Source organism: Nelumbo nucifera, chromosome 6, assembly GCF_055504915.1.
Source record: "Nelumbo nucifera cultivar China Antique chromosome 6, China Antique-T2T, whole genome shotgun sequence".
Classification (NCBI taxonomy): Eukaryota; Viridiplantae; Streptophyta; class Magnoliopsida; order Proteales; family Nelumbonaceae; genus Nelumbo; species Nelumbo nucifera.
In genome coordinates, this window is record NC_142654.1 from 22,515,355 (window position 1) to 22,587,443 (window position 72,089).

Consider the following 72,089-nt stretch of genomic DNA (forward strand, 5'->3'; position numbering starts at 1 on the left):
AACACTGTGCATGAAACACATTATCAAATGCAACCCGTGGAAGAAATCCATCCACGAGAAGAAGCCATTGCCGAGAAATTAGGGTGTGGATAGGACTGGTCCACGAGATAATATGGACCGGTCCTGTCCACAATGAACCGAATGCTATTTTCATCTTGTGGCGTGGACCAAATTGGTCCATCCACGAGATATAAACAGTACCGAAGAGCATGTAAGTGGATAAAGGGTTAAAAAATGTAATAAAATGGGTCCTCCAACTTCCCAAAAGAAAAATAAAAACTTACTTTTCTTTAAAAAATCTATAATAAGTCTATACAGATTACAGTTTAGTTGTGAGCAGATCCCAACCAATTCGTTTCGTTTTGTTGGTAGCAGATCTGAGCTCGACACCGTGGCGTTTTGACGCTAGCGTTTGCGTTTGCGTTTCCATTTTGCTTTAAATCGCGCATAAATGAAAAATGGTAAATAGATAAAATAAAATAAATATAAAAATATAAAAAAGGAAAAAGAGCCTGCTCACTGCTGTTAAAACCATCATTTCAATCCAACGCTGACTCGCTCTGTTCGTCGGTTCTTTCCTTTTTGTTCTTTAAATTCCTTCTCCCTCCCATTTTCTCTCTCCCGGTCTCCGGCTAATTAGTGCAAATTAACAAAACTGCAGTCTTCGTTGTCCATCGCGTTTGGAGGTCGGCCATGGCTAGCGAGGAGCGAGGGCAGGAACCAGAGCAAGAATGCCTTTACAAGACAAAGGTCGTACAGTTCCTGGGACGCACTACACCGATAATTCTCCAGAACGATAATGGACCTTGCCCTCTCCTCGCTATCTGTAAAGCCTCATCTCTGCTTTCATTTTTATTGCCTTTCTATCTGATCTTTAGGGCTTTCATTTATTGTCTCCGCTTCTGTCGATTCTCGAGTTCCTTTGTTCCGGAAACATGTATAAAGTCTTTCACTTCTACGTTTGTTTCTCGACTTTGTCTCTGGTAATTCCGAAATTGAGACTAAATTCAAGAAAACGATTGTGGAATTGATAGTGATTACGTTACTTTGCTTTTCCATTTTTATTTCAAGGATTGGCGTTATTGACGCCGATGCTTTTTTTTTTTTTTTTTTCTGGACTAGATGATTTGATTCTAACAGAATGATATTTTATTTATTTCATCAATTCGTTTTCGTCTGTTTTTCAGAATTGTCTCCTGTTTTTAATGAGAAACCGTTCTGTATAATAGGTAATGTTCTTCTTTTGAAAAACAACTTGAATTTGAGCGTCGATACATCTGAAGTGTCTCTACAGAAATTGCTTTCTCTTGTTGCGGAGAGATTAATCGATTCTAACAGTAACGTGGAGGTAAGTAAGAGGCACCTCGTTCACTATTGATCTTGCAGCAGACTTTAGATCGGTAAAAATCGTTATTAATGTTGACTTCTGATGCAGAACAAGGATGCTGGGTATGTTGAAAATCAGCAACAGAACATAGCTGATGCAATTGACCTGCTTCCACGACTTGCCACTGGAATTGATGTCAATATTCAGTTCAGGAGGTAGGCCATCCATTTCCTTTTATTTATCCCTTTCATCCTCCATGCCGTATTGCCTTTTCAGTGATCCCAGTATCTTCTTCCATTTTGCCTTTGTTATAACAAAAATACACATCCAATATTTGTAGAGTTGGTGATTTTGAGTTTACGAGAGAGTGTGCCATATTTGATCTCCTTGACATTCCATTATATCATGGTTGGATTGTTGATCCACAGGTATGATTTTGAAAGGCTTTAAACCTCTGTTTTTTGGGTTTTTAGTTATTATTCTTTATTTTTTATCTTCTATCTCATTGTCCTATATCTTGCATCACTTCAGTTCTGGAATCAATTTTATTTACTCTGGTGATATTGGTTGAACAAATTACTAGAGCTGCAAACAGTATCCATTTGTCATTTTATCCAAATTTGACTTCAACAACCAATGTGGCATTAAACAGAACAGAATGGCAAAACAGGATTTGTGTAGCCAACCCCTATAGTTGGGATAAGGCTTGGATGATGATGATAATGATGAATTCAAAATCCAATCTAATTAGGGTGACTCAAACTTGATATCTTTATAATTAGATCCAATTTGGATCCACCCCAATCCGATCCAATTTGATCCAAACCCAACAATACAAAACCAATCTATATTTATTAGTGAAGTTGGTTTGAATGTTGTATTTTTACTAAAGAGACATAGATTTGAGTTTCATAATTTTAAGCCAACTTATTTATGATATATAATAATAGAGCATAGTTTTCAAGGCGCCAAGGCGAGGCTGGGCGTTAGGGGGGGGGAGCGCCTTGTTGCCTAGTCACCTAGGCAATGGATTTTTTATATAGAAAACATAGATCCTAGGGTAGTTCCCTAGGTACCATAGCCATATTTCCTTCATAATTATTTATAATTTTCATAAGAAAAGTATAGAAAATGTGTTGATTAGACAAAATTTTAAGTTCTTCCTTACTTATTGGTTCACGTTTTAAAGTCTTTGAGGGTTCAATACAGCATTTAGCAATGTTTGTATTGATTAAATCCTAACAAATAAAAACAAATTAGTATATAAACACACAAAATGAATATTTTAGTTTAATAATGCCTATTTTATAATTATAATGTCAAAAAATAAAGAATAAAAAATTATTTTACAATACATAGTACAAAACTGCTTGGCGATTAGGCGAGGCAAGCCTCAAAGGGCGCCTTGTTGCCTTGACAACTATGTAATAGAGTTATTTCTAGGTCATTTTATTAATAATATAAAATATTCTTATCATTTGTTACTTTAATTGATTGATGGCATGCATTCTCTGAATCCAATCTGAGTCTGATATGAATCCAATAGATAATATTTGTTTTGATTCTGGATATTAACAAAGGAGTCCCAAATAGGTATGTGGACCTAATTAAGGATATGTATAAGAGTGCAAAAGCCAATGGTAGAACACTTGTGGAAGAGACATCAGATTTTACAGATAAAATGGGTCTTCACCAAGTTCAAAACTTAGTCCTTAACTCCTTATTTATTTGCACAATTTAGACAGATTAACTAAACATGTTCAAAATGAGGCTCTATGGTGCTTGATGTTTGCTGATGACATAGTATTAATTGATGAAACCATATTAGTTGAGCTCTGAAGGGAAGGAATTCTTAGTGGAGATAAAGAGTAATAGTAAGGGGTATTTCATTGAGTTAAGTTAAAACTTTGGGAACGGTGGGTGACAGCTGGTGTGCTTCCCAGGAAAGGAAACGGGGTTGGAAGGATGGTTGCGGAAGCTCTGGACAAGTTTGCACAGAGGAGGTGGCTTGTAGAGAATATGATTAAGTCTTTGGCAACCTCAATTGAAGACTCAAAAGCTAAACAAGAAGTGACTTTATAGGAAGAGGCTGAGAAAATGCAACCGGTTAGGGGGATGTCTAGAGCTGCTATGTTCTCAAAGTTAATGGTGGAAGGTAATTTGGAGGATTGACAAAAAAGAAAGGTTGTGAGAGTGGAAAGGAAAGTGGAGGATTAGAAGGGGGTGCTGGACGATGTTATGAAGGCTTTTCCCACCAAAGAGAAGGCGGTTCTTTTGTTGTTTGAGGAAAGAGAAGCCATCCTTAACATCGACGATCTCCAAGAGGAACTAGCTAGAGTGAATACCAAATATTGAAAGGCCTAGATATGCAAATCCTATTTGTTCTAAGGTAGACAGGTTTTTGGTGTCCTGGATTGGGAAGATAATTGGAGAGACCTTGTGGGGAGTAATGTGCTTAGGATTACTTATGATCATTGGCCCATTTACCTTTTTCAATAGAGTACTATAGGAGGCCCTACCCCCTTTAGATTTGAAAACATGTGGCTTACTCATTTGGACTTTAAGGAAAAGTTGGAAGAATGGTAGGATATGCATCTTAAATCTCTGAAGTGGGAAGGCCAAAGATTCTTGAAGAAACTACAAATGTTGAAGGTAGAAAATAAAAGAATGGAATAGAGTGAAGTTTGGGAGATTGGAGGAGAAGGCCATTTAATTTCACAAATAGAGGAAATTGATAGGAAGGAAGAGGAAGGGTCCTAAGGAGATGGAGACAGAGATTTGAGATGGAATTTGAAGGAATTAGAGGAAACTCTACTAAGGGAGGAAATCAATTGGAAGCAGGAATCTGGAGAGAAGTGGATCATGGAGGGTGATGGTAATATTAGATTCTTTTATGTTGTTGCCAATGGCAAAAGACGAAAGAGCTTAATTTCCTCTTTAGAGGTGGGAGGAACAAAAATTACAAATCAAACAAAGATAGCCAAGGTCCGTGGGATCACTTCAAATCAAATTATAGAAGGGCACCCAAAGAAAGATGGTTAGTGGAAGGACTTGACTAGGATGTGTTAGGAGCTCATCAAGTGAAATTTCTGGAAAGTAGGTTTGAGGAGGAAGAAATTAGGGAAGCAATGTTTGCATTGGATAGATCTAAGGCTCCGGGACCTAATGGATACACAATGACCTTTTATAAGGATTGCTGGGATATAATCAGGTTGAATTTGTTGAAGTGTTTAGGGAGTTTCATAGAAGGGGTATAATTAGTCCGTGAATGAATTTAACCTTCATAGCCTTGGAGCCAAAGAAGAATGATGCTTACCACCCGAGAGACTTTAGACCAATTAGTTTAGTAACAAGCATTTACAAATTGATTGCTAAGGTGTTATCTCTGAGGATCAAAATCAAAAAGGTGCTTCCCTCATTAATTTGCTAGTTTCAAGCTGTCTTTATATTCAAGATAAGCAAACTATTGACAAGATCTTAGTTGCAAATGAATGTGTAGAGGCCCAAAAAAGATTAAGGAAAAAAGGAGTAACAATGAGATTGGACCGAGAGAAAGCTTATGACTTAGTGGATTGGGAGTTTCTAATTAACATATTGAGGAGTTGTGGATTTGGGAAGTTGTGGTGTAAGTGGATCAGAGGTTGTTTGCAAACAAGTCATTTCTCAATAATTGTTAATGGATTGGTGGTTGATTTTTTTGAGGGGATTAGAGGCCTAAGACAAGGTGATCCACTTTCACCTTTTTTTTTCACATTGGTGGATGAGGTCCTCAATAAGCTAATATCAAGAGATAATTGCATGCAGTTCTTCAGAGGGTGGTTGATAGGGAGAGAGATAGGGCAATGGTTACTCACCTTCAATTTGCAGGTGATATCTTGATCTTTTGTGATGGGGAGAATAGGGTTGGGGTTGAAAATTTGAAGTTGGTGGTCAGTCTGTTCAAGGTGTCTAGCAATCTAACTTGAGTGTAAATTGGATAAATGTCTGGTGGCACGTGTTAATTTAGAAGAAGAGGATTTGAGGGCTATGGCAAAGTCATTGGGATGTGAGAGTGGGGAGTGGCTGTTAAGATGTTTAGGGTTACCTTTAGGTGACAACCTTAGGTCGGTTAGTTTTTGGAATCCGATGGTGGAAAGGATTAAGAAAAGGCTTGCTAGGTGAAAAAGGAACTATATTTCTTTTTTTTTTTTGGGGGGGGGGGTTGGGGGGAGATTAACCTTGATTAAATATACTCTAGCTAACCTCCCAGTTTGTTCCATGCCAGTTTTTAGGATGCCTCAAGACAATTGTGAAAAGAATCGAGAAGCTAATGAGGGATTCTTTGGGAACCGGGGAAAGGGAAGAATACCCTCTATATATGCAAGTGTATAATGACCCAACAGGGTGGATCAGCAAATCTTGAACCCAACTCAGGTTGAAGAATCAAAGCACTAACCAAAGGGTCAGGTCAAGTCAACTTTACCATTTAACCCGACCCATTGACATCCCTAGAGAGACTATAGAAGGGAGAACTTCTTGAAAACAAAGATAAAGCATCTTCAAAACAATTTTATAAAGGCATCCCACAAATGGATCAGTGAAGTTTGCCAACAAATTTGTTGTCAATCAAAACGAAAAGATCTCCAACTATTAATTTCATTTTCTCAAGGACTGAAGTTTAAATTAAAATTAAAACCGAATTAGAAAAGCTTGCTTCTGAGCTTGTCAATCCTATGAACTTAAAGAAAGTTCATCTTGCTTGTGGTTGTGTCTCATCAAATTTTTGTTTATGCTGCAAGTTACAACTTAGATTATGTCCCCACCTCAAAAGAGGAAAAAAGTTCATCTAGGTATCAAGATTCTTAAAAGCTAATACCCGTCAATAGAGTAGAGATCACTAATTGCAGATTTAGTCGAGTTTCTTGTGAAGGAAAGAGGGGGAAGATGAAGATTTCAGCAGTAGAGAAGAAAGGAGAAGAAGAAGAGAGTAGGAAGTCAACCAGGATTGTGAAAAATTAACCCTAGCCGCCCCCCTCTCATTATATTTATACTTAACTTAAAAAGATGAGATATTACAAGGATGCCCTTAGTAGGGCAGCTACTAAAAGCTGAACAGTCACAACTTAAAAAAACATAAACTAATGGGCCTAAAGCCCAACAACTTCCTAACTAAATAAAAACAAACTGGACCAACTCAAAACTCCCCATCAAGTTGGGAGTAAATGTCACACATTCCCAACTTGCGTAGATCATGCTCCAGCTTGTTCTTTGCAACACCTTTTGTGAGAACATCAGTGAGCTGCAGATCAGAAGCAATGTATGGAAGACAAACTTCTCCAGAAGTTACCCTTTCTCTGATAAAATGTCTATCCACTTCAATGTGCTTAGTTTGGTCATGCTGGACTAGGTTATGGGCAATGTTAATTGCTGCCTGGTTATAACAGTATAGCATCATAGGTTCTTCTGCCTGTACACCAATTTCTTCTAACATGGAACGGATCCAGAGAAGTTTTGAAACTCCATGTGCCATGGCCCTGTATTCGGCTTCAGCACTTGATCTTGCCACCACTGTTTGTTTCTTACTCTTCCATGAGACAAGGTTACCCCCAAATAGGGTGCACACTCCTGAAGTTGATCTCCTGTCATCAAGGCATCCTGCCCAATCTGCATCTGTATAAGCCTCTAGTTTCAACTGTCCATGATCAGTAAACAATATGCCTCTGCCTGGGTATCCCTTCAGATAAGCAAGAATCTTGTCAACTGCCTCCCAATGCTGGACTCGTGGAGCATGCATGTATTGACTTACTACACTTACTGCATAGGAGATGTCTGGTCTTGTCATACACAAGTATAGCAGCCGACCCACAACTCTCTGATATCTCCCAATGTCCTTTACTGATTCACCTTCTGATGCATTGATTTTATGGTTATGATCAATAGGGGTGCTGTTTGCCTTTGTTCCAAGCTTGCCTGTCTCTTGAAGAAGATCCAAGACATACTTCCTTTGTGAGATAAAAATTTCATGTTTTGATCTTGCAACTTCAATTCCTAAGAAGTATCTCAGTTCTCCAAGATCCTTAATTTCAAACTCTTTATGTAGGCTCTTTTTCAAACCATCAATCTCACTCAGATCATTCCCGGTGACAACAATATCATCCACATAAACAATTAGGATTGACACCAAAGATCCCCTTCGCTTCACAAACAAGGTGTGATCGGATTGAGTCTGAGTGTAGCCAAAAGCAATCAAGGCCTGTTTGAATCTGTCAAACCATGCTTTGGGAGATTGTTTCAAGCCATAAAGTGACTTCTTAAGCCTGCATACCTTTCCCTTTTCAGTATCATTGTAAAAACCAGCAGGAAGATCCATATACACTTCTTCTTGCAGATCCCTATTTAGGAAAGCATTCTTCACATCAAGTTGAAACAAGGGCCAAGAGTATGAGACAACAAGAGAAAGAAGTATCCGAACGGAGGTCATCTTTGCAACTGTCGCAAAGGTCTCTAAGTAAGCAATGCCATAGGTCTGTGTGTACCCTTTTGCAACAAGTCTTGCCTTGTACCTTTCTATACTTCCATCTGCTTTATATTTTATTGTGTAAACCCATCTGCATCCAATTGTCTCCTTGCCTTCTGATAGATCCACAATGTCCCATGTCTGATTCTTAATCAAAGCTGCCATCTCTTCCTGCATAGCTGTCTTCCACTCAGGTTTGGAGAGAGCCTCACTAACACCCTTGGGTATAGACACTGAATCAAGAGAGGAGAGAAAAGAACGGTAGGAAGGAGAAAGTCCACTATAGGACAAGTACTGTGAAATACAATGAGAAGTACACTTTCTCTTCCCTTTTTTGAGAGCAATAGGGAGATCAAGGTTATCTGTAACAGAGTTAGTAGGATCAATGGGAACTGAAATAGTAGCAGGACCAAGAGGAATACCTGAATCCATGGCAGTCGAATCTGGAGTCTCCAAGGAATCGATAGGAAGTGATGCGAGTTCTGTTGTAGTGGAATCAACCTCCTTGTGAAGTCTCTGTCGTAAGTAATGCTGAGAAGCAGAACGTAAAGGAGGTGGCAAGGTAGGTGGCAAGGTAGGTGCCACAGGGTGGTGGTCAAGCACAGGAGTAGACACAGGGACTGGAACTGGGAGAGGGATAGATTGCTGTCACTTCCCCAAAACACTCCTCCTGAGAAGGATTCTTTGAGAAGAAGTACGTGGATTCAAAAAAGGTGACATCCATGGTAACATACCGACTCCCAGAGACTGGATCATAGTAGCAGTACCCTTTCTGATTCTCTGCATATCCAAGGAAGACACACTTTTTTGCCTTGGGATCAAGCTTCAAGCGGTGAGGACCAAGGATATGTGCAAAGCAGACACACCCAAACACCCTGAGAGGAATATGAAACATCTCCCCCCTGAGGAAAAAGAAGACTGAATGGGGTGCTGAATCCAAGTATACGAGAGGGCACCCTGTTAATCAGATATATTGCTGTGAGAACTGCATCACCCCAAAACCGAACTGGAACTGTAGATGTGATCATCATGCTTCTTGCAGTCTCAACAATGTGTCTGTTCTTCCTTTTTGCAACACCATTCTGCTGTGGACTGTAGGGGCAACTGCTCTGATGGACAACACCATATTCTAACAGATATGAGGCAAGATGTCTTTCAAAATATTCCCTGGCGTTGTCAGATCTGGACACCTTTATTCTTGTTCCAAACTGTGTTAGTACCATCTGATGAAATTGCCTCACCAAGGATGGTACCTCATCGCGGGGTCTCATTAGGTAAATCCAAGAGTATCGTGAGAAATCATCCACAAATAAGAGAAAATAGCAATAGCCTCCCATAGAAGGAACATGGTAAGGGCCCCACACATCCGAATGAATAACATCAAAAGAAGAAGAACATCTTTTATTACTAGGTTTAAATGAATGTCTACAATGCTTTCCAAGTTGACAACCTTCACACTCCAGACTTGACAAACTAACAGACTCAAAAATTTTTGGAAACAAAAAACTCAAAGAAGAAAACGGTAAATGACTCAAACAAGTATGCCAAAGCATAATTTGACTCACAGACCCTGGCTCACTATCCCTGCTGACATGATGACTTTGATGAGAAGGAAGTACATCCAGGAGGTAGATTCCATTCACTTCACGACCATTCCCAATCGTCCTCTTTGAATCCAGATCCTGCAAAATACAACAACCAGGAGAAAAAATTACTGAGCAGTTCAGGTTCTTAGTCAAACTACTAACAAATAACAAATTAGTGCTCAATCTGGGAACATGAAGGACAGAAGGTAGAGAAATAGAATCACTAATCTTGACAGATCCCTTCCCAGCAATAGGAACATGGGATCCATCAGCTATGGAGACCCTATCTCTGCCAGAACAGAGCTGGTAAGTTGAAAAAATAGTAGAGCTCTGGGTCATGTGCTTTGAGGCTCCAGAATCTATAATCCAAGGAGGTCCCTCCTTACCTGAAGTGGAAACATAATTTGCAGTGACGTGTGAACTACCTGTGTGAGCAAAGGAAGTAGAGTGGACTCCACCAGTGCCACCTGTACCTTGCTGTCCGCTTGCAGCTGAACTGGAACTGGCTGTATCCCGCTGGTTTAGAAGTAGCCCATACCTCTCAAGTTCGGCCCTTACTACAACAGCTGCAACAGACTCCAGAGCAGCTGTAGTAGGAGGGGCCGGAATGTCACTAGTAATTGCCATGTGCACATTTCCCTTCTTATTTTTCAATCTAGTCGGCACAAGATGTGGGCGAAGCTTCCAACAAGTATCTCTTGTATGTTTAGGCTTCTTACAGTAGTCACAAATCATATCTCTTTTATCTTCCTTCTTGATGTCACTGCCACTTTGTTTAGGTTTCACAACACTTACCATGGTAGACTGATCAGAAATAAGGTTTTTCATCATCACATCTCTCCTGCACTCCTCCCCTGACACAAAGGCATATGCTTGGGAGAGAGTAACACTGTCCCTAGAAAGAAGGTGCTGTCGTGCAATATCATACTCAGGATTAAGGCCAGCAAGGAATTCAAACACCCTATACTTCTCTAGATGTTTCTGATAGGTAGTTGCATCCTTAGTGGTTTCCCAAGCAAATGTCTCTAAATGGTCAATCTCCTGCCACAGGGTTTTAAGGACTAAAATATAGGCTGCAACAGATCTATCTCCCTGCCTTGTAGCAATAATCTGATTTCTCAATTGATAAGCCCTAGCAACATTCTCCCTCTGTGAATAGGTTTCTGCAACCCCATCCCATATTTCCTTAGCTGTATTTGCCCATAAAAATTTTTACTTATATGTGGCAACATGGAATTACACAACCAAGTCATCACCATATAATTCTTCTGTACCCACCGGGAGTTGCTAGTTTCGGGTTTCACCTCTTCACTAGTGATATACCCTAATTTCCCACGAACACCAATGGCCATCTTTGCAGATTGTGACCATTCTAAGTAATTTGCACCATCCAACCTAACTGTAGTAATGGTCCCAGTCCCGAAAGGGTCTCCAGCACCTCCTCCCACGGGTCCCATTTCACTTCCGGGCTTATTTTCAACTCCGTGGCCCTCCATGCTTCTCAAAAAATGTAAAGAAAATAACTGAAATTTGTAGCAAGATCAAACAAAACACCTTTTGGAACCAACAACACCTTTCTGGTGTCCTAGACTTTCTTCCCACAAAAGATTCATTTTCTGTGGGACGGGAGAAGAGAGAGAAGAGGCAGCCGCCCTCTCTAGAAGCCTCCAAATCAGGCAGGACTTGAATCGCCCCTTACAAAAAACTCCAAGGAACCCTAAAAAATTAGGGCGCCACTTCCTAAGTCAAAATTGAAGAGTCCAACAGAAACAAGACTCTTCCCCATTCTCCAGTTTTTCCTGACCTTGATGAGAAACCCTAGACCAGCTACAGGGCACACAGATCCACCAAAAAAATCCAAAAACTGGGCTTACCTGAGAGCTTCGATCAGCCTCTTAAATCACCATGCAGTCGGCCGATCTAGGGCTGCATGAGAGAACAACTTCAAGGAACCTTCGGCCTGGTCTGATACCAAGTAGAGATCACTAATTGCAGATTTAGTCGAGTTTCTTGTGAAGGAAAGAGGGGGAAGATGAAGATTTCAGCAGTAGAGAAGAAAGGAGAAGAAGAAGAGAGTAGGAAGTCAACCAGGATTGTGAAAAATTAACCCTAGCCGCCCCCCTCTCATTATATTTACTTAACTTAAAAAGATGAGATATTACAAGGATGCCCTTAGTAGGGCGGCTACTAAAAGCTGAACAGTCACAACTTAAAAAAAACATAAACTAATGGGCCTAAAGCCCAACAACTTCCTAAATAAATAAAAACAAACCGGACCAACTCAACAAATAGATTTATGTCCAATTGACAAATTCTCTCTGACCACGTAAGCTGGAATCCTTATGGTGTAACTGGTCCAATGTTTTAAAAGAGGTTTGCTTAGTCTCTCAAGTGAGTTTCATTTTATTGGATCTGCCTCATTTATGCTTTGTTGAATTAACATTGAATTTGAAGCTGAATAGGTAATTTACTTTAATATAGATATACTCATAATGTTTTAGACTTGAACTGTTGAACATACAAGGCGACAATTAAGAACATAATTTTTTTATTTCATTCTAAAGTGGTGCCTCACTTCATTCTAGCACACCTTTCCTTGCACATCATGCGTTATGCCTTAGACCGTAGTTGCCAAGGCTTCTAGTTCTGCCCATGTGATGTCTAGGCAATAAGAATTTTATGAAATAAAAAACTAACTTTTGGCTAGTCCCCTAGTTTTATATACCGTTAAGCATGCATATTAATTGAAAAAAATAGCAATTATTTTTTTTAAGAACATAAAATTTCCTCTCAAAATGAGGCAAACCATTAATCTAAGAGACAAATCTTTTAAATAAATTAATTTCGTTATTTTCAAAAATAATGCTACTGTAATAAGTATTTAATGCAGCAATTTCATATCAGTTAGCAACTAAAGAAGTCTGTTAACTTTATATGATAAAAATTCAATACGGAAAGTATTAAATTTCCTCAAAACCATTTGATCTTTTAAATTTCAATAGTAAAACATTAAAACAAAGTATAAATGATATACGTGTTATATGATTGAATTTATTAACAGTCATATTAATAAAGTGTAGCAATATAAATGATATGCATCAGTGACATCTCTTTCATAGGTTAACTTTTGTTCCTTGAACACTTTTTGGTGAAGGAGATAGAGGATGGCAACTGGGTGGGTTTAGGTGGGTTGGGTTTGTGTCAAGCTTCAATTCAAACTATCTATTCTGCCAACCCATTAATGACACATTTAAATGAAATTAAATGGGTTGGGTTCAACCTAAACATGCCTTAACCCAACCCAACCTCCCCAACCCATTAATATTTTAACAGTTTTAGTTCCATAAAATGCCTTAAAACTAATATATTCTTATCAACTTCTCGAGAGATAGTCTAATGGTAAAATTGTTTGTCTTTCATTTGGGTGTCTTGGGTTCAAATCAAATTGAAATTATTAACTTTTACATTAGTAGAGGTGTGTACTTCATAGGTACCTTGTCCATATGGTTTGGTCTAACTATGACCGCATGTTGAAGTGGGTGATTCGACCAGTTGGCTGGACCGATTAACCTTGCTAACAGTTCAGAGAACTAGCCAGTCCAGACTGGTCAACTCCATTGCTATAGCAACCTGTCCGGTTTGACTGGTCTAATGATGGTTGCAAGTTGAACCGGCTGGTTTGACCAGTTGAAAGAACTGATTGTTTTTGCCAATAGGCTGGTTCAACTAGTTGACTAAGGTGGTTATCTTTGCCAATGGCTCAGCGAACTGGCTGTTGCTACTGTGGCATGTCATCTAATTTTTTAATATAATTAGCATATAAAAATAGATGAAAAATAATTCTTTATTAAACTTAATTCCGTTTAATATTATGAACATATAATATGAGAGGCGTATCCTATTAATTTCCAAAAAATTTCTGTAGTTTTTATATTTCATTATTTAATGACACTCTTTGACTTGAATAGTTGTATCATTCATATGTGTTTAACCCACTGGGTACCCACAATCCAACCTAACCCAATCCAAATGTTATGGATGCCTTCCTCGGGAAGACGTACCATCGCCGCCGGCAGCAACAGGCCCCGGGCCCACCGCCAGAAGCAGCAAGGATTCAGTGATGCTCATCCTACCCAGTTCGGCAACAACAACCTTATCTAGATTAGATTAGCTCATTTTGCTTGTTCTTATCTTATTGTTCTTATCTCTTATCTTATCTTGTTAATAGCTTATCAGATTAGGATTAGCTTAGCTTATCTTATCTTGTTAGTAGCTTATCAGATTAGGATTAGCTTATCTTATCCTTAGCAAGATAGAACTGGAAGTCTCCCTATTCAGCAAGGAGACTCCCTTTGATTAGGACTCTTGTAATCTTCTATTTAAGGAGACCCCATTATTGAATGAGATATCAAATTATTCAGTCAAGAGTGAGTTAGGAGAGTTGGTGATCTCTTGGACAAATCACCGAAGGCGCCAAGATAGGTTCATCACGAGCAGGAAGGAACAAGGGAAAACAGGAGGTTTTCCCTGTGGACCAACCCGTGACGAGATCCTATTCTTGGGCCCTCAACAACTTGGTATCAGAGCAAGGCGTCATGGGAGATCTGGAGCAGCTACCTTCTAGGGTCCACGACCTCGAGCACCAACTCGTGGAGACCAGCTCCGAAGTTCGTGAGATCAAAGGTGAAGTGCGAGAACTGCGACGACTAATGGAGGTGTTTCTTTCCAGCAGGGAAAGGAACTCTGACGGAGGGACAGCAGCTAACGATCGTCGGCCAGATTTGCCGGAGTCTTCCGGCGAACAGCAGTCTATCGGCCATGGAGCAGCCATCATTCCCAAGTATAGCAGGCTGGAGTTCCCATCGTACAACGGCAACGGAGACCCCCTAGGCTGGCTGTATCGCTGCGAGCAGTTCTTCCGGAATCAACGGACAAATGACCAGGACAAGGTAAGCCTAGCCGCCTTTCATTTAACAGAAGAAGCACAGCTTTGGTTTTATCTGTTAGAGCAAGAAGAACCCGGGCTCAGTTGGCCCCAGTTTAAATCCTATTGCCTTCTTCGGTTCGGACCCCCATTGACCAGCAACCCACTGGGCGAGCTAATTAACCTTAAACAGACCGGAACAATTGCTGAATACCAGCGACAGTTCCAAACCCTCCTCGCGAGGGCATCCTCCGTGCGACCAGACCAACAAGTGGATATGTTCACAGCAGGGTTAGCAGAACCCCTGCGAGTAGATGTCGAGATGCAGAATCCCCCAAATTTGGTCACAGCCATGAACTTAGCCCGCGCATTTGAGCGCAAGCTGCAGCTCAGCCGCGGAATTTAATGTGGGTCATCCACCGAACTCGTGGGTGCCCCCAAGACCAGCAGCAACGACCCCCTCTTCTCCTACCAACCGGGAAATGAAGCCTCCCACGACCACCACCTCTAGAGCAGTGACAAGTACAGGCAGTAACATGGTCACTCCTCCCATCAAGCGCTTGACCAGGGCAGAAATGGCAGATCGCCGAGCGAGAGGTCAATGTTTCAACTATGATGACCTCTACTCGGTAGGACATAGATGCAAGAGGCTTTTTTGCCTTCTCATAGATGAGCAAGAGGAGGAGGAAGGGGAACCCGTCACATTCGAACCAGAGATCTCTCTCCATGCGATCACCGGTATTAAAACCTCTCAGACCATGTAGTTACAGGCACAAATCGCAGGTCAGCCGGTGCGCATTCTCGTCGATTCAGGGAGCACACACAACTTCATAAGTGAACATGCAGCCCTGCAGTTAAAACTATCAATGGAACTCCGGCCGCGACTACAGGTAGCCGTCGCAAATGGTGAAAAAGTTAGTCCAGGGATTTGTAAGGACGTCCCAGTACAGGCCAATTTTGAACTAATTCTTGTTGATTTATTTGTACTCTCCTTGGATGGGTTCGATATTGTTCTCGGGGTCAAATGGTTAATTACCCTAGGCCTGATTTTGTGGGACTTCAGCGCACTCACCATGACCTTCCACCTGAATGGCAAGCAAGTTTCATGGCACGGTTGCAGGGTTAAAGAAAAGACACTGCAGGTTCATGCACTCCAGACAGAACCGACAACCATGGAAAAACTTCTCGCCGAGTTTTCAGATCTGTTCCAGGAACCGAAGGGCCTTCCCCCTTCCCGAGCTTGTGACCATCGTATTCCTTTGGTGGCGGGTTCAGCACCAGTCGTTGTCAGGCCTTATCGCTACCCTCACTTACAGAAGGATGAGATAGAAAAACAATGTACAGCGATGCTGAACCAAGGGATCATACGCAAAAGTCACTCCCCCTTCTCTTCGCCGGTTCTGTTGGTGGCGAAGCAGGATGGAACATGGAGGTTCTGTGTTGACTATAGAGAACTCAATGACCGGATGATCAAAGATAAGTTCCCTATTCCCGTTGTGGACGAGTTGCATGGTGCCCAGTATTTCTCTAAGTTGGACCTCAGGTCGGGATATTTCCAAGTTCGCATGGCTCCCGGTGATGTGAAGAAGACTGCTTTTCGCACCCACCATGGCCACTTCGAATTTTTAGTCATGCCATTCGGACTCTCCAATGCACCATCTACATTTTAGGCACTAATGAACGAGGTATTCCAGCCCCATCTGCGCAAATTTGTTTTAGTTTTCTTTGATGATATCCTCGTTTACAGCAAATCATGGGTAGAGCATGTCCACCATCTGAGGACCGTTTTCGTACTCCTACACCAACACAGCTTATTCTTGAAACGGTCCAAGTGCTCCTTCGAGGAACGACAAGTTCTTTACCTCGGCCACATCATCCATGGCCAGGGTGTAACAATTGATAGTTCCAAGATTCAGGCTATAACAGAATGGCCCAAACCTCAATCCGCCAAGGCCTTACGTGGGTTCCTCGGTTTAACGGGTTACTACCGCAAATTTGTACAGAACTATGGAGTGTTGGCAGCCCCGTTAACCAACCTGTTGAAGATAAACTCCTTCCGGTGGGACGACGCAACTGATAAGCTTTTCTGTCACTGTGAAATGCATTGTCTTCAACCCCTGTCCTGCAATTACCTAATTTCGCCCTCGAATTAACAGTTGAGTGCGATGCTTCCGAAGTGGGTATCGGGGCCGTACTACAGCAGCAAGGGCACCCGATCGCTTTCTTCAGCCGCAGATTGGCCGACCGGCATCTGAAGCTTCCAGCCTATGAGCGCGAACTAATCGGCCTTGCCTGAGCCATCCTGCACTGGAGGCCGTATTTGTGGGGACGGTCGTTCATCGTCAAAACTGATCATTACAGCCTCAAATACCTGTTAGAACAGTGTCTCACCACTTCCCCTCAGCAGCATTGGGTTAGCAAACTGCTCGGTTTGACTTCCGGGTGGAATATAAGGCAGGATCCTCTAATCGCGCAGCTGATGCCTTGTCTAGGCGAGAAGAAGACGCGATGGTTCTATGTAGCATTTCCCAACCTCGGATCTCTCTGTTTGACGACATTAAGAAGGCAGCACCACAGTCTCCGGAATGGTCGCTCTTACTGCAGAAGATCCAGACCGGCACGGCCGACCCCAATTGGTCACTTCACGACGGGTTGGTACTGTATAAGGGACGAGTCCATCTTCCAGCAGACTGCCCGTTGATTCCCACCATCATCACCAGCATCCATAACTCCACCCATGAGGGCATTCAAAAAACACTACACCGCGTCTGGACTGATTTCCATTGGCGAGGTATGAAGACTTCTATTCGAGATTTTGTCCAGAATTGCTCCACATGCCAACAGCACAAATGGGAAAACCTACACCCGGCAGGCCTCCTTCAGCCCCTTTCCATCCCCTCGCAGATCTGGGCCGACATCTCCATGGACTTCATTGAGGGACTTCCCAAGGTAGGGGGCAAATCAGTTCTCTTTGTGGTAGTCGACCGCTTCTCTAAATACGCGCACTTCATTCTTCTATCACACCCGTATAGTGCCACTTCGGTTGCCCTCGCCTTCTTTACACATATCTTTCGCTTACATGGGTTGCCGGAATCCATCATCAGCGATAGAGACCCGGTCTTCACTAGTGCCTTCTGGAAAGAGTTATTTCGACTACACGGCACCACCCTGGCCTACTCATCAGCTTACCGGCCACAAACCGACGGTCAGACGGAAGTGGTTAACCGCACTATCGAGATGTATCTCCGCTGTTTCGTAGGCAACCAACCTCGAGGGTGGTTGGAATGGCTTCCTTGGGCCGAGTACTGCTACAACACAGCCTACCATTCCTCCCTCAGCATGACTCCCTTTCGCGTCGTTTACGGCAGGGATCCTCCCCGCTTGCTGTCCTATGAGCCCGGATCTACTCGCTTGGACGTAATCGATCACTCCTTACAGGACCGCGAGGCCCTCCTCGCCGACGTCCGCATTCACTTACAGCAGGCCCAGCTCCGCATGAAGCTCCACTATGATAAGCACCACCGGGAACTGTCATTCGATCCAGGACAATTTGTTTGGTTGAAGCTCCAGCCCTACCGGCAGCTCTCCTTGCGCCACAAGGCTGCCCCGAAGCTGGCCCCTAAGTTCTATGGGCCCTACAAGGTTCTGCGACGGATTGGCAGTGTGGCCTATCAGCTGGAATTGCCAGAGACTAGCCAAATTCATGATGTCTTCCACATCTCCTTGCTGAAACCATTTACGGGTGTTCCCCCAGACCAAGTTCCCTCCTTGCCACCCTTGAAAGATGGCAAACTGGTCCCCCAGCCTAAAACTGTCACCCGCTCTCATTTCAATCGTGGAATCCTTGAAGTCTTGGTGGAATGGTGTGATCTACCATCAACAGAAGCCACATGGATCCCATTGGCAGAGTTCCAAGCCACATATCCAGCTTTCGAGCTTGAGGACAAAATCGTAGTCCGGGAGGGGAGTAATGTTATGGATGCCTTCCTTGGGAAGACATACCATTGCCGCCGGCAGCAACAGGCCCTGGGCCCACCGCCAGCAGCAACAAGGATTCAGTGATGCTCATCCTACCCAGTTCGGCAACAGCAGCCTTATCTAGATTAGATTAGCTCATTTTGCTTGTTCTTATCTTATTGTTCTTATCTCTTATCTTATCTTGTTAATAGCTTATCAGATTAGGATTAACTTAGCTTATCTTATCTTGTTAGTAGCTTATCAGATTAGGATTAGCTTATCTTATCCTTAGCAAGATAGAACTGGAAGTCTCCCTATTCAGCAAGGAGACTCCCTTTGATTAGGACTCTTGTAATCTCCTATTTAAGGAGACCCCATTATTGAATGAGATATCAAATTATTCAGTCAAGAGTGAGTTAGGAGAGTTGGTGATCTCTTGGACAAATCACCGAAGGCGCCAAGATAGGTTCATCACGAGCAGGAAGGAACAAGGGAAAACAGGAGGTTTTCCCCGTGGACCGACCCGTGACGAGATCCTATTCCCGGGCCCTCAACACCAAATGGGTGGGTTGGGCAGGTTCAGCGAGTTGGATCTGAAATTGCAACCCCTAGAGATGAATATGCATTGGCTTATAACTTTCTTAAGAATTCTTTCTTGTTAGTTGTAATTGGAGGAAGCTTTTAGTCCTGTGAAGTTTGGAGTGAATTTGTAAAATCTTGGAATGGCTTAAAGACCAATCAAATAATTTCTTGCTTTGTAGGCTGTTAAAATATTGTGCACTACCTGTCTGTGTGATATCTCTTTCTTCTCATGGTGCACCAGGACATAAACATGATTATGTGTTAATTGATTCCGGGGAATTATTTAACTTAAATTACTTATAAAAAATTATTTAATGTAAAACACTTGTAAAAAATTTTAACTTAAAATCACATGTTATGTTCTGCTGCTTTCCATATAAAACCATGGCTGCAGATTCTCAAATTGATTTTTCAATTTTCATAGTAACCTGTAGTAAATTAGAAGATGTATATTTTGTTGTTGAATTTGTGTATAAATGATTGGCTGTGGCTCCTAGCCTTTCTTGGTTCACATGTATAACCATCCTGATTGAGGACACTGAAGTCAATGATTTTTCAAAGTCTTGGTTAACTATTGTTAGCAGGTTTTTTATAGTTATTTTCTTCAAAGTTTATTTACCTTATCTTTTCAACCTGCAAAGAGTGTTACTTTGTGCTTTGGTTTGTTGCATTTGAACTTTGACAAAGAAAATCTCATTACATTTTGCACAATAGGCAACTATTAGATTCTAGGGCTCATTATTTCAACTCAATGGCAAAACAGTTATTAGTGCTTTGTTTTTCATTTTGCCCTATATACTTGAATGCAGGTTATGGTCCTTACTATTAATAAATTCTTTTTTATTTGTTATTTGATAACAAAAAATTTTCAGTCAAGTTTTCTTTTATGTTACTCTGGTTCTGAATTGGATGAATGCCTTTTCATTTTCTGTCATCTTCTGCTATTCTTTATTCAATAGATGTAAAATTCATCTTATTGAAATAGGAATTATGTCAGGCACCTTTCTATGGTCATTGATAATATAAGCCCTAATTGCATTTTGTGCTTTCTTTGATATTCTATTGATAAATTCATGCTTTTTCTCATATGAGAAGATCAAATGGCCATAGGTTATCAGTGAGGGAAAACGTGGAAATAATGAGATATTTGCTTGGTTTTTATGCAGTTTCAATGTTTCATTGCTCAAACATGCATCTGATGTAGCATATCTTTTTATAGGTATTTATGAAAGTTATACTTGGTAAAATGGACTTCTGTCAATTGGTTTGATAATCAATGATTTGTTTTCAGCTCATTGATTGTTTCCTTTGGTTCATTTTAGGATTGTGATACTGCAAATGCAATTGGGTCCAAGTCTTACAACACTCTTGTCGGAGAGCTTGTTTCCCTTGAAGCAAGAAACACAGAGGAAGAACATAAAAGCAGTCCTGAAGAAGATTGTATTGATTTTTCTGCTGCAACAACTGCAACCTTAGGAGTCCCCTCACCATGCCTTTCTAGAGTCAGGTCCTTTGATGATTCTCCAAGTTATTTATCAGGAAATCAGAAAATAAGGAAGGGAGACATGGAGGAAGAAGCAGAACTGTTGAGAGCCTTGAAGTTGTCGGAAGCTGAATTAGCAACTTCAATGGGTGAGTCTTTGTTAGCTGATGCAAGCGGGAGCAATATGCCTGTAAGTTCAGATGAAAATGAACATTTGAAGATGAATGCATCACAAGCCCTCGAAAATACATTTTCTGGGTGTATTGGTGATGAATCTAAAATCCTCCATCAGCCTGAACAAGCTGCATCATGGAATTGCAGTGCCTCAGGCAGCTGCAATATTAATTTGATAGCTTTTGAAAATATTTCAAGTGAAACTAATCATTCATTTTTTGATGATGGAGCTAACCTTGATCAGCTGAATAATAAAGAACCTGGCGGTCATTTTGCTTCTTCTGAAATTGTGGGGAACGTTACAGATGAGGCATCTGTCCAGAATCATAGTAAACCTATCCGTCTTCTGGACAGCAATTCTTCTTCTGCATGCAATGACCATGTTCCTATTGACAGAGAGAAGCAACAAATTCAACAGACAGGTGCACAGGATACTTCCACATCTGAAGTTTGTTGTGAGCCAGCAGATCAAAGTGGTTGTAAAACAACACTATTCTCTTCTCCATTTGCAACAAATTTAGTTTCTGATGTTTCCATTGGTGGAATCAAGCACATGGATGAACCCAAGGGTGCCACCTCAAGCCTTGATGGCAGTGAACCCATATATGAAGGGGAAGAGTGCATACTAGATTCAGGTCTAAAACTATATCAAAACCGGGAGCCTATGTATGAAGGTGAGATGGTTCTTGCTGAGCAAGCTGACAAAGCTGGAGGAGTTGAACAATGTCCTGAGAATGAAATTACTGAACAGAAAGGTGAAATTATCTTGTACAACAGAGAATAGTTGTACAAGTTTTTTTTTTTTTTTTTCAATTGCTTGTTATTCTAAGCATTCTTTTGTAAATATTCTTAAATACCTCCCTCTCTCTTTAAATCTCTTCAGGAGAACTGATTAGGAACTTTTTAAGAAACAATGCAAGCCAGCTGACAATATATGGGTATGCTGATTTCTAATCCTTTACTATGCAAGCCAGCTAACCTAAGCCCTTTATGTTCTGTTTTGCAGTCTAAATAATTCGTCCTTTTTTATCACCTTTCCTTCTTTTGCAGCCTATTTTGCCTACAGGAAGGTCTGAAGGAACGTGAACTCTGTGTTTTTTTCCGCAATAATCACTTTAGTACCATGTTCAAGGTTAGTTATATTTTTTGCCATCATTTTGTTTTTTGTTTTTTGTTTTTTTGATCAATAATAGGAATCCAATAGATTAATAAAAAAATGTAGTTACAGCACTCCAGAGAGAGATAAAAAGGCTTAACTCTCTCCAAGAGGATAACAAAAGAAAAAAATTACAAAACAGCCCAAAACATTTGATCCCTTCCCACTCCCTGCTTTGCCAAGGCATCAACAAATGCATTTGCTGTTCTCTTAACCCATTGAAACTGGATTTCCAGCTCTCTAGTTAGCCACTTAATCTCCCTCTCATTAACAAATTTCCAAAGTCCACTTTCTTTCTGTAGCCAGCTTAACACCAGCTTTGAGTCCCCTTCAACGTTTGTATGTCCAGTTCCTTAGTCTTCCTTATACCCTCCAATACAGCATAGACCTCAGCTTTAAGAGAGTCCCCAACCCCAATGGGACCTGAATACATTGCAAGCACCCTCCCATCCTCATCTCTGAAGACCCCTCCTACACCTGATGGACCTTGATTTCCCTCACTACTACCATCAAAATTTAGCTTTGCAAAGCCACAACCTGGTGGTGACCACAAAGGACAAACAGAAGAGTGAGCAGGAGCGAAAATTGCCACCTCCATCCAGCTATTCAGCAATATGTCTGTAGAAACATCAACAAACAGGTCCAAGGATTTAAGCCAGTGCATCACCCTAACTGTTATTACTTCAATAAGACTTTCTTTACTTCTTTCATCTTTAGAAAAAGTTGTGTCTTTCCTTTCCTCCCATAGAGTCCAGCAGAAAGCAACCCTTACACACCTCCACATAATCCTTCCCCTTTTGTTTGGCCATCGAAGGAATGAAGAGATAAACAAGCTTTGAATATTTGGCAGTGGGGTCCACCTGCAACCAAATAAGGAAAGAAACCAGTCCCAAAGATCAGCAGTAAAGGGACAAGAAATTAATAAATGGTAGGAGCTTTCACAATTAGCCTTGCAAAGAATGCACCAATTAGGAGACAAGCACCAAAAAGACCTTTTTCATCAGTTTGTTTTTGGTTTTCTCCCTATAACTTCAATTTATTCTTGCTATCTTTTGTTTACAAACTATTGTAGCTGTTGAATTATGGAAAGACAAAACCAAGGTTTAAAATATCAGTGTTGGGGGAAATTCCAGTCATCCAAATATAGGGAACATGTTGGAAATGTTGAAATTATCATATGGAAATGCTGTAAAAATTATAGACATGGTGGAAATATTGTGAGTATGCAAAAAAAAATATAGAATGATATTTTATGAATGATAAAAGAAATGTAGGCACACCTTTTTAAATTATTATCTTGTTCCAAATCATTGTGAAGTTCTATAAACCTTAGGAGTAAAAAACTATGTGATAGAATGAATTCAAGCAAAATTTAATCTAATAGAAAATCCATATGATTCTAATATATCAACCAAATAATTTATGACACGAACAAAAACTAATATTTATCTCCATATTTGAAAAGAATATCAAGCTGGCTCAAAGTGGTAATCATATCCATTAAGCGTGCAACAACATTGCTACTCCACATATCTACAATATTGCCACCAATTCATGTTATAATACTATCTCTTGTACTCCACATAGTATCAGTAGTGTTCGTTGGGGAATATGTTGATTCCAATAAAAATTCATGTTGGCACCCATAGAAATGGAAATATGAGGGAATTTATGCACATTTTAAACCATGGACAAAACATATGGAGATTCTAGTGGTCCGTATTCTTTTATCATTACTTGCAGGTTAATTATAATTTTCTTGACACTGTTTGCAGTTTAATGGTGAACTATATCTTCTAGCCACTGATCAAGGTTTCATAAACCAACCTGATTTGGTATGGGAAAAGTTAAATGAGGTAAGATTATTCCCATCTTCATTCTCTTTGCCAATGGTGTTCAGTGATAATTACTTCTGAGAGCTATCTGATGATGATGTGTCTTCCTATGTTTCTTCACATCCCCAAATGTTTGTCAAATCATCCTTAGTACCTCTTTGTGAGAAAGAAATTATCCATGAGCTACAAATGCTGTTTCTTTTCCTGTTTTCTGTTTTCACTGTTACTGTAATTTCAAAACCCTGCTTTCAGGTAAATGGAGATACAGTATTTATAACAGGCAACTTCAAGGAATTTAAAATAGAAGATCACATCAATGACCAGTGGGATGAGCAAAATGCTATGGCTAGCACTGCTGTATGGATCTCTTTGACCCCAAGCTATTTAGAAGTTACTTTAGGTGGTCTCCATGAAATTAATGCTGTTTTTCTTTCTTTCTTTTTCCCTTCAGGATTTTATTGCTAGCATAGATAATTCAACAGGAGCTGGTTCAACTTTAAAGTAATTCTTCCTAACCAATTTCTTCTCCTTATTTTGAAATGTTGGGGGTATAATTGTCTATATTTTTATCACCTTTATTAACAAAATCTTTTTTATCACTGTTTCTGATAAAAAAATATTAATTTTTAGAAATTGTGTAAAGTTTGCTGCCAAAACCTGACAGACCAGCAAACTAGAGTTGTAAAAAGTTCAGTTCAAACTCAATTCAACCCAGTGTCAGAAGGTTCAATCCAGTTGGTCTTGGACCAGAAACATGATTGGTTTCCATCAAGCCTGGACCAACTGACTGGTCTGCTCCAGCTCTTAAAACATTGGTGAAGATATACACATGAAACCCATCTACAACAAGTCCCTGTAACAAGAGACCTATTGAATGGTTCCCAGTATATAATGCCAAGATATTATCAGTGATTCATATACAGGAACCAAGGGGAAAATTAGGGGATGGGTTACTTCCCTGAAGTCTTTGTGGGTGTGTACCTTTAAATACACTACTAGCTAATTTCTTTAACTCCTTTCACCTCAGATTGCTCATATAGTCAAATGATGGCCGATTGAGAAATTGCCTATGCTGTTTTACCTCGTGCTTAACCTTCTTAGCTGCCAGCTCTCAAAAGTTTCCTCATAACACTTTGAAAATAATATCTCAATTCTCACACCAATACATTCTTGAAGATGGGCCCAAAGAAGGTGCTTAATTTTCCATGGGTGAAAAGGTGGTGATCTGTATCAGCTGCTTGCTCTTCATTAGGTATTCTTTCAATGTTGCTGTCTATGCCATAAATGCCACATTAGGGTGGACTTGGGGGGGGGGGGGGGTCATGGATTATGGATTTTGCCATAAATGACAGTATAGACAACTTTCAATGTTGCTCTTCATTAGGTATTCTTGGGTAACACAGTCTTCAAAAGAAAGGTGGCCTCACTAAATCTGGGATTAATAGGATTTCATTGTATAACAGCAACTCCTTAACCGAGTAATTTTTGTTGTCAGGGAGCTGGTTGTTTATAGATTTGTACATTATTGTATAGATATGTAATACATTTCTATTCAAATATATAATACTTGTCTATACTGTCATTTTTTGTCAAATAAAACAATGAAAAAGAAAAAGAAAAGAGAAGAAAAAAAGGAGCACATCATGAAAATCTTCGATGCTTCTATTACTATCATCACATCCTATCGTTAAGGTTTCTTTTTTTTTTATCAATAACAACAGCTATCATTAAGGTTTCTTTGAAATCTTTACTGCCAAATTACCCCTCAAGGGCCTATTTTATAGCAATCCTAGATCACCTCACCTCTATAAAGTGTAATAATGCAAAAAGCAGGAAAATTGTCCTTGGGAGATGGTGGCCATCAAAAAACTGATTTACTCCATTGCCTTTTCAAGTCCTTTCCACATCTAGCATCTATATGAGGCCCTAACTTCATTCTTGTGCAACCACAAATGTCAATTGCTGTACTTTGGTGTATCCCCTTTTCCCATAAACTACCCAACTCATGACTGAATTTCCACCTTACTTTATTGAGCAAGGAGATCCGCAAACCTTCACTCAATTGACAAATTGGAACTTGAATTCATCCTTCCAACATCAGCAGTTTTCTTCCCCTTTTTTGATGTTTTTCAAGAATATCAGTTTTTCCCCCTGTTGGGATAGGGATTGGAAGTCATTAATACTGTGTTTGGTTTGAAAGAAAAGGTAGGGAAACATGTACAAACCATGTATAGGTTTCCTTACCTTTCTCTACCTTTTCTTTCAAACCAAACACAGCCCAAGTAACAAGATTGCTAAAACACTCTACAAGAGGGAAGTTATGACCTTTTTCACAAGTGTCTACCTTCCTAGAAGTCAATCCCCTTTACTGATCTATCAGTAGCTCTCAAAACCAATTTCAAGACATGTTTCACCTCCCAAATGTAGCCTCCAAGTATTCAGATGGTACACATGGAAAGCTTCCCACATTGTCACAGCCAACTCCTCTATACCCAAGACCTCCCCAACTGCCATAACTGTGATCTTGGCAAAATTAATGTGAGGGCGCAATACAGGGATGTAATAGTTATCCCTGCGTAGCATCACAAAAAAAAACAATTTATTTTTAATGGAAGAGCCCTAACATACACTTGGGCCTTGTTTGGCATCAATTCTTTGGATTTTCATATTCAGAATCCATCCAAAAAAGAATGGAATCTGGATTTTCTGGATCCTGAGAATTAGTGCACGCACTTGGTATAGAGTACTAATTCTTGATTCTAAGAACAGGAATCATGTTTGACATGACCCTGTGCTCTAATTTCAGATAAAGACCAAAAGAGGGTTTTAATCGATCATCGAACAAATTTCATAATGAAATTTCAACAAAATGGGAAAAAATGCAAAGTGGGTGTTTATCACCGGATAGATGTGGAAACCAACAAATTGCAAACATGAAACAGAATAATGGGTATTTCAGTAATGGCTTTTCATAACGAAAATGAAAAAATAATAAAAGAAAAAATACCTACCTGGGAGATTGACGTTGTTGAAGTGCCATTGGAGAGCAGAGTTCACTGGTAGAGATGGTGGGGGAAAGAAGGAGATGAACAAACAATCAGTCTAGTGTTTTGATTGGTAGACCCAAAACAGTTTAACAGATCATTTCGTAAAAAATGAAAAAAAAAACCATGCATAACTGAGAGTTCTACTGTTGTCCAAGTGTGGTTCAAGAGCAGAGTTAGCCATTAGAGATGGTGGGGGAAAGAAGGAGATGAACAAACCATCAGTCTAGGGTTTTGATTGGTAGACCCAAAACAGTTTAACGGGTCATTCGCATATTTGTTTTCATAATGAAAATGAAAAAAAAACCATGCATACTTGAGAGTTCTACTGTCGTCCAAGTGTGGTTCAAGAGCAGAGTTAGCCGTCGTAGAGGGTGGGGGGAAGAAAGAGAGGAAAAAACAATGGGTTTTTTGGGGGTTTTGATCAATAAAGGTTTTGTTTTTGCGGAAATTTACTATTTCACCCCTACTCTCACATGTAAATATGGCGCATGTGTTCGGTTTTTAAAGGGAGCACGTAGCGAGAATTAGCGCTCCAAAGAATCTCATTTTCAGAATCAAAATTTGTCACTCTGGAATTGCGCTCCAGGATGAGTTTTCTCATTCCATTTCGAATGAGAAACGTATGCTTTGGGCAAGTCAAACACGATTCTCATTCTTAAAATCAAAAGAATCACTAGAAATGATTCTTTGGAGTGATGCCAAACGGGCCTTGATGACCTTACTGAATCAGAAGTTTTTCTTTGCATTTGCCTATATTTCCCTCCTAAGCAGCTGAACCCTTGTGAAGGTAAGGACAATTTTGAAGATCCTGAAAATGCCTCAAATGCTGCTTATGGGTTTAGCCAAGGGTTATACTGCATTGTACCTTATTCCCTTGGGAAGGAAAATGGAACTATCACATTTCTATGTTTAATAATGTTGTCCTATAAAGTTCTGTTCGAGGTAAAACCAGCTTAGAGAAGCTTAGGCCTTGCTATCCATTATGAATTGCTTGTTCACATGGATATCTAGATCTTCCAATAGCCAAGCAGGGTCTCTAGCTAGGACAGGGGTGAATAGGAGAACTTATTTGAGGGACTTAAGCCCAGGGTGAAATTGTAACTCTATTTTCAATTTTGTTTGCTTATTGTATGTCAGCCCTAGTCTGTTCTTGTTAAGGCTGCAAGTTGGGCGGGCTTGGACTGAGGCATTGAGCATTTTTTAAAACTTACGCCCAGGCCTGATGCTCTCTGTAAATTCTTCAACTCGGGTACCCAACTTGCACCCCTAGTTCATGTACTGGGCCCATCGTCTCAAAGCTATTAGAAATTATGTTGGTCTCGCATATTTTTTGAAATCAATACAAGTTTATTACAGTTGATGTTATAAAAAAGCGCCTGCTAATTTTTTGTACTATTTTTCATAAGGTTGTTTATTGATATTCTCCTACTTATGCTGTAATATTTATCAGTTCTGATCTGCAACTCGCAATAGCTCTACAACAACAAGAGTTTGAAAACCAACCACAGCGGCAGAATTTGCAACAGCTTTCTGTTGGCAATTCAAGACTTGTGATTGGTCCTCAGGTAAAATTTGAGTTTGCAAGTTAAAATACCAAATTCGAAACTGTTTTTGATTCATTTTTACTTATGTTTTATTTAGTGGCCCTAATATATGATCTGATTGAGTTAAACATGCTGGATTATCTGGATATCTTCCTCCCAAAAGAACAAAACAAAATAAAAACCTCCATTGACAACTTACATTATTAAAAACAGAACTAAGAATGCATAAAGATAAAGACAACAAAAAAAGGAGGAAATAAATATAAAAGAAATTAAGAAGGTAATAATACAGGGGAAGGTATCAAAGAATGAAACACAAAGATAATGATTATTGTTATTCTTTTATCAGTAATAGATCAGCAATATTTTGTTAAATAGATATAAAGAACTAAGAATGCATAAAGATAAAAACAACAAAAAAAAGGAGGAAATAAATATAAAAGAAATTAAGAAGGTAATAATACAAGGGAAGGTATCAAAGAATGAAACACAAAGATAATGATTATTGTTATTCTTTTATCAGTAATAGATCAGCAATATTTTGTTAAATAGATATAAAGAAAAGATACAGTCAAGGATCTTTTTTTTTTTTTGATAATTGAAGAGGAATTTTATTAAGAAAATATGATAACTGTTACAAGCATCCCACTGAGAGGCACGAGGTGTGACCTCCCTTAAAAAGTGAAAACCACATAGCACTATAGATACAGATTACAAGGTAGCCCAGTACAAATGCTCCCTCAAAACCCCTTGTTTAGCAAGATAATCTGCCATAGCATTTGCAGACCTGCCAACCTACTGTAAAAAAATATGAAATTGAGTCGGGTCTGGGTTGGGTTGGGTTGGGTTGGGTTGGGTTGGTCAAGGCCTCAACCCTAACCCAACCAAAGTTTAAGTTGGGTTTATACTTTCAACCCAACCCAATGAAACCCTAATTTTTTGGACTGAGTTTGGGCTAACCTGGTCCAAGTTGCAGTCCTATACCCAATTGGCCACCCCTACCACAATGTTTTCCATCACAGTTTCCTTGTTATGAAATTTTTCCTTGAATACCCTCCTGTTCCTTTATTCCCATACATCCCATACCACATTCATTTTGATACACTTTATATCTTCCATCTCCTTTCTGAATGGCAAAAGAAGTACTCAAATAGGCTTCCCACATTGTCAGAGGGCACTATCTGCAACCAGAGAGAAGAGACATAATCCTATATGCTGGAAGTGTATGAGGAGGAGATTAGTAAATGGGGAATAATTTCACCACTTGCTCAACATAAGAGAAATGTTTGGTGATAAGCGACTACAAGACCTTTGGAGTTGGAGGACATCACATATATTGATTTTTCAGTTGTATGAGATCCCAACTAAAAAGCTTTGATTCTAGGAGAAACTGGACATGGTCAAATGGCTTTGATTGGAAACCCAACTCTAGAGTGGCAAGGACTTTGAAGGAGGCATAAGGAAACAGTCCATTTGGGTTAGGAGACCACACTCTTTGATTGGGAGTAGATGGGTCAAGAATGACTTCTGATCCCCAATCCCTCAACCCACTTCTAAGACCAAGGTCCCAAGAAATCCCATTATTTAAGATTGAAGCTCAAAAAGGAAATAGACATCTGATCCCCAATCTCTCAACCCACCAAAGATCCTTCCAAAACCCTACTCTTTTTTTTTTTTTTTGAGAAAAGTTTAACTGAATTCTTTAAGAAAAGAGAGGGGTACACAAGGAGGTGTACAAAACAAGAACAAAACAGGGATCAGACCCCTAAAAATTACACAGGAGAAATTTTATCACAGTACAAATCCTTTGAAAGAGCACCTAGTTTTGCTAACCCATCTGCAAGAGCATTAAATTCCCTTGGAATCCAGAACAGATTTGCATTTGAAGCAGCCAATAAATCCCTTGCCTCTGCCAGAAAGTGGCTGAGTCTCCATGGCCCGGCCTCCTGCTTTCCTAACCATTCTATGGTGTTTTCTGAGTTGCCTTCTATGGAGAGGTTCTGAATGCCTAGTTTGTTGATGAATCGGATCCCTGTAAGTGCAGCCATCAACTCTGCCTTGGTAGAATCAGCTATGCCAATCAGCCCACTGTACATCCATCAAAGCTTAGAGTCCAAATTTCTTCCCTTCTGAGGAATGGACCCTTGGAGATGGGTGGGGAGGGAGGGGAGGAGAACAGGAAATTACCAGCATTCCTATTAAGGTCGTTTACAGAGATTCCTTTTAACTTATCTGAGCTGGAAGCCCACAAACTACAGAGGTAGTTGATGTGAGAGATCAGATCACTCTTTGATTTTGCCTTATTCTCAAACTGACGGTTATTTCTTTCTTCCCAAACTCCCCAAAGCACAGCATGCTGCACTATTTGCCAATACACCTTACCTCTCCTACTCAATCCTTTTCCTTGCCACTGATGGAGCAATTCCTGGAGGTGATTTGGAGCAACCCAGTTATACCCGGCTAGCTGTAAAAGTGATTCCAAATGTACCTGGTTTCCTGGCAGTGGATGAAAAGATGATCAGTTTACTCCCCTTCTCGAAGGCAGAGGATGCAGGCATGAGGGGAGATATAAAGTCTGCCAAGATTCTTCTTTTGCAGCAGCTCACAAGTGTTTCTTCGATGCAGACAAGCCTCCCAGATGAAGAAACACACTCTAGAGGGGATATAGTTGCACCAGACCTTCTTGAAAGGGAAATAAAAGTCCTGCTCTCCTGCAACCAGAGCCTTGAAGAAAGATTTGGAAGAGAACTCGCCAACAAGGTGGGGTTTAATAGCATGGGAGTCTAGGGAGTTTGGGGAGATGTAGGCTTCTCTGAGAGAAAGGAGTTCAGTTAACTCACTGATCTCCGAATCCCTTAAGGGTCTTCTAAGACTCAAGTTTATGTTTCTCTCAGTGGGGGAAGAGGGGAGGAGGCACTGAGAGATGGTTGCTTCTTTGTTAAGGGTGAGATTAAAGAGTCTAGGGTAAGAATCTGCTAGAGTAGCATTACCCCACCACAGGTCAGTCCAGAATTTTATTCTAGTTCCATTGCCCACTTCAAATCTTCTTATGAATGGAAAGAAACTATTGTAGTAGAGATGATACCTTTCCAAGGGCTTGAGGAAGCTACACGGTTTGAATGAAGGTTGCAGTCCCAACCGTTTTGTGTTCAACCTATACTTGCTGGTGATGACAGCTGCCCAAAGAGTATTTGTTTCAGTAGGGAATCTCCACAGCCATTTCCCAAGGAGAGAAGTGCTTCTCTTTCAAGTGTCAAATCTCCAGCCCTCCAGCCTCTTTAGACTTATAGACCTGATCCCAACTCACTAGATGATTTTTTTTCTCCCCTCCACCTTCCCAGAGGAAGTCCCTTTGAAGTTTCTCAATCTGTATTCTGATTTTAGCAGGAATGAACACTGAGAGGAAGTAGATGGGCAGATTTGCACTATACTACTATTTGAACAATTAACCCTCAGCCGGGTGACTATTCAAAGCCTAACTCTTAACCCCAAAAGAATACTTAGTAATGGCCTAACAGTAATCCAAGATAGGTCAATGACCAATACATCACTAGGCAACTTAATAATGTTTACCCCACTGTCCAAATTAGTTTGCACCAAGTAATTAAACTTTAGGTTGGAGAACTACTCTAGCACACTAGTTGGTGAAGGTTTTGGGCACCCCCACCTCTGTCCTCACAAATGATAACTATTTAATCTGCAAGTTACAAGTGTGAAACTAAAGAATATTCTCGGATAAGGAGAGGTGTAAAGAAGCTCCCATTGATACTATCACCATAAGAGTGGCACATTGGGTGAAATTTTTGAGCAGCTTTGACGACAATCCCTTAAATGCACTGTTTAGGAAATGAAAGGAGGTGGCTAACTCATCTTTATCCAAGACTGTTATCAAACAGATTTAGTTTCCTCCTACTTCTGGATTTATTAAGCTGAACTTTGATGGAAGTAGTGAAGGAAACCCAGGCCCATCAGGCATAGGGGGTGTTTTTCGGAATGAGGAGGGAAGAGTTATGGTTCTATACTCTGGCCCACTGTGATGGAGGGAGTTTGAATAGCAAAAGAGTTGAACATCAGAAAATTGATCAGTGAAGGGGATTCAAAGTTGGTAATTAGTTGGCTGCAAAAGGAGGAGTTGGGATGGTGGAAAGGCACCTTTTTTGGGCTGTTATGTAACTTGTATTTTCTTTCTCCTCAGGGAGAGCTAAGAGAGTTTATCTCTTTCTGTGGTGTTTCACTGTAATTATCTTCATGTTTAATGAAATCTTTTCTGTTACTGATCAAAAAAAAAAAAAATTACGAGTGTGAAATTACTACTCCTCACCTTCCACTCTAAAACCCCTAATAAGACCACAATTGTTTGATCTAGCAATGAGGCAACTAAGGACATAGTTATCAAAAGTAAAGAAGAAAGGAAATAGGGGATCCTCTACCTAAGAAACACCATGGGAAAAAGTCTTCTGCTGACCTATTCATTCGGATTGAGTGCTGACACGATTTTAAGCATCGTGTAACCCATTTTCTCCATAAGGTCCCAAATCCATACATGAAAAGAACCAACTAAGAAAAGTACAATCTACCATATCTTAAGCCTTTTCCAAACCAAATTTATGAATCCACCCTTTCCCTCGTATTTTCTTTAAATCCTGAAGATTTGCAATCAAAATTTGGTCTGTTATTTGTCTAAATCCAAATAACATGTCACCTTACTGGAGGCCAGTGAAGTCCTTCAACATGTCACCTTACTGGAGGTCGATGACCAGGGGGGTTTTGAAATGGTCAACCAGTGTTTCTATGACCTCCCCCAGTTCTTTTGTTTACCTCCCATCTATCACTAGCCTAGAAATGAAATTCATCTTATTTTTGCCATCTAGGATGTGCATATCATTCCGTCACTATATGGTTATCTTAATACCTAACAAGAGTTAGAACATTTAACTATACTCGTTATCTAATTCCAAAAGCCCTCACAACCACTTTCAGCATGCCTTGGATGCCTCTACCCACAAAGGTGCCAAATATTTTTCATGATTTAATTTGTCAACTTTAAGTCATGATGTTGAACTTTTTCTAGCCAAAACATGAATATATCGAATAAAAGTTAATTCTGTCTGCAAAAATTTAGCCATTTGATAGAGATTATTGTCGTCTCATGATAGCCCATAAAAAGTTAAATATCTAGTAGGTGGCGTACCAACTAGTTAAAAACTTATCTCGGTTCAAATCAATAAATTTTTTAATGGCATGCCTGAACATGTGCTTTATACCATGGTGCTATTCGTTAGGCTGTTGATATGCTTCTTGGGGGGACAAGCAATAAATGTATATTATGCTCTTCTCAGTTTTTTCTATCATTGATAAGTTTTATGATATCTGAGATAAATAAGATCTTCAGAGTTCTTCACAACGGGGGTAGCCCATCCCCATATCCATAAAACCCCCTATCCTGGTGGCAATGGTATTTGATCCCAGTCTCCACTTTAACTAGCCAAAGAACTTGCAAACTGAACCACCATAAGTTGGTGGAAGTTATTCAACGTTGTTTTTTTCACTGAATTTTGAGCGGGTATTATAGATTGACAAGGTTCAAAGCCAGAAGACTTTTTTTTCGTGATAGCTAGAGAAGAAAAAAATCCCAGAAGACTCTAGGCTGTATTTGGTTTGAAAGAAAGGTAGATAAAGGAAGAGAAAACACAGAATCAGTTGGCAAGAGTTAGCACATTATTAGACGTTAAGCATCCTTTTTAGCCCAAAAAGAATGACAAATGTATTTTTTTTTATTTCTGCTAGATACCTCCCTTTTGCACAATTAATAAACAGGAAGTGTTCACGTTCACCCCTAGGCCCCAACATCTCAAGCTGTTAAGCCCCGAACTTAAAAGCCTCACGGATACGTTTTAGTCATGTACCATACGTTTTAGTCATTCGACCTCTGTACAAATTTCATCGCACTCTGTGCTTTGCTGGGCAATCTGTCAAAGGAGATGACATTCACCAAGGTAGGTAACATGGTGTGCATTTTGTCAAAGCACTTGACATGTACATTCACCATCGTATAAATCACTACATTATCTTCAGTTTGCACAGGTTATATTCTATAATAATAACCAATTTGTGACATTGTAATAATATGAATTGCTGCAGGCGCCAAGGACCAGTGGTAATCCCTCTTCCAAACAGGACGCCAAGTCAAAAGAAAAATGTACTGTGATGTGAAGATAATATTACTACTGTAAATGTTGTAATCTTTTATCATCCGATTTGTATGGCATAAGTTAACGTTTTTTCTCAATTATCTGATACTCTTTTTTTTTGCTGTAAATAGAAAATACACATTCAAAGCGATGTTTACTTTACCGAAACTAATTCAAGAAGCATTTTACATTGTTGTATATTAGAGAAGCTACCATAGCAAGAAAAACTCTATGGAGCCAACTCTTCACCCCCACAATTCCCCCACCCCAAGTCGGCAAACAAATACAAGAAAACAAGGAGGCAGGGCAGTAATGCAGCAATTGCATCAAGCTGAGCATCAGACAACCTCTTCTAGCCTGCCACCATCCGCTATTAAATCCTTGCGTACCAAAATATGGGAGAAAAGTGCTATTAGCAATGGATTACTTCTTAGGCAAGCCATGAAATCATTCCTGCTGATCCTTCCATCACCATCTAAATCAAATAACTGCAATAGCTGACTGACCTGTTAAAAGTAAAAGAACACAACTATGCCAATAAATGATGATTGGTTGAAATAATACATGTTATAAATTGTCCAAATGGCAGGTTTTGTTTTCTTACCTCCTCTTCACATATGTTTGGCATTGCCTCCGTAAGAAGATCTCCCAACTGTTTCAATGTGATTAAGCATCATTATGTACATTCATTTGATAACTTCAGGTTTAACAACAGTCTAAATAGAAAAGTATCGAGGGGCACAATAATTTAACAAATACCTGCTGTTTCAAGATATAACCATATCCTCCAGAATCACATTCTGTGAAGGCTAACTCACAGGCTTGCCAGAAAAATGGCTGCTTAAGGATGTAAGCTGATCCAAAGAAGAACTGCATGTTCCGTGATACAGTTATGACTGTTAAAGAATGTATCTGCTAAAATAATGAAATTGCAAGAAGTACAATCTGGAAGGTCCAAAAGAATCATATTTGCTCTTTATTTTTAATCTGTAATCGGTACTCTGGACAACTGCATGAAATAAACTTCCAATTTATAAAATAATTTATTGGACCAAACAACACGTTCAATTTCTTGTTGTTACAAGGGTAGCCAAGGCTGCTCACAAATGTAAATTCTTTTTTATGTCAATAAAAGATTCTTCTGTTTTACTGATAAAAAAAAAAAAAAACAAACTCTGCTTAGTAAGATGCTAAACAGTATTCAAGATGATCCAACACAATATTGCTTGCAAATACATGTTCCTCACTCTCAGTAATCCAACTATTCGGTTGTTACTGGTATTAAAATCCCTAATTAAGCTGATAGCCATAGCTAAGACTCTGTTTTCCAAATTGTTTTAGCACACTGAATCTAGTATCGAAAGATCACCATCCACCTCATGTCTGCCACTTGCCTTCCAGAGAGCGGCTTGCTGGCTTGCTGAGCAATTCCTTTCTGTTGTCAAATTTACAACCTCCTCCATTCCCTTTAGATTTCTCAGTGCCCTGAGGTAAGAAAGAATCCCCTTTCTTGCTTTTATATTGAAAGGCAAAGAATTCTATCTGCTATTATTTATTTATTTATCCTGCACCCTTGTTGCCCCCTCTATTGGAAACTTTCTAAACTGTAGAAAAATTAGCATAAGTAATGGATTGCTTTTAACAAAATATATCAGCTAGACCAACATCTCATAGCTTATCATGTCTTGACCCAACCTTAGCAGAAATATTTATTCTACTTTTCCGCCTAGAGGTTGGCATGGTCCAAAACATGTAACTAATTTCCCTGACATTGCATTTGGTTGCAACTTCCAAAGAAAGTGGGAGATAAGATGAGAAACTAAAAGAAAGCAACTTTTCTTATGTTGACACTTGACAGATAAGGAAAACCAAAAGAAAAAAGAACTGTCGAGTTTTGTTTACAAAACAAATTGTGTTTTTGAAAACAAAAACAAATTTTCACTCTTCAGAAAAAAAATCACATTGTAGAACGCCCCTTCATTGAAATGAATTTAGTTGATTGTTTCATTGCTGTGTACTTTGAATTTTGAAGACCCTCTCAAACCTTTCTTCCCATATTGTTCATACTGTTGATGCTCTTGTGCATCTCCACAAGTTTTTCCCTCTCTTCCTTGGTAATATGTAAGAGGTTTAAAGAAACTTGCACATCCAATGGAAAAGCGTACCTGCAACCAAATAGAGAAAAGAACCATTTCCAAATAAAAAAGGCCATTACACAATGTTGGTCCAAGCTATCTGGGAGAGGTAGACTAGGTATGGACCTAACCTTTTGGCCTTTTATGCACAAAGTGGCTATTCTCAAACTTGAACCCATGTTCTCACACTAATCCACCTGAGATTTTACCATTACACCAAGAAATGGCCAACTGAAAGAACCACTTTCAAATACTTGAGACAAATGAGCAGGAAGATAGTAGGTAAGCAGTCTTCCACTCACCTTACAGAGAAAACACGTGCAGATAAACTGCAATTTCGAATCTCCTCTAGAGCATCTAACAAATCCAGGGCTTTAAAGGTTTCAAAATCTGCCAAATCTCTCCTAAAGCCAAAATCTCAAGCAGTTCCAAATTCAAATGTAAAGGAAATTAAAGATATAAATTTGGACTTAGGGGAGATAGAGAAAGAGTCAGAAAGCAATCTTTTAAAGAACTTCCCCTCACCCACAACCATAAGTCTTCCCATAAAATCTTGTTTAATTCCATGATCACACATCATACCTAATAAAGTTCAAAAATACCAAAAGTACACTAACGGTAATGTTTCTACTAACAAATCTAGCATCTCATGAATATTAGCCACCATTTTGCCACAGTTTGTTGAGTTTAATGGAACTCTCCAAGGCTATTTTCTAATTGGGGTTGAATTCCTAGCCCTCAACTTCTCCAATTGCACCCCATGTTCCTTTCTCTTGCAAACCATCTCCCAACTCCACCAAGTGATCTAAATGTACACTAACGGTAATGTTTCTACTAACAAATCTAGCATCTCATGAATATTAGCCACCATTTTGCCACAGTTTGTTGAGTTTAATGGAACTCTCCAAGGCTATTTTCTAATTGGGGTTGAATTCCTAACCCTCAACTTCTCCAATTGCACCCCTTGTTCCTTTCTCTTGCAAACCATCTCCCAACTCCACCAAGTGATCTCTCTTTGTCTCACCTGGCTCCTACAAAAAATCTCTCATGATCTTCCCTAATCTTTTTTCAACCAACATAGAAATTGTGAAGACAAAGAGAATCTGCTAAATCAGCTAAAGTGGACTTGATTAGCATTATCCTACCTCCCAACAATATATAGCTCCTTTTCCAAGTGGACAATGTTTTGGATTTTTTTTTTTACAGGAAACGATAACTTTCATTAGATAATTAAAAAGATTACAGGCTTACCACCCACAAAAAGGATGGAAAAAGAAAATCAAAAACTTACAAACAAGCCCAAAACAAAGCCTCCCTAGTAACTCCTTGCTTAGCTAAAGTGTCAGCCATTCCATTTGCTGACCTTCTTACCCAATTAAAGTGCACCCCAACCTCCCTTGCTAAGCTAATAATCTCTCTTAGAGGCTGTCTAAGAGACCACACTCCTAGGTTTCCAGTTTGCATCCACCCTATTACCAGCTTGGAGTTGGAGTCTCCTTCCACTTCTAATTGCTGCATACCCCATTGTTTCGCCAATTTCAAACCTTGAAGTAAGGCCATTACTTCTGCCCTTAATGAATCTCCCACCCCAATTGGACCCAAGTAAAGGGCCAAGACTTTTCCTTCCTCATTTCTGTACACACCCCCAACTCCTGATGGACCTGGATTACCCAAGGAGCTCCCATCAAAGTTTAGCTTCACCTTGAACTAAGACGGTGGTACCCAACAATCTTGTACCACAAGGGAGGAAGGCAAGGATATAGCTATAACACTCCAATTTCTAATTAAATCCACTGAGGAGAAATCCTTGAAGATATGATGTACTTTCAACCAGTGCATAACCTTGATGGTGACAACCTCCACAAGTGCTTCCTTGGATTTTTTCTTGCCCTAGGAAGATCCTATTGTTTCTCTCTTCCCAAATTGACCATAGGATGGCAGCTCTTGTTATTCACCACATTACCCTGCCCCTTTTCCTTGGTTGTCGGAAGAAGCTAGAGTCAAAAAGGTTCAGCACACCTGAGGGGGGCTTCCATCTGTAACCAAGCAAAGAAGAGAACCAATTCCACAAATAATAAGCAAAAGGACAAGAAATCAAAAGATGAGTGCCGTCTCACCATTTCTTAAGCAAAGGTAATAGGCATGTGGGGAAAGGCTGTAGTTTGGCCTTTTTCTTTGAAGTACATCCATAGCATTGATCTTTTGAAGAGCCACTTCCCAGCAAAAAGCCCTAACTTTTGGCAGCACAGGAGAATACCAGATTTCTTTAGCAGGAAAGAAACAGACACAAAAGAAGATTGGACTAAGGCATTGAAGAAAGATGAACAAGAGAAAGTCCCCGAAGATGACTCTTTCCAAATTCTACTATCTGGGTAGGAAAGATCTAGAAAAACTGAATTCAACACAGTGAATAACTCATCTGCAGAAGCCAATTTTGAATCCCTCAACCCTCTTCTCAAACCCAAATCCCAAGTCCCCTCAAACACAAAGTGAGGAGATGGTTTTGAATTTATTTAGGGAAAGAGAATACATTACCGGGAATCTATCCTTAAGGGGGGTGTTCCCAAGCCAAAGGTCCTCCCAAAACAAAATTTTATTACTTGAACACACATCAAATCTGATGAAAGGCTAAAAGGAAGACGAGACTCCAGCAATTGCTTTCCAAGGGGAGAAATGAAAAGCCCTAGGGTTGACGCCAACATCCCATCCATTAGTTGCCATCCCATGAATACTTTCCACCACCACTTTCCTAACAAAGCTACATTTCATAATCTAATATTGCCAATGCCTAGACCTCCTGCTTCCTTTTTCCTAGAAACTACTTCCCACTTCACTAAATGGTCCTTTTTTGAGTCACCCGGCTCCCATAGAAAATCTCTCATGAGCTTTTCTAACTTATTGGCAACCTTGGCAGGAAGCTTGAAGGTAGAAAAAAAATACACCAGAAGGTTGGCCAAAGTGGACTTGATTAAAGTGATTCTACCCCCTAGTGAGAATAATTTCTCTTCCACCTTGCTAGCTTCTTAATGAATCTTTCTAAAACTGGGTACCAAAAATTTTCTGTTCTAGGATTTCCCCCTAGGGACAGACCCAAATATACTAGAGGCCAACCACTTTCCTCACAACCTAAAGCCCTAGCCACCAACTGCACTTCATCATCCCATAAATTCACCCCTGCTACACAACTCTTGTTCCAATTGATTTTAAGATTAGAGACTCTCTCAAAATGCATCACCACCAATCTCAAATTATCCATCTCCTCAATTTCCCCTTCACAAAAGAAAATGATATCATCCGCAAATTGTAGGTGAGTGACAATCACTTGTTGCCTTCCAAAACTCCATCATTTCAGTAGATTTCTTGAATCAGCCCTAGAAATCAAGACACTTAGGACATCCACTACTAAGGTGAAGAGGAAAGGTGGCAAAGGGTCTCCTTGTCTAAGGCCCCTCTTTGTAGAAAAGAAGTCCCTAGCTACTCCATTCACTAAGATTAAGAAGTGACAAAAGGTAATACAACCCTTCATCCACTTACACCATCTCTCCCCAAAACCTCTATTCCTCAACACTTCTAGCAAGAAACCTCTATTCCAAAAGTTGCCCATTCTTGGATTTCCTCCCAAAGACCTAGATATTTTATTGACTAACATGCACAATCAATTCCAGATCAAAATTGCAAGCCTTGATTGGAAATGAAAAGGGCCTAACCAGCTAGTTGAAATGGGGAAACCATGGACCAAACAAAAACTAGGTTCCACTTGGTTGTTTTAGTGGTGAGACATTAAACCATCCTGTGAAACCAGGAAAAACTGGATGGGGTTCTTTGGAGTTCAATGTCCCATCCAGTTTTTGAAACTAGAAAGTACTCTCATGCTGGTCATCAATAACGAAAGTGTAACCAGATATTCAGTGTTAAACAACCTCAGTACATAATATAAATAAATAAGAAAAAAAAAAGAAAAAAACAGGGGAGGTAGAGTGACTAGGGTGAAATGTCACAGTAACTGCCTAAATAATATTAGCAGTACCATTTTTTCTATAAAAAATGGCATTGATTTGGGCAGACAATTTGTTATCAAACATGCAAATTACATGTATCAAGAAAAAGCATGCTATGTCCATGAGCTGCACTTGCCTAACAATTCAACAGCTAATACAAAACTCTGCATAGCCAAATCAGAGAACATTCATTTCTATATCTTCTATGAATTTCAACAAGTAATGGTAATTAGTGAGTGCATAATAAATCAGTCAGTTACCTGTCTAAATGTAACTGATCCGCACTTCTCAACATCTATGAACCTGAAGATCTGCATGGGTAATAAATGAAAATTAACAAGATAACTAACAAATGAAATATCAAGTAGCTATGGAGAGAATTAAAACAATGAAAGATTGTAAGGTTCAAATGGGGAAAAGGAAAAGAGGAAAAATAAATTATTTATGTCCAAGAAACTGGAATACCAAAAGATTATAGACAATTTTGCAACTAACCTTCTCAGAAAGAGGACTTGCTTTCAATTTCATAACCCTCAAAAAGTCATCGATCTTGGCACGTCCACTGCAGAAGAAGACGTAACGAGAATCTGATAAATCTTGTCTTATTATAACTTCCATGTTAAGAAGAACAAAACTGTCAAGACTATAACATATGTAACATCTTGCCACTATTTAATACTCAAGAAAATCGGCACAATAACTTGCTTCTAGTGGCATAGTCTATGAAAAAATGTTCACTTTGGTTACACTAATATCATAACCTTAGGCAGGCTACACTCTCGCATAGAATAGTGTACCGAATCAATCCAAAAAAGATCATCAAAGCAGTCTCCCAGAGCAGTGGATTGATCTTGCTTATCCAAGTGATGTACCAAATTAAATAAAAAGTCTGGTTTGTCAAAATGGTATCCATAAATGAACCAATGGATCTAAGCCATCTAAGTTGTGTCAATGCATGTCCTCTTCTATTAACCAAAACCAGACATCACCTAGTCTAGATTTTTGCTTTAAAAGCATAAAAATGTCATATTGGCATTTTGGCAATTAGGTATTTACTCGCTGTTAACACCATCAGGTGGTTTGATATTATATGAAAGTACAAGGGGCTAAGAGTCACAAAAAATGTACAGGGGGTTAAGTGATAAACCCTCCAAAGTAAAAGGAGATTCCTTGAAATTTACCCTTATCTTTATATTATTTTGGATTATTCATTAATTAGAAATATTTACTCAAGAGGCTTATGTCTCTTGCAATCTGGCTTACAATCATCACACCTCAACATGGTGGAACGCCCAGCATCACACCTCCAACATTTTAGAAAAATGTACAGAAGGCAATGTCAAAAGCAGTTCAATCACGAGGCACTACATTTATTCTTTCTGCAGGTTTGGTATTGGTAATATACAAAGTGCACAAGCAAGAAATTCACACCTAAAAGCATAAAGCACATGCCTCAAATACTGAGATGCCTCGTATCAAAAACATATGATGCATTATGCACATCAATTCATGTAGGGTTAAATTTTTCTGTGCATGTCTCTGATTTTTTTTTTAAATATATGGGGTTTTAAGACGTATTTTAACTTTAGATTTGCATTAGGAACTTTTTAATAGTCTTGAAGTATTTATAAGAACATAGTCCTATTATGTATATGATGGTTAGTTAATTAGATAAAAACAATGTCCTTTTATGTATATGTTCTTATAAGTTTTTCTTTTAATTCATCTATGTTCATTACATAAAAATATGGTTATAGTCCCTTATGATTTTGTGCATATTCCCATGGGAAAATCTATGATACCGTAGAGAGAAAAATTATTTTGCTCCAGATGTAGGACCAATCATTTTGCTCCACACCAGCCACAAAAGTGCATATGGCCCACAATCACTCAATTCCTCACTTTTTTTCTCGCCCAATTGGTTACCACTTTTATGATACCGATTGATTGGTTATTAATGTTTCTGGTAACATATCTTTCCAGTATTATATTGAACCTATATTCTATATTTTTTTCTCACTTTTTTTATCAGTAAAAACAGAGAGCTTTATTGATATAGAAGAAATAAATTTACAATGGAGAGCAGCCTCGGCTACCCTTGTAACAATAACAAGAGATAAACAGAAAGTCAAACCCAGAGTTTTTCTATTTAGAATTACAACCATGCCCAAAAAGTCTGTTCTCTTCTAACCCCTTGCTTTGCTAATTGATCTGCTAAATTGTTTGCCGACCTTGGAACCCACCAGATTGATATTTGCATATCTTTTGACAGACTTCTGAATTTTTTTCTCATTTCTGAACCACCAAGGACTATTTTCCTCTCCTCTCAACCAGCTTAGGATCACTTTAGAGTCAGTCCCCTTCAACTATCAATTTCTGAATGTCTAACTCCATTGCTTTTTGTAAGTCATGCAAAACTGCCTCCAACTCAGCTATCTCATTTCTGAACCACCAAGGACTCTTTTCCTCTCCTCTCAACCAGCTTAGGATCACTTTAGAGTCCCCTTCAACTATCAATTTCTGAATGCCTAACTCCATTGCTTTTTGTAAGTCATGCAAAACTGCTTCCAACTCAGCTCTTATGGAATTCCCTTCCCCAAATGGTCCCAAGAACCACCCCAAGATTTCTCCCTTATCATTTCTTAACACTCCTATTCTAGAAGGGCCTGGATTACCAACACTGCTTCTGTCAACATTCAGCTTGAGGAAATCAGGTGTTGGTGGATCCCACTGTTGCAGAAGTTTTTGACTTTTTTTTTTCTTGGAGGAGGATCCTGCAAGCACCCTCCAGTTTTTGAGTAAATCATCAACAGTAAATTCAGAGAACAAGCACAAGGTAGATGGATCATCCATAACATTCTGAGGTTTCACCAGCACACAGTCAAGCATAAACTCTACACTTCTTTCCTTATCTTTGAATATTCTGAGGTTTCTTTCTTCCCAAATCATCCATAATACAGCAGCCCTTGTGCACGTCCGCATCATCCTCCCCCTTTTTCTTGGCCACTTAAAGGTAGATGGATCCCTATCCAAACTTCTTGGAGTAGTAAGAGCAAAAATTCTATCCCAAATATAACCTGCAAAGGGGCAAGAAATGAAAATAGGAAAGGCAGATTCACTGTCTAAATTGCACAAGATACACCTGTTTGGAGAGAGATTTTTTTTTTGAAGCGTTTTCTTAAAAGAATGAGATTTCATAAGGTTAAAGCCTTAAAGGATCATACCTTGAGGTTTACACATTAAACATCAGAAGATCCTTGTGCCTCACTTAACTATTGAATGTTAAGCTCTAACCAACCTTACACTAGTAAGCACCTCATGATCAACAGAAGTTGACCCATATGGATCTGATTCTGTTATATGTTGATAGGGATGTGAATTGTGTGGGTCAATTGGGTAATCCACCCACTCCCACCTCTATTGGGACGAATTTGGTATGTCCTTAGTCAGGTTAAGGTTGAATTTGGGTTGTGACTTGTCAACTGGTTACAACCCGATCAGATTCAGATAATGGTGTGTAAACTTTGCATTGCTATATCATAGATCTAAAGTGTTTTATATGTGAATTTCAAGTGTTCTTACATTTTTCTTCTTTTATTTTTTATTTGCTCATTTGTTTATTAATAATTTTCACAATTTATCTCATTTTGGCTCCATGCCCTGAATCACCCAGCCCACCCTATTCATGGGGCAGGACAGACTTGGAATATTTAGTCAAGTTAGGTTGGGATCAGGTTGATACCCAACATGTACAGAACCCTATCTACATCTATACTACTATTAAAAGTAAGAATGAGAGTACTTTTTTGAATTTGGTCCTTCTACTTGTCAAGGCAGAAAATGTGATTTCTAGTACTTTTTTCCGAAAAAGGTAATATAATTTTTATTAAGAGACAAAGATTACAAAGCACCCTTTTCAGGAGCAGCAGACCCGGACCAGGGGCCTAGGTACATAATTACAACTCAAATAAACTACAAGATCCCAGTTGCAACCCAAGCACCCTACTTTGGAGACCTTTTACAGCAGCTGTCCAGGAGACTAGCCCCCCATAGGAGATGGAGATTAAACTATTGGCTTCCTTGGAGCAGTTTTGAAAGTCTCTTATTTCTTTCCTCCCATATGGCATTTATTATAGCAGCCGGGATTGTCTTCCAAACATCTTTTGCCAATCTTGACAGGCCTTGAATCTCCCAGCACCATAATACAATTCCGCAGCAACTGGGCAGTGGAGGAATAAGTGAATGTTGTCCTCTTCTTACCAGGTTCTGTTTTGAGAGACTTTTATCCAGCACTATAGCCCACAACAGAGCATTCACTTTAGAGGGGGAATTGAATTCCAAATTTTTTCAGCAGGGACCTCAGCTCTGTTGCCTTCAACTAAGCTTCTAGAAAAGGAACTGACTGAGAACAAGCCATCCTTTGACCATCTCCAAATCCGCGTGTCTTCTTCTCCTTGGTTTAAAGATTGAATGACTAGCAGCTGAAATAATTCTATCACTTGGTCAAGTTCCCAATCGTGGAAATGTCTTCTGAAGTAGGGGTTCCAGGAAAGGAAATTGTCTCTCGGTTCATAACAATCCACCACCAACACCTCCTGATTTTCAGCTAGCTGAAACAGCTGAGGAAAGAACTCTGTAAAGGGCCTGCTCCCACACCAGCTGTCTTTCCAGAATTTCAGTTTATGACCCAAGCCCACCGTGAAGGAGATACCTTCCCATAAAAAGTGGAGCCACCTCCATGATTTTCTTCCAAATGGAACAGCCCAGAGGGGATGGGTCAGACCTCATTATCCAGCCACCATTCTCTGTACCATATTTTGCTGCCATTAATTTCTAGTACTTTCACCTCATTTAATTCCCTCTTATTAAGTATTTAAGGTATTAACTCCCATAATCTTTTATTGAATCCTATTATTGATTAAAACACCCTTATATTTTTGAGTTTGGTCCCTCTCTAATTTTTTTTATCCTTTTCTAATCCATAGTGGTCCCTCTAATTGTGAAGGCAGAAAATGTAATTTGAACTACTTTTAACCTCACTCAATTCCTTCTCATTAAATCTTACATTTAAGGTATTAACTCCCATTCTCACTCATTGAATCCTATATTTTAGGTATTTTTTTAAATCCTATATTTATTCAATACCTTTTAACAATATAAAACCCATGTTCTTTTAAAACTTACCCAATAACAAAACAATTCTTCCATCCTGGTGGGAGCTAAGCAATTCAACCATCCAGGTCAAATGGGTGAACCCATGATTTCATAACTAAATAATAAAATTTTAAAATAGAAATAAATACAAAAATTGTAGATAATTTGGGCAAATCTCTAATAATTTATATTAACCATATTAAAGAAAAATAGGTGTCATAAATAAAAATTGTTTTTTTATTGATGCTGGTGTAAGATTATAGATTTACAAAAGACCATAGACCTAGTTGACCTGACTTGAACCCGAACCGAGCTAGGCCGATCCTGCCCAGGATAGCAAACCAAGTCAATCCTTGACTGGTGACTGACGTAGATAGCTAGCCACTTATGCTAACTTGGCATAATTCTTAAAATTTTAGAAAGTTAAAGTTCATTAATAAGAAACGTAAAAAAAGGAATTATATATAGCCCCATTTTCAATGGGGACATGAACTCTGCCCACCCCCAAACCCAAATTCTCTCTCCCTTCCACCAACATGTGAACCACGCCTCTCCACCGATTTTCACTCTCTTCTGGAATTCAATCACTGGAGAGCTACAGTGGCCTGATCCCTCATTGGAGGGTACGTAGTGCAACCCCTTTGGGGGTCTAACCAATTTTCTCTCTCTTCCCTTTCCCCCCTCTTTTCTTGTATTTTTCACTCACCACCGTTTTAATGTTTGTATTAGTATTAGACTAGCTACTTTAATGTTTGTTAATTTTAATAGTAAAATAAAGTTGGCATACTCAAAATCTTGGAAACTTTGATTATTTGATACCACCATAAACCAGGCCCAAATCATAGGGTCGTTTCTACCTTCTAGTGTAAAACAATGCAAAGCAATACCAATCTTGGCTCACTTGCTTTTTATTTCTATGAAATTATGCAAAGAAACATCACTCATAAACATCAAATATCCATGCTGTTAGAGCAATAAAAAATCACCATTCATCTATCCAAAATTAAAAAATAAAAAAAAAAATCACCATTCACCAGGAAAAAAAAAAGTTAAAAGAAAAAGGTATTACACCTACTCATCATTTACATTTTACATTAGTAATTGGGACACTATTTAGTTTTTGCATCACAAAGTAGCAAAGGCATTTGTCAAATGATAAAGCAACCCAGAAATTAGCAAACTTTAGTAGGTCACTTAATTCTCTACAACTTGATTAACAATTGACAATCAAATTTATTCCATGTTAATTGGGTTGCTTCCTTAAATAAAATTTTGACTTGTACCAATATTCAGCATGTGAAAGCACTGGTTGTTTGTCATCAGGTGGTGCTAGTGAGACACATCAGGTAATTAGGAGAGTGATTTCTACATCTGAGGGCCCAATGATTGATTTGGCTTTAGATATAGATTTCAATGAAGGCATCTGTTGGGGAGTGCAATGGTACTAAACAATCCGAGTCAGAAAGGAAGATGAAGTCAAACCAAGAAGAGGGAGGTGTTGTCCCGGTAAATGGAGTTTTTCAAGTTGACAGAAAAGAGTTAGAGGAGTGGTTGGAAGAGAAGTTCAAGTGGGAAAAAGTCTGGACCTTTTCCTTTAAGGAGGTGAAGAAAATGCAAGGAAATTTTGAGTAGTTAGAAGAAGATAAAAATTCAGAATCCACGGTATGGTAGTAACTTTGTAGATTGTTAGGGGTCTTATGTATGTGGAAATGGATGATTGGGATTATGATATTTCTTCTGTAGGAATGCATGAAGAAGATCATTAATTGTAATACTTCAATTTGGAGATTGATGGGCCAATTTTCAGGAAGCATAGCATTGGAGGAGAGAGTGTTATAATTCTGAGATAGGGGCATTTAAATGTTGTTTTGCTTTGTTCTGTTAGAATGGTGAAGTTTATGTTATTTTGTGGATAGGTTCTTATTCTATTAAATGGTTTGGGGGATTTTGTTCAATATAAATTATTCAGAAATCTCGTTGTCTAGGGTCAAGTGGTGTTTTACATTCTGCCTTTGTACTCAGTGATATCTTGTTATCATTTCTTGTTTTCCTCTCTTTTATTTTATAAAATTTCCTTTACTATAAAAAGCAATATATGTGCAAGGGTTTTATGCTTGGTCTCCTACAGGTGCAACAATTTCTCAGATTACAGATCTCTATGTTACACTTTTTCCTAACATTTGGGGAAGAAATTCACTCCATGGATCTTCCATGTTCTAAAATGATATATAATGACTAACTACAAAAGATCAAAACAAAATAATAACTATTAACTGTTGAACATGCATTCAACATCAATGTGATATGATGTTGAACCAAAACAGTACTACAATAATGCTGCTTAGACATTACCTAGGATCTGGATTCATGGCAAGAAATTTTTCCAGGAATTCCATAGCTTCTAGCGTGCTAATGTTGAACAGCTGTGGAAAGAAATAGGAGGAAACAATTAAGCTTTTCTCTTCATTCCAGCATAGCAAGTATAAAAGTAATTTAGAAAATTCTTAAGAAGCAACCTAGGATAAAACAGTAGGAATTAATGAGGGAACCCTCAACTAAACAGGATTGCTACAAATAACATCTTTTCAAGTTCTATTGGAAACAAGTTTCTTAAGAGATCTCCTTTTTGGGGGGCATTCTTTGTTTATACTTTATAGCTTCAGTGGCATACAGTGCATTGGGAAGTCGTTCAGAAATTGCAAATATTGTAAATGATATAAAAATAGCATTGTTTTTTCTTTTCTTGATCAATAACAAAGAGCAATTTTATTAATAGAATCACAAATACATACAGAGAACTAGGGAGAGATAAAATGCTTAACTCTCCCCCAAAGGATTAAAAGGGAATTACAGTATTGCCCAAAACAATTGACCCCTACCCATCCCCTGTTCTGCCAAATTATCAGCAAAGGCATTTGCTGATAAAAATAGCATTGTTTGCTTGCGATATTCCAAAATTTGTTTATCATGTTCACAAGATTTTTCACTTATGAGGGTCCAGATTCTCCAGAAATATCCATTCAAGGAATGCCTAGAACTACATAATTCAATAGAATATTAGCAATATTACTGCTGATGTATTCCATGTGTCAATATTTTGAGAAATATCACAAAAAGACAACAATTTGCACTGTGAACCCATTAATTTTCCTTGGAAATAACATATTTCAGCCAAAATACATTGTGGGCTCAACAAGTCCCTGATGCCTCACTCCGATGGGAAAGGAATACTTTCTGTTAATAAATTAATATATAGTCCTGTATTAAGTATTTTCAAAATGTAGATTATAGATTAACAATCAGAAAAAGGTGTAGATTATGGATTACTCTCAGTACACTTCCTAGTTATATTCATCGTATAAGCAAGTAGCCTCATGAATTAAAAAATTTGTTTCCATTTTACACACTCTTTGCCTAAAGACAGCAATTCATACCTAAACATTTTTACTACATGCATTCCTGGAAACATATCCAGCTCTTAAAGCACAGCCAAAAGGAAATATGTAGATATCAAGATATTCAACATGGAGACTCACATTTTCCACCCTAGCCATTTCCACCATATAACTTGAGGCCTTTTCCTGCAACATAATAATAAAATAATGGTAAATAAACAACAATAATAAATAAATGAATAGACAAGCATAGTTCATGGTTAAAATTTTAACTCAATTACTGGAAACATAAATATATGCATGTAAAGCACCATATTTTATGATTACTGACAAACCGGAACAAGAAAGATATCACCCTTCTGGGAACAACTTGGGGCAAAGAGATGATGTTAAACCTATAATAGGAGGTTAACATAAAAGAACTAGTTAAATAAATGGAAATTTTCATCATAATTATTTCAACTTAAGACATGAGTACACACTGAATATATTAGTAATTACTTTGTAGAGCTAAGGGAATCAATTGCAGATTGTCTGAAAAGTGAGAATCTATATATTCGAGAAGCATGTACCCATGTAGATATTAGAGAGGACCCCTCTACATAGGGAACTGTTCACCATAAAGACAATCAATGACAACCAGATCCATGGGATCACTAAAAGCAGGTTTAGAAAGACATTCATCAGTTATAATATGCTAGATATCAATATGAAATAGATATATAAAAGAATATTTGCCTAGGAACTGGACCAGGAATGGGCCATGTCAAATCAGATCAGAAAGCAATCAACTGAAGACAACCCAATTAAAAGTAATATTAACTATGCCAACTCAAACCTCAAAAAAGAGGGGTTTGCAAAATATCAATTTTTATTTGCTACTTAATACCTACTAATACTCAAGAATACTGAGAGCTTGAAATGGATGTGGAAAAACTTGAAAGGATAGGGTTAGAAATGAAGTCATTTGAAGGAACCTAGGAGTAGCTCTAATAAGTGATAAAATGAGAGAAAAAATAAATAAAACTAAGATAATTTGGTCATGAAGACCGTCAATAGCACCCATAAGAAGTGAATTTTGCAAGCTGAAGGGGCTAGAAGGGCTAGGGTAGAACAAAAAGGACAGACCTTAGTGGTAAGAAATGATATAAACCCTCATAATTTAACAGTGGATATGGCATTAAACAGAATAGAATGATGATTGGTGAAAGAAGATTCATGTAGCCAAACCCATATAGTTGGGATAAGACTTGGATGATGATGACCTACTGTTACTCAAGAATCCTTTACTCTTATTGTCAAACTGGCCTATGAAGAAAGAAACTGTAAGATTCACATAGGGAAAGACAGCAAGCTCTAAGGCACATTTGTAGGACAAAGTTTCACAATATACTCAACCAACAGAGATACCATTTTCTTCTTTTATCAATATCCAATTACCTATAATACGGTGCATGATCCACTCAGGGCTAGCACCTGATATGCTGGTATAATATGTTATGGATCAATAAATGATTAATTAATGTTAATGGAACTAAAGTACAAATGTGCTTTCACAGAAATCCCCGAATATCAAGATTAAAAGTAACCAATAAAATTATTGATAAAAAAGTCACCATTGAAATTGGATAATAATATCATCTTTCTCGCAGTAGCAGGGTTAATTGTATCATTGCAATAGGTGCATATTTATTTGGCACTGCAGAGTTTTCATTTGATAATAGCATTTAGAGAACACAAATTAATGAGAGGAAGTAAAACACTCCACCTATCAATGGTTGGAAATAGATGGAGAAAAGGTACAAAATAAAGACCAACCTAGTGAGATAGCTTGCAAAAGGAGCACTTCTTACCTGTTTTGACTTGGATGCTTGTGCCAGAAGCATTAGGTCTCCATAGGAATGAGATGTTTGGACAGCATTGAGTGCACTTGCAATAGCATAGCTAGTCTGCAAAATATTATATTAAGTATGAACTTGCAAGTAAAAATTTATTACACCAGAATCTAAGTGACTATTAGATCAAGAATGAAATGAGTAAATATCAGGAGACAGAATTATAAAATTGAAAGTAATGCAAAATAACTGCACACTTCTAAAAGATGCTTAATATTTTAAAATACAAAATATCGCTCATCAAGTGCTTTGGTGTAATACATCAGCTGACCTACAAGATAAGTCCTACAGGTCCAAAAATTCTGCATTAACTAGAATGAAGCATGTTCTTGAAATGTAAAGCAAAAGGAGCATGTATCAACTGCCATGAAAGATGCTGAAAGAGGAAAATCATGTTAACAGAAGTACTGATGCTTGCAATTACTTCTATAATAAAAGTATGTCTTGCAGGCACTACATTTGGTTCTGAGAAAAATAGCCCCAAATTAGTGTAGCTACAAAACACTAGGTACAACACCTCCCCACACACACATAAGAAAAAGAAGAAAGAAAAATGAACAAACGAATGTTTGATCACATAAGTTTGGGTCATCTATGCTGTTTTACCTCAATTCCTTCCAAATTTGCATCAGAAGAGATTGGATTACCCAATCTTCAAATGTTAATTGCTTATTCATTTGGTCTGTGGAAGATTCCCTATTGTATGTTTTAGGGTCCATTGTGTCTACTAAGAGGCCTATGTCATTTCTCAGGTGATTTTGCATTTATCTTATTTTTTAAGACATTGTAACTTTGGTTTTTTTAATCAGCAAACAGTTCATTTCATTAATTTCAATTAGAACATATTACACAATATTTATGTTATATGAATCAATTACAAATCTGCCCAAAAAAGTTGTTCCCTATGCAACCTTTGTTTAGCCAAGATGTCAGCCATCCCATTTGCTGTTCTCTTCACCCTTCTAAAAATTGCCCCTAACTCCTTCGCGATGTTCTTGAACTCTCTTATAGTATGTCTGTGAATTTACATGCCTGGGCTGCTGTCATTCATCCAAGAGATCACCAGTTTTGACTCCCCCTCAACATCCACATGCTGAAAACCATGTTGCTTTGCTATCTTTGTTCCTTGGAGTAAAGCTAACACTTAAGCTCTTGAAGAGCCCCACATTCCAATCGGACTAGAGAACAGTGACACCACCTTCCCCTTTGCATCCCTGAATACACCTCCAATTCCTGACAATCCTGGGTTACCCATGGAACTTCCATCAAAATTCAGCTTTATTCTATTATTTGGAGGGGGCTTCAATTCCATTATTATTTTGTCCTTCAAAGTGGAAGAGCTTGCTACTTCATTCCAAGCTCTTTGGATATCATCTACTGAAACCAGTTGAAATGTTCAATGTTTTTACCCACTGAACAGCCTTTACCTTTATACTCGCTATAATATCTTCTAAGGTTTTGCACCTTTCCTTGAATATTCTTTCATTTCTTTCTTCCCATATTGTCCAAATAGTTGCTGCCCTAGCTGCCTTCCATACTATCCTACATTGTCAATTAGTGTCTAGAGTGGGTATTTGAGTTCTCCAACCTCCTCCATAGGGAGGCAGGATGTTCTTTGATACTCTAAGACATAGGATTAGTGCTTAGCCATTGATGCTGTTGACCTAGGTCTTAAAGAGAAGGATAGAGCTTCAGGAATGTGGTGGAGATAACAAAGTGGTGGTAAGAAAAGAAGGAATCGAGGAGAGAAGAATTTTTGTATAAGTGCCTTGTCAGGTGGTTGGAAGATACAAGCTAGGAAATCTAGAAGGTGGAGATGTGGGTGGCTAAAGGATGGCAATGTTGATGCAAACCAAAGGTGAGAAAGCTTGACTGTGGTCTCCTGTTTATTCTTTCCTTGAAAGATGAAGCATTGAATTTTATGAAGCACAGCACAGACACAATACCTTCAATGGTCATTGAGTTCATCTGGGGGAGATGGGTTCCTCAGTTTGCACTGATAAAATTGCCTAGAAGTTTGTTCCTTGTGGGTGAGAGTTTTGGGTTCATCCTTCAATGTGTGGTATAAACCTATTTTTAAGGAAATAGGGAATGCACTTCGGAGAGGCAATTCATCAAATTTGTAAAAAGATAAACATAAACAGGAGTCTTGCATATTCCCTGCATCTTTTCGTTTGGGGAAGTCATTGAATGAGATTACAAAGAACAAGGATCTGGTGGTTGCCGATGAGAATTATGTGCTTAGGTTTGTGGTGGAGAGTGAAGAGTAGGGATCTAATCAGGGGCTAAAGACACCAGGAGTCACACAAGTTGCTTCACTGAGCCAGGCATCCAGCCAAGAAAAGGGAGAGATCTGAACAGGTTCTTCTTGTCAACAAAGACATGGGGGAGGAGTGGACAGGGGGTTTCTCCAATTTCTTGAGTGGACACCATCAAGTTCAGTGGCTTCAGCCATGAGAAAGATGGTGCTGAATTGATTAGTGCCTCCAGTTGAATAAATATATATTTCCTCTTAGACGCATTGCTAGTTGCCTCATACTCCTCCATTAATTGCACCCAATTTCCTCGATTTATATTTTTTATTTGGAGCACATATAGACTTCTGTTTCATGAACAAGATGAAAAACAATTCTAAAAGATAAAGACCCTACTGTAAGTTGCAAGTGGCAGCAAGAAGTTTTATAGACTTCTGTTTCATGAACAAGATGAGAAACAATTCTAAAGATAGTCCCTACTGTAAGTTGCAAGTGGCAGCAAGAAGTTTTATAGTTCTGAGTGCCAAATTCTGCCAAGCAAGTAATAATTATTTGAACTTGAAGTATTTTTTTGTTCTGTTAAAACAGTTAATATGTTCAACAAGAAAGGATACTTAATATGTCCTCACCCTCTCAGCAAAATGAACAGGACTTTCTTTTTGCCCCTCTAGTGGTGTAACAATGGGAAGGTACTCTACCTGTAAAATTCAGAATGAGAATACTTAATTAAAAACTTCATAATAGTGTCAGAATTCAGAAACCAATTAGAAGAATTTATGAGAGATAAGTTAATATGAACTAGAAAAATGTTTAAGACCACTTGAAGGTGATATATAGATACAGTGAGAAATGTAGCAAGTACAACAGTTTAGGAAACAAGAAGGAATCATCTTGGCATCAGCTATCAGGTATAGTTGCTTCATTTTTGGCTAATGAAGAGGAAGAACAGGAAAAAAATTCCAGCAACAACTTAATATTCAATGTCTAGAAAAGGTTAATAAGCAAATACTTGAAACGACATGATGAAGATATGATAAAAATTAACATGTGTAGGATAAGAGTGTGTACCTCCATGAAATTGTGAAATTGGGTGAACATTCTGAACATGAGCTTTGCCAAAGAAATATGTCCCCTAAACAGAATGCCATATCAAATGAAGCAACAGCTAACAAGATATTGTTTGGAATATAATAATCAAAAAAGGTATTACTTGAGGTACAGGAAATTTATAAGCAAAAAAGGTCCTACCAAGATTGGTCGAAGTGCACATGGGGATAGCGAACAACCACTGGCTGGATTGGAAAACCAGGAATGAATGCACCGAGTTGGAATGATATGAGTACTCTTCCATTTGTTGTGGTACCCTCAGGAAACAATAGAACTCGAGGAAAGTTATCGCATGAAGCCTTTCTCTGTATTCAGATCCTTGAAAACACATTTCTGTATCAAATAGCTTATAAATTGATATAAAACTACCCCTTTCGAGCTTATTTCCATAAAGTAAGAAAAAAGGCACATATTCAAGTGTTTGTTGTAATTTTTTTATTGGTAACAATAAAGATTTTATTGAAAGTGAATAGAAGAACAGCATATGTACAAGCAGTGCTGAACACCAGCCTTTTCTCTGTTAGGCTAGCCTCTGCTACCTAAGCCAAGCTAGTAAATTACAGAAGAATCAAGAATGTGATTGACTGATTCCCCTTGTGTATGGCACAGTACACAGTCAACATTGTCAACAATCATGTCTCTCTTATGAGATTATTTTAAACATGTGGTAAGCTCTTTTCTGGTGTAAACTCCATGAGTAAAAGGGTGACTGATCAAAAAAAAGGGTGGGATGAAGAATAAAGGATTCTTTTTGAACTCCAAACTAACAGAGAATCTTAGGTGGAGGGTGGTTATGTCAATGTTGTTTTAAGGCCTTAAAACAGAATCTTAGAAAGAATCCAGGAGGTGCTTGTATTGATGCTGTTTAAGTGGTTAGCACTTAGAACCAAGATAAGAACAACACCTGCTGACTAATTAAGCTGACTTGACAATGTCAAGGGATCATGCTGGAGAGAGAGAGAGAGAGAGAGAGAGATTCTTGACTATCTGGCTGTGAACCATCTGAGTTTAGTTCAGACATCTATGAGAGGCAGAAAGAAGAAAAAGGAAATGAGTATCAGATATGGATAAGAAAAAGAAATGCAGTGCCTGAAAAATGGGAGACTTGACTTGTTCTCATATTGCGGGCAATGCACATGGTTCCAACCAATCCCATTTAGCCACTTCCTTGACATTTCCAAACAGATCAAAGAATTATAGTTAATTGCAGTTAGGAGATTATGTCATATAATGAATTTAGTGTATCTTTCCTGAACTTATTACTTGATCATAGAAAGAAAAGAAAAAGTGAAAGTTAATGTTAATAGTTCATTTGAGAAGTAGAGCCTTTTCTACCTTTATTTCGTTAATGGCATGCTTCCTTGAAGGTGCTGAGAACCTATTAACATAAATAACCTAAGAAAATACAACATAGGGAAAACATAAATCAGGCCTTAACCATGTCATAGAACAAACAACTACAGATTATGCATTCTTAAATACCAGCAACCATCAGAAGATTTTTTTTTGGTAATAAAATAAAATTGCAACCATCAGAAGAATAGTCTAATCAACCACAAAGGAAAGAGAGGCATTACATTACCTGCATTGCTCTGATAATTGTTCCAACAAAGGGTATGGCATCATGGGACTCAGAAGCAACAATGGTTGGAAAAAGTTCATAGAAAAAGAAAATTGGTTCAATGTATGTTACATGATTAGATACAACAATTGGAGCAATCTCCCTTGGAGCTGGTTTTCCTATGCGCTTTATCCAATGATAGCTGAAACAAAAAGAATAAAAATAAAGCATTATTTTAAACTTGTAAAATCAATGGAGTCAATGATTAAGGGAAAAAGGAGATAACACTATGATAACATGAAGCCTCTCAAATTTCTACAATTCATTGGAATGTAAGAATTTGTGTTAAATAATCTATTGTAGGTTGCAAGAAAATCGAAACAAAGGAGACATAGATCTCCACATTCAAAATTACCAATAATGAAAATGATCCATGTCCAACTGATTTTGAGTGTCTTTTTATCAGTAACAGAAATAACTTTTATTAAATCAAAACCTATACAAAGAAATATACAATTTTCAGCTCCCACTGAGTCAAACCCCTAACCCCATTAAACAAGCAAAGAATCCCAAAATAATTGCTCTTTAGATACCCCTTGTTTGGCTAGGGAATCAGCCAAACCATTTGCTGGTTTATAAACCTATCTAAAGCAGATCTCTACCTCTCTTGCTAGCTGCCTAATTTCATTCATTCAAAACTTGCCTGTATGCCAAAATCTGTTGTTCTTATTATTCAACCAGCCCACCACTAGCATGGAATCCCCTTAAACCTCGATATGCCTGAGATTCAGCTGCTTAGCTAGTCTTGGGCCTTTCAATGATGCAAAAATTTCTTCTTTAAAAGAGTCTCCATAGCCAGTAGGATAGGACCTGAATAAAGATCCATAATCATCCCTAAAGATTCTCCCAATACCCCAGGGCCCTGGATTTCTAAGTGACCTGCCATCAAAATTCATTTTTATCCTGTGGATGCTTGGAGGAACCCCTGGACAAGCTCGGGAATTTTTTGTGTAATTTTGGCTATGGTTAATATATGTTCTTTTTATCCATCAAAAGAAAAAAATCGGATCATGTTGTCCATTGAAAAATCCTTGCAGATATCCATTGTAATATTCTCAATAATAATATCCAGTGTTCTACATTGCTCCTTAGATCCCATATTGTCCATAGAATTGCAGTTCTAGTGGCTCTCCACATCACTTTACCTCTTCTTTTTGGTTGAGTCATGGACCAAAACACTTACAAATCCTATCTGCAACTTAAATGAGATTACCCACGTTTCACGAAGAGAAATATGAACAGATAAAATAATGCATGATTCATTTTCCAGTCAAGATTAATCAGGAAGAAAAATAATTCACCCATTCAACACCTTCCAGCATAGTTCCCAATGTTCTAGATTTGAGAATCAAATCTAGAACCCTTTGCGTGGTGATGACCAAAATGCAGTCAGGTTTGACATCTTGTCTGGCACAAGGTGAGACCAGTTTTGATGGAGATTTGGTGAGTGAATCGGGAATCCCTGTCTGACTCTGACCTGCAAGAGGAGGAAGGTTGCTCTGCACAAGTGGTTGGTGCAGATCAGGTGGAGAAAGCGATGGATTTCGTGAAGCTTCTAGGGGTGTCCTACCCAGTGGAGCAAGAACCTCAAATACAGGACTTGCTTAGAGCTAATTTCGCCGACGAGGTGAAGGCTCATGCCTCTAGGAATGACTTTTGTCCTGTCTCGGATAAGATGTGTAGACAGAGAGCTCGTGGTCGGATTTTTCATCTGCACATTCGAGCTTCCGCTCAGGAGCAGAAAAATCCAAGTTATTGATGGATATGGATTGTTATGATTTGCCGGTTGCTAATCCTCCTTCCTGAGGGGCACGCAGCACCAGGGGGAGGGGTAGAAGAGGCAGAGGCAGAAGCAACTCGGTCAGCTAGAGTAGCCGTCTTCCTGCCTTCTCGTGTTTTCCTTTTGTATACCTCTTGTATACTTTCTTTCCTTTTCTTTTTTAATAAAAACTACCTTACCTTATTCAAAAAAAAAGTAATATTGATGCTTATTAGTAGTAGTAGTAGTAGTAGTAGTAGTAGCATTTCAACTGCTAGTAGTTGAAATGCTGTACAAACAGCAAGTATTTTTTTCATCGGTAAGATAGCCACTAATGAAAGACCTCCAGAACATGGAAAGAACAGTAATGAAGGACAACAATCGTTAAATCATGCTTCTGAGAGGCCACTTAACATTTCTTTTCGATTTTCTCTTTCTCTTTAAAAAAATAATAATGTAATAGATGAACTTATAGTATTATCAAATATATATTTATATATAAACTTATAGCAAAATGTTGTATCTAATGGCTGTTTATTCATTCAGCAATGCTGCCTACATTTGGGAGCGTCTCATGTGTATGTCATCTCAATTTGGTCTATTCGTTCAGCCTATCCCACTTTCTCTCTTTCTTCCCCTCAACGATTCCCAATGTTCAGATGGTGAAAAGATCGGTGTGAAAAAAAAAAAAAATCAACAAAGTGCTCCAGCTCTTTCCTCTTTGACAGTTTTCTGGTTTTGCACCGGTAGCATCTCTCTCTATTTCTTCTTTTCTCTTCCGCCCTGTCACTGTAACTCTTCTTCTTATTAATATAAGATCCGGGCATCCCAACTAATGTCAGACACCAATACGAACTTAGACGGTTAGACTGAACTCGAGCTGCTTTACCGGAAACCTTGTAACACAGGCATGGCTTCTAGACTAGGCACAAATCTGGTTATCACCTCCGCGTTTCAAAAATGACCAGAAAGTTCTAATCAAAGTACTAGTTTTTGGACTATCAAGGGATTAGCATGATTTAGAGCTATTGCGTAAAGGAACGGTTAGCACAAGAATTATATAGGTTAAAGACCTTGGGGCTGCTACTATGGTAAACCATGTGTAAGCACCGCAGTATCCAGCGTTCAAAACTCATTGTTGTCGTTGTCTCCACATTAATGCCCTAATAACTATAAGCACTAACATCGCAAGCTTATAATTCTCCATATAACAGAAGTACCATGAAGAGAGAGAGAAAGAGAGAGAGAGAGAGAGATTATAAACGCATCCAGTGATTTGTTTTTTCTGGCTAATTGAATAATGAATCGAGAACGTAGAATAATCCAACTGTTTGCACTGAAATTTAGGACAGATAGAGAAAGGATAAACCCTAGGCAGCAACTTACCCAAAAGAAAAGAGAATGGAACGAGAACAGAGGCGAGTGATCCACATGAACCTACACCTCCATTTCGGCATCGGATTCTGCTTATCCTTCCAACCCTGTAAAGCGAATCGGGTGGCGACGTAGCCGACCGCAAGGGAGAGAACGAACAAGACAAGCCGAGCAATCGCAAGGGGAATACAGACCAGAATCTTCAGCCATTCGTAGAGACCTTGGATATCGGGCGTGTGGTTCCGAAACGGATCGATGGTCGTCTGCGGGGGGACGGAAAAGATACCAGCACCAATGAAATGAAATGGATTCTGATCATCAGGGGGCTCTAGAAGTGCTTGTGCTCCTTGGTGATTGCCGTGATGATCGGAGCACCGCTGAATGGAAGGTTTGTCACAGCGGTCGGTGCTATCAGCGTCGATGTCCAGGATCACTTCGACTTCGGGAGAAGAGTCTAGGAGACGTTCGGACGCGAGAAGAGGAGAGCTGAGATCATCTCCCGCCATTGGAAACAGAGGGAGGGGAGAGCGGAAAGTGCGAAAAGAAAAGAGCGTGTCTCGCGTGTCTCTACCACTTTGGCAGAAAGAGAGAGAGAGAGGCGGAAAGAGAATTCAGGATGGGCCATCCACGAACCACGAGTATCCATAATTTCTTTTGGGTAAAATACAAAAACCTCCTCTGAACTTTCTGATAATAATAAAACCTTTCAAAATCCTCTCTTATATTCAAAAAAAAATCGACAAAAACCTCCCATCCATTAATAAACCTGACGGAAACGTTAAATGGATGATAATTTTTTTAAAATACCCATTTTACCCGTATACGAGTTATTGTGTACCTATGTTTACTAAAATACCCTTTGCCCTCTCCAACCAACAACGAAAGAAAATCGCCTTGATTCCTTCCTGTCTTCTTCTCCCTCTCATTACATCTTTTTTTATCTCCTTTGCTCTCCACTTTGTCCTGTTTATCTTTTCCTCCCAAATGGATCAAAACAACTCGTCCGCAGTCAGGACAATTTTCCCCTGTATTGATCAATATCATCTTCATGATGCTCAGAACCTTGGCACAAGAAACTCGATCAACAGACCCATAGTTCGAAGCTTGTGCACCTAGAAATTGTGGCAAGGGCCCAAATATAAGCTACCCGTTTTGGATTCCTTCTCCCCAGAAATCCTACTGCAGCCTTCCAAGATCTGAGGTCACCTGCCAGAACAGCGAGGCCGTCCTTAAGATGCTAGATGACGATTACCTCATCCAAGACATCTTCTACTCAAACAATTCGTTCTAGGTGGTGAACACCAGGGCATTGAACAACAAATCCTGTCCGGCCTTACCCTCAACAGCACTTCCTTTGAATTTGGCGATAATCACTAAATCTCTTCTTCTACTACAACTGCTCCAATTCCCCTCCTGCAAATCACTTGGTATACCCAGTGAGTAGTGACTTGTGCTAGCCATCACTCCATAATGTTTCTGTATGATGGGCAGTTTGGCTTGAATCTTTCTTTAGCGACATGGGCATGCCAGTCAGTTGTTAGTGCACCCATAGACGCAACACGTATTCCATTTAATGACTCACAGCGCTATCTGAGAATCGCCAATTTTGAGTGGTTACGACTCACAGCGCTATCTGAGAGTTTGGTAAATTGGCATCCATTTGTTCTTTAGATTTCTTCCTTGGTTCTTTTGCTATGCTTGGTTTGAAATAAAAGGTAGGAAAAGGTAGGGAAGCGGGAAGCCTATAGTGTTTGTACAGGTTTTCCTCCCTTTCCCTTACGTCCCTACCTTCTCTCAAACCAAACACAGTAGAATTATATTCCAATCTTGGAAGCTGCTTGCTTAATTGCCTACTGGCTTACCTTGTCAATCGATTCACAAGGAGGGATCATATGGCTATTATAAGACTAATTTTCTCATGCCCACCGATGAAGGGGAGAGTACGAGATCGTGTACTTCAGAAAGTTTGATCACGAACTGAACAAAGTAAACAAGTTTTACGAATCCAATGTGGAGAATCGGCCTACACGACGAAGCATGGCCATCGTCCGGTGAAGAATCGTCGCCGGAATATTCCAAGAAGTAGAATATTTCGAGCACTGTGACTGTTTTCTCAAGAGTGTAACGAGTTTTTCAAGTAAGGGTAAAAATGGTATTTTGCAAATAGCTTAGATGATGTATAAGGATAAAAATGTAATTTTCAACATTTTCCATCGGGTTCATTAATAGAAGGGAGATTTTTGTTGATCTTTTTGAAAATAGAAGGGAGAGTTTTGCTGAAGTTAAACTAGAGGTGAAGCTTTTATTATTGTCAGAAATTTTAGGGAAGGTTTTTATAGTTTACCCATTTCTTTTTAGTTAAATTGCATATTAATACCCTGTAATTGGGCCTAGTTTCATTTTAGTCCTTAAATTTTAAAACGTTATAATCCAGCATCTAAACTTTTAAAACGCATTAATTTAGTACCTACCAGATACAAATATTTTTTGGGTGTTATCTAATTTTCTTTATTAACCAAGATGAAAAGTGTCTTAACTAGTTCTTTGCACGGAAAATGTCAAAATAACATCATACTCAATTTATTTTGTCAATATTGCTTTGGTTTAATTTTGATTATTGAGGAAGAAGATGAACAGTGTCTTATTTTGAAAGGTAATTTTGATATTTTCAAAAGTTTTAAGTCACACATGTGATAGAAATAACCGACGGACTACTAATTGTATGAACTAAATTAGCACGTTTTAAAAGTTTAGATACTGAATTGGTACATTTTAAAGATCAGGAACCAAAGTAAGACTAAACCTAAAGTTTAGATACTGAATTGGTACATTTTAAAGAATTGTAATGATATTGTTAAAAATTAAATTTTATAGTATAAAATATTTTAAAGTATGAAATATGAGAATTTTCCCACTTTCCCATATTAAAAAAACATAAATTTATAATATAAAATATTAATATATATCTATGGTTGGGCAGAGCATGTTTTGGCCAATTTATAGATGACCAAACCAAAACCAAATCGAATTCTTAGGTTAGCAAAAAAGCTGAACCAAAATAATTGAAATAATTAGAAAACCGACCAATTCGGGCTAAGTTGGGTTAGGTTGGTCGGTTTCATCGGTTAATGAACAGCCCTAACTATCACTTGCTTCCCAAACCTAGGCAGAGTGAACTCAACCTGATTGCCACCCCACTCCCCTTGTGTTTTCTTGGTGATGGATTTCATCATTTGGTTTGGCGAATTCATCATTTGGGGCCACTCTCTACTCCCCAGCTTCCAACTGGCTAATGAATTAGCACATTGGTTCTCTCTCTCTAGGCAAGGCCATGAATTGCTCTTACTAGATGCTGATGACTTCTATCCATAATCAAATAAGATTATGTTTGGTTTGAAGGAAAAGGTAGGGAAAGACAAGGAATCTAATACAAGATTTATAACGGCTGATCTCCCTACACTTTCCTTCAAACCAAACATAACCTAAAGGTATCGTGTCTTTATCATTTTGAATTCATTGAACATTTATGATCTCTAAGTTCTTATAACACTTGTCTAGACAATCATACAAAAAAGATGAGCAAGGGGATACCATTATCATTTATCAGAGGAAGACTGTGCCATGGCTTGAAAAGCTATGCGACAGTCTCAGAGATAGCATAAACAGTGGCAAAATTGCAATCCTCGCTTGTTGTACCACCATTGTTTATGCTATCTTTGAGCTCAACCTCGATCTGTACAGAGGTTTCACTTAACCTCATATTGCGTTGCAGTTCATCCTAATTAACAATGTGGAGAGCAATCTGGAGCCCAATAGAGCCAATGTAGTCTTGGCCTGATATACAATTCATTGCATTTCTTTTTTGGTTTTAGCTTTTAGCATCACTTTCATTGTTTGTCTATGGAGCATGAGCTTCATTAAATGACAAACATACCACTTAACATCAATAGCTAGCTATTTTAGATTAAACCGACAGTTTTCAAGAGTTTAGATATTATATAAATACATTTTAAAGTTCTCTAATCTATAATTTATCCTATTTTTAATTTAAATATGGATCCCAGTAATTAATTAAAAACAAATTTATAATATTAGTTATCAAAGTCAAGTTGAGAATGCTGCCTATATATTATTCGAAAAAGAAATAACTCAAATTAAATATATATAATTTTTAAAGACTGATGCATGCACTGATCCACGTGCCCTTCCATAAAGCTTTCTATGTTAATCTGATCTCCTTATCTTAAACTAATATTATAATATACATATGTGTGCTCTTGTCGGTTCTTTTTTTTCTTTCTTTACTGAACGCAGCTATACTGTTAGGTTGTTTTTAATAAACCCACTGAGATGTATTTATTAGATTGGCAAGGGTGATTATTAAAGACCAATATATAGTTTCTTGTCTATGTCTCAATAGATGAGATGGTCACTTCATGGTTTTCAAAAATTGGAGGGGACCGGATGGTTGGACCGGAAAATTTGGGAATCAGTTATGTAATTGATTTCGCTTCATCTTAAATTTGCTTTTTGGTAAAAAACTGTTGATTTGATCAACCTATTGATTTGGGCGATCCAATAACTGAACTGTTGACTTTGCCAATAGTTTTTAGCCGTTTTTATTTTTTAAATCAGAATGAACATCCAATTGAGCCGGACGGTCAAGCTATTCGACCCAGGAATCCCTGTCAGGTCCGATTCTAAAAACCTTGGGTCACTTGACGCCTCAGCATCCCTTCAAATATGAAAGTGAAAACCCGCATTTACCCTGTTTTATCCCTACCCCTTTACCCCTCCTCTATGATTTAATAATAATAAATAGTTTTTTAAACACTTAATAATTAATCAAATATCATCATCATCATTTAAACCTGCCTTACTACATGGGGTTGTTTACATGATCCATCCCATTCTATTCAGTGCCATTTTCTGTTATATGTATTTTTTATGCAATTTCAAATATATAGTTTATTTTAATTTTATATACTCATTTCTTAAGCATTCGGCAGGTCTTAACTCTTATCACCCACAAGAGGCAATAGTTGTACATCTCATGACAATCCTATCAATATTGCATGATGAAGTTCGAGATGTACAGCTATATGACATTCTATGGGTATGTGGATAGCAGATCCAGTCCATTATTGTACGGAATTGGGCAAAACCCACCCGCTAGTTTTTCTGCATATGGTTTGAATCAGTTGGTTAGGCTGAATTTAGAAGGAGTACAAATGCAAATATGTAAAGTGCAAAACCTTATATTTTGTATTATTTTATATGTATTTATGTTATACATATTTGCATTTGTATTTCTTCCAAATTGAGCCTTAGGATTTTTCATGCAAAATGTTAAATAGATTGAGATATTATGTAGTTTTTATTTGATTCAATAAATTAAACTAATAAGATTTATGTAAGTCATTTACTTCTACTATAAACCATTATGAAATTTTGCCTTCAGGTTTTTCTTTACAAATATTAATGATGGGACATAAAATGGGTTGCAATAAAGAATTTAAGGCATAACTGAAAAAAAAAGTTAAAACATATCTTAATTTAAAACCTGTGAAATTGTTACAATATTTATAATTGAAATGAAAAAAAAGTGGGCTCCTAATTTCTCATATTTCCAATTAAAATAAACACCTTTATAACTTAGTTCCCTTAGGCAAAGTTCGAATTCATTATAAAAATTATAAATTTCCTTAGGCTCAGTTTGGAAGGAGTACAAATACAAAATATGTAAAGTGTAAAACCTTATATTTTATACTATCTTGTATGTTTTTGCATTGTACATATTTGTATTTGTACTCTTTCCAAACTGAATCTTAAGAACTTTCCTCCAATTCTCTCTTTAAGCTCAATTTGGAAGGAGTGCAAATATAAATATGTAGAATGTAAAACCATGTATTTTGTATGTATTTGTATTGTACATATTTACATTTGTACTCTTTCCAAACCGAGCCTTATAAAAAAAGTCAGAATTGAAATTCCATAACTCAAATCAAACATCCTATTATCCTATAGTTGTTGATACGAATAGAAAAAATAAAGTCATCTTGTTAATTGGGTTAGACAAGCTTCAAAAGCTTGTTCAAATCTTAAATGGGTCAGTGCCAAAATCAGCCATTATTTTAAATTTATTATTAAAATCTTTAACAGGTAGTTGCCTCATCCAGAGGATGGTGCTCTTTGCTAGTTTTTTATTTATTTATTAAAGGGACACATCCATGAGACAAAGGAAAATTTATTTTGAAATAATGAAATAAAATATTGCCAAATTACTTTCCTTGCTTAACATTTTTACATCTCTATCAATGGTGACTCACATGCATGTCTCTTCCCAAGTAGTTTCTGGTTATCTTTTTGTTGCTAAGGCTCAGTTTCGGAGTATAAATTAAATACAAACATGTGAAGTGTAAAAACTTGTATTTTATATTATTCATTATCTATTTGTACTGTATATATTTATATATATACTCTTAGAACTCTTTCCAAACCTGCTAAGAATAGTTCTTTTAAGGGTGGTGTATGGGAATCACCAAGAAGGTTGCATTCAGATGAGCTTCAGAATTTGTGCTTTTAAATTCCAAAATCATAAAGCTCTAATTTATAGATTTTATGCTTTGGAGCTTAAAAGTGTTTTGCCTTTAGATTGTTATACTTTTTAAAGGCAATTCTTGTAAATTCTCAAAATACTTTTTGGTTTATTGTTGTTTGGACAAAGCTCAAAAGCAAAAACTTACTCAAATAGAATCTTTGATTCAAGACTAGACAAAATGAATTTGTGGAATAGATATTAAGAGATCATATCAGCTCAGAACACATCCTTAGAATCATCTTTAGATCATGGCTCATCCTTCAATTCATCTTTGTAGGTTTCAAAATCAAAATCTCATACATATCTGAAATTTTGGAAATTGCTTTTCAATCCCAGAACATGGGTATGCTTTTTGCAGCTTAAATGAGCGAAATTAACTGCTGTCCTTGTGAGCGAAAAAAAGAGAAACTGCTGTACTCATTTGAAATTTCTTTAACTTCTAAGTCCCCACTTATACAAAATTACAAATAGTTGTAGCTTTTACTTTCCTTCGTTGTCTTGTATTTATATATATTTTTCCCACTTGACGAAAAGAAACTTCCTGTGAACACATGCATGTGGCCAGTAGTGCAAAAACCTCTCTTGTCTCTTTGTCCTCAACCAAATACTCACCCATGAACATACGCCAACGAACCTCACTGTCTGTCTGGTTTCGCCATCTATCATTCTTCGTTAGCCACACAAATCAAACAAACCTGGGGGCGATGGAAAGAAGTTATAAGAAACGTATAACTTAAGCAAAATGAGAAGACAAAACAAAACAAACAGAGGATATAGACCAGTTTTTTCTTTTCTCTAAATTCATTATTTATGTCTTTCGAGGGAGTTCTGTTGTTGCTTCAGGTGATCAATTAGGATTCATCTTAAGGTCTGTTTGGTTTACAGTTGGAATCGGAATTTGAATGATTTATTCTCTTAATCTATTTGATTCAGATAGGAATAGGAATGAAAATTGAAATCAATAAGAATGGGATTTCATTTTTAAGGAAGGGGGAGGAAATGTCCATTCCCTCAAATGAGGGAATGCCATTCCACCAAAAATGGGAATGAGATTCAGATTCCGTCCAACTAGACCGTTGAAAATTGGAATGGGCAATTCCGATTTTAAACCCTTATTCTCATGAACCAAATGGGGCCTTAGTATTTTGGAAACTGAATTATATACCATTTTTTTCTTCTTATTTAGAAAGGCCGTCACGGCCAATTTCATTCAACCAGCTATTCTTGGTATATTATTATATTAGCAATTAAATGATGCTAGGATAATCTCCAAGCCAAGACAAATGATCTGTACAATGAAGATCAAACTTAGCAGGGGGCCTTACATTGAGTCATCGTGTGGGCCTACGTGGTGGGGGGGATACGTCCAATATGCTTGTAGGGGTGTATTGGGCGAATCGATACTATTTCTTTTTTTTTTCTAAAACCGGTTCAGGGGGCGGTTTAGGGCTCCTACTCCTTGAATCGGTCAGACCCCCGATACACTCACTATAGGGATGTATCGAAAGGGTCCTGGAACGGTATGTATCGGCCGATACGGGTCAATACGTGTCGATACTTTGAAACTTGGGTGGGGGAATAAAATATGGATGGGACAATGGAGCAATGCTTTAAAAAAAGGACCCGGAATCAGAACCGTTTTGGCTACCAGTTTTTGGGTTGACAGTTCAATCTCTCGGTTTGAACAAACGACCCATTCTAACAAAAAATTAATTAAAATAAAAAATGGCCAAAAACCGTTGAACGGGTCAAATGGGTTGACAGTTTGACTACCAATCAACAGGTCATTGACCAATTCAACAGTTTTTGGCCAATGATTGAATTTGGGGTAAAACGGAACCGATTGTTTGGATGATTCCTGGGCTGAATAGTCTAACTGTCTGGCCAACAGTGGTTCGAAAACATTACAATGGAGTTGCCTGGAGCAGTTTGGAGCGCTTTCTGGTAGTAGCATAGTGGTCATCATGGTTATGACATATAACCCCAATCCTCGTTGATGTGTTGAAGTTGCAGCATTCAGTTAATTTGAGCAAACCACAAATGGGGGGCTCTAAGAATTAAAATGCCTCTATGAACCTTGAGTTTTTAACTACAAAAAGGAGATAAGTCCTCAAAATAAGGAATGCCATATTAGTGTTCCTCCATTAGTAGAATCTTAGACCTCAAAGGTTGATATAGATGTCTTAAATTCCAATGCAATTTGTTATGAACCTTCCATAAGTTGCACATTGCGGCAAAAAATGTGCTATCCAACTTTCCAAGGTTGAGGGTTGCGATAGAATTTTGGTGGAGTCTTTCTCTAAGGTGATATTTGGTAAGTCTTTTTAGAAAGATCTTCCAACAGCCTATATGCCCAAAAGATGTAATGAGCTTTTTGAGGCCTTATCTTTAAAGATTTAGGCTGTTTGATAAGTATCTTAGTCTACCATGTTGTACATGACTGTTAAATGAAAGATTTTAGGTGTAAATAAAAAGCTTTATTTGAAGTTTCTAGAATTTTTTGTCATTTTGGGCTTATGTGAGATTTAGGGCATATATATTTTTGCCTTCTTTTTTTTTCATTGCCAAACAGGAAAAAAATCAAAGTTTGATTTTGAAATTTTAAAAAACTTGAAAGACCACACAAAAAACTTGCCAACTGCCCGTAAGCCCAATACTACTACTTTGAATCCAAGTGCAACTATAGTACATTGGAAATGCTTGTATATTTTGGATTTTATAAAGTTTTTCCTAAATAACTGTATATGTGGCTTTTAGATTTGTAGGTTGAAATGGTAACAAGGTATTACATTTCTTGGTATAAAAAGCAAAATTTTTGTGTCAACGAGTTGTGGGTTCATAACATGACACCCTTCTTCAGTGGTTAGTTCAGTCTTTTGAACAATGATGAATTATATGGCTTCTCTTAATATACGAGTTGATTTGCTCACAAGACAAAAAAGGATTAATACAATAATTGAAAAAAAAAGAGAAACATAAAAAAAAAGGAGGTTTATAGTACATAATTCTTGCACACTTATGCAATAGGTATGGCCCATGCAGTCTAAGAAAAATACTGGGATGCTTTTTTTGGGGTAAATTGCAAATTAGTACCTGCACTTTGGGACTAGTCTCACTTGGTATTCGAACTTCAAAATGTGTTATTACAGTACTCTCGAAAATTGGCAATTTAGACCAAAATTGTTAATTGATGTTAGGTAGGGTGTCAAAGGAAAAAGGACAGAAATACCCTTCAAATTTTGAGTAGATAAAGAAAGCATAATTTTGAAATGACCAAAATTTCCTTGTGATTGGACACTACTGCTAACTTTGTGCTCTTAACATTTCTGCTAAAGAACTAGTGCTTCCTGTTAGAGAGCTATATGGAGAAATGTAATTGGAAAGACGATGTCGTTAACGTTATTATTGGTGAAGAATTTAGACCATTGCCATTGTAATCCTTTTTTTAGTTATTCAATCCATAACAAAGGTGGTGGGGTGGGGGCTTAAAAATGTTAAAATGGTAATTTTAATATTTTAAAAAAATTTTAAATCCCACATCTCATCACATGACACAAATAACTAACTTATTGCTAGTGGTAGATACTAATTTGGCAACTTTCAAGAATTGAAGTACTACAGTAATACATTTTGAAGTTCGGATACTAAAATGAGACTAACCCCAAAGTACAGGGTAGTATCAATATGCAATTTACCAATTTCTAGAGCCTGATAATGATACTAGCAAAGCTTGTTGATCATTCAATTAAATGTTCCCATATATATATATATTGTTTGCAAATGAAAATTGGGAAGCTTACTGGGTCACTAGTTTAACGGTTTAACCGATTGGTAAATCATTTTCTCTTCACAACCATAAAAAAATTCCAGACGCAGGAAGCTTATGGTGTCACTGTGGAATACGGGTCTGACAATACTGATAATCTCTTGACTCACTTATCAGTTACCAAAACCCAAAGGGATAAGTAGGCTGTATTCCTCAACTAATCCATGGTCAGGATTCATTCCACCCTAAGGTGGAGCTAAAATTTCTAGGAGTGGACTGAACGGTTAAAACCCCAAATCCAAAAGGCAAGGCATGCAATACAGGCATCAAAGCTGGGTAAACATATATTTTATTTTTCGCATGCCTTTTGTTGTATATATTTGAAAAATCAGAAACAATGCTTTATTATGTGTGAATGTTACCAGCCCAGGGAAGGCCTAGCCCAGAAATAAGATCAGGCATGTGCACATGGCCCATGAAACACCAGCCCACGGGAAGGCCTGGCCCAGAAATAAGATCAGGCATGTATACATGGCCCATGAAGCACCTCAACGATTTTCTATGGTCATTATCTAAATAAAGGCTCCATGGTTATAACCAACCACGAGTCTCATTTCTACAACCCAGTTCTAATCTCGTTCAAATTCATGTAAAAATAGGGAAGAAGAATACCAAAACAAATTCCTACAAGTATTGTTTGAGGAAATCATTCATGATTCATGGGTGATTGGAACGTAGAAATAGCAATTGTAAATTTGAAGAGCATTAAGAGGATATTCATTTGTGAATTGTATCGTCTATTTTTGAAAACTCACAATTTGTACGCATAGAAAGAAAAAAAAAATGCCAATTTGGACGGACAGTCATAGATTAAGTACCTTGGGCACATCATCAACCAAAAAGTAATAGTAGATCTAGAATAAGTAGTAGTCACGCTGGAAGGCCCAATCCCGACACACTAAAACCAGTGCATGGTTATAGGAAAATTGCAACCCGTTCACTCAGATGCTAAGGAAGAATTGTTTCTTATGAACACCAGTAGCTGAAGAAGCTTTCAAGTGCCTCAAGGAAGCCATGACTTGTTCACCCGATCTGATACTATTGGGACTTATCTAAGACATTTGTTGTGAAGTATGATGCTTCGGTTTTGGAATCAATGCAGTTTTGATGCAAGATGGTCCACTCTGGATCTGTTACCCATAAATTGTTCTCACATCCTTACCCACTGAGCATTATCATCGTTTATTAGGAACATCTTCTCATAAATAACATAGGATATATTCTCAATGCGCAGCTGTAATGTCTCGTGGATAGCAGATCTGATGCCAAGATGAGTTCAGATCTATTCCTCACAGCATGTTCTGGTCATACATCGGGAACATGTCCTGTATTTATATTTATTACTATTATTATTATTATTCATGGAGAGATATTCCCAATACACAGTGGGATGTGGCTGTGAGGAGCAGATCCCAATTTGAAAAGAGAGTGCTTGTATTGGTGTTTGTGGTGAATGGCCAACCCAACTAAGGATTGAAGTTCAGAATTGCCAATCCAACCCAACCAGGGCTACACAAACCTAGGGTAGTCCATCCTCCAAACCCATAACCCCCCACCCTTGGTGGAGGCAGGGTTCCAACTCAAATCTATACAACCAGCAAAAAACCTTACCAATTGAGCGCCAGTTAGAACCTTCCAGGTCAATTTTAGGTTGACTCAAGTCAAATTGCAATTCTAAAAATTAATTAAAATACATACCTGACTATATCAGATGCTACGTATAATGAATTATAATCAATCACAAGTGAAGATGCTAGTGTTTTCATATACATGGGCCAGTCATATTTAACAATCATTACTCATTACTGATTGTGAACAATACCAGGATTACCTTATCCAGTGGGTCCTAACAAGCCAAGCTTGGGCTTGGCCTATTTTAGGATTTGGTTGAATCGTGGAAAAAATAATTCGACCCAATTCTGGCCCACCAAAGTCCCAGTTGGGTGTCCAACGGCCATCCAAGCCCATTTGGGTTCCTAGTGTTGAGAAGGAAGTCAGGAACTGGCCATGTGGGCGTTCCAAATGATCTCCGTATAGGATAGATGATTGTATTGGCTATTATACCAAGTTTATCAATCTGAATGGGATAAAATATAGAAAAGAAAAATTCTATTAATAAGAAGGTAAAACCTTGGTTTGGACTTTGGAATCATGGAGCCCATTGACTCCGGATTTTCTGCCCACGAAAATTCTGTCCACCTCTATCCACAACACACTATCCCCCGTGAATTGGAAATATCTCCCCCTGCATAATACTATGCAGAGGATGAGATGCTCTCCATGTGCGATTGCAATAAACATGAACAGAGTTCATGTGGACAGGGGATCTGGACTCTTTTACTTGGCCAACTGGGCCAGGGTTGAGGGAAAGCCAGTCGAGCCAGCAGAGAATAACCAATAATATCATCATCATCATATGTCTTATCCCAATTATATGGGGTCTGTGTTTTGCCATTCTGTTCTATTCAGTATCATACTTATTGTAAAATTATGGGTGCTTAAACCATTTGGTGGTCCAATATAGACATCAATTAAGCCATAATTGCTATGTCAAGACAGGACAAAACCTCGGCCCCAATAATAAATGAAATGATCCGTGAATCATCCCTCTATGTGGTTTGTATTAGGGAAGGTATGTGGCTACCTCAACTAGAACATTTTGCATTA

At 38.3% G+C, this 72,089-nt stretch overlaps 2 protein-coding genes across 4 annotated transcripts; one reads left to right on the forward strand and one right to left on the reverse strand.

Moving 5' to 3' along the window:
* Positions 1–558: 558 nt before the first annotated feature.
* LOC104608341 (uncharacterized) lies at positions 559–34,508 on the forward strand. Of its 3 annotated transcripts, XR_016077530.1 has the most exons (14): positions 559–826; positions 1,230–1,348; positions 1,436–1,542; positions 1,668–1,755; positions 20,195–20,545; positions 20,774–21,284; positions 21,413–21,467; positions 21,580–21,661; positions 23,461–23,541; positions 23,773–23,877; positions 23,972–24,021; positions 28,018–28,132; positions 33,899–34,107; positions 34,253–34,464. XR_016077530.1 is itself a non-coding variant. In XM_010274296.3 (12 exons), the coding sequence occupies exons 1-12, from the start codon at positions 694–696 to the stop codon at positions 34,322–34,324; spliced, it is 2,097 nt and encodes a 698-aa protein (XP_010272598.1). In that variant the 5' UTR covers positions 559–693; the 3' UTR covers positions 34,325–34,508. The 3 variants fall into 3 exon arrangements, 1 of the variants encoding a protein (XP_010272598.1); XR_016077528.1 differs by having other exon boundaries at positions 20,195–21,284; XM_010274296.3 differs by lacking the exon at positions 33,899–34,107 and having other exon boundaries at positions 20,195–21,284; positions 34,253–34,508.
* Positions 34,438–59,614, reverse strand: LOC104608343 (lysophospholipid acyltransferase LPEAT2-like). Its single transcript, XM_010274298.3, has 14 exons — positions 59,008–59,614; positions 55,824–56,004; positions 55,577–55,636; positions 54,383–54,546; positions 54,203–54,266; positions 53,764–53,832; positions 50,838–50,933; positions 49,126–49,170; positions 47,942–48,012; positions 40,931–40,997; positions 40,696–40,746; positions 35,062–35,172; positions 34,907–34,954; positions 34,438–34,808 (listed from the first exon to the last, which is right to left on the reverse strand). Exons 1-14 carry the CDS (start codon positions 59,499–59,501, stop codon positions 34,641–34,643), a joined length of 1,689 nt encoding a protein of 562 aa, XP_010272600.1. The 5' UTR covers positions 59,502–59,614; the 3' UTR covers positions 34,438–34,640.
* Between the last annotated feature and the right edge of the window lie 12,475 nt (positions 59,615–72,089).

Excerpts from the sequence above, each read along its gene's own strand:
- LOC104608343 (XM_010274298.3), bottom strand. The coding sequence starts at position 59,501 with ATGGCGGGAGATGATCTCAGCTCTCCTCTTCTCGCGTCCGAACGTCTC. Across the intron at positions 50,934-53,763 it reads CTGTTCATTTTGCTGAGAGG|ACTAGCTATGCTATTGCAAG; the intron begins GTGAGGACATAT and ends AATATTTTGCAG. Across the intron at positions 34,809-34,906 it reads CAAACATATGTGAAGAGGAG|GTCAGTCAGCTATTGCAGTT; the intron begins GTAAGAAAACAA and ends TACTTTTAACAG.
- LOC104608341 (XM_010274296.3), top strand. The coding sequence starts at position 694 with ATGGCTAGCGAGGAGCGAGGGCAGGAACCAGAGCAAGAATGCCTTTAC. Across the intron at positions 21,285-21,412 it reads TGAAATTACTGAACAGAAAG|GAGAACTGATTAGGAACTTT; the intron begins GTGAAATTATCT and ends AAATCTCTTCAG. Across the intron at positions 21,468-21,579 it reads AGCCAGCTGACAATATATGG|CCTATTTTGCCTACAGGAAG; the intron begins GTATGCTGATTT and ends CTTCTTTTGCAG.